Genomic DNA, 60,948 nt, shown 5'->3' with positions numbered 1-60,948 from the left:
ATCAGTTATTTAGATATTTCTTTAAGCAACACTGAATTGTGCCCTAACCCTAACCCTAGTTGATGGTTGGTCTGTTTTCATTCAGCACTTCCTGTACCAAAATAGTACGTAAGGAAGGTGACAAATCAAACTTAAAACCTTTGAGTCCTTAAAGTGAAGGAATTATCCACCAATTATCTACCCTACTACCTTATCCACCAATTTCAGATCAATTGGTGGATAAGGTAGTAGAGTAAGTTCACTTCCCTAGCAAAGAAGAGTCATTACAAAACCAGCATGATGCTCTGGATCTTCCTATATCCAGTGATAAACAGTTTCTATGCAGATGGCCCTGTTTCCATTTACAAAGCTTGAATCTATTGGTGAGTTCTGTGATGAAAATGAAAATAATGTGAATCCTGTGTTATGGCCTTAATATTTAGAAAATATGCCAAAACACCACAATTACCAGAAAATTGCATGAGAGAATGGCTTTTGAATAAATTATGATTCATCCTTCCAGTACGTTGTTTACACGTTACCTTGTTTTTCATTCATATATTTTTTGTCACCTTTTCTGACAAGAGACTCCTGATTGAGTCCTTCGGGTATTCTGGATGCTCCCAGTTTTGTTTGTTATCCTTTGAGCTTGTGTAATTAACCAAATCTCAATGCTGTTTCCCTCTTTGACAACCTCTTTTAACTCAGTCTGGACTCTCGCTCTTCTTAGCAATCAGTAGTTGACCTGCACTGAAGGACAATCTACCTCAAGTCAAGTCCCAGGTTAGTGCAGCAGAAAAAATCATATTGTTGGTTTAAGCTGCTTAATTATGAAACAAAAGGTCAGTATGAACATGACCAACATTGTAAATGATCTACATCCCTGTTATGTAATACAAGACTCCAAATACATGCTGACAAACAGCCCTTCCATTATATGTGTATTCTTGTATGCATTCCTTGCATTATTGTCTGTTATAACAATATGTGGAAATCTCCTTGTAATAATTTCTGTGATTTACTTCAAACAGCTCCATACTCCTACTAATTCTCTCATCCTCTCTCTTGCTGTGGCTGACCTGCTCGTTGGGATTATAGCATTTCCTCTCAGCATGGCATTCTCTCTCAGCTCATGTCTTTATCATGAGGGTTTGTTTTGCAAAGTGCGGGGGACCTTTGATATTTCACTGAGCACATGTTCCATCCTGAACCTCTGCTGTATTTCTATTGACAGATACCATGCTGTTTGCCAGCCTCTGACATATCAAACTAAAATCAGCCATCGTGTTGTTGTGTTCATGATCCTGATGAGCTGGGGGGTTTCTGGGATAATTGGAATTAGTGTCACTATTGCTGGATTTAATAATGAAAAATGTGAGGAATCATGTTTGATTGACGTTCTAATGGAAAGCACTGTTGGACCCATGTTATCATTTTACCTGCCAGTGACCATAATGCTTTGTATCTACCTAAAGATTTTCTTTGTTGCTTTGAGGCAAGCAAGAAGCATCCAGAACACAAAGTGTGGACAAACTGCCAGTATCAAGGAGAGAAAGGCGACCAAAACTCTGGCTATTGTTTTGGGAGTTTTTATATTTTGCTGGAGTCCTTTTTTTCTTTGCATCACATTCCCACCATTTACCAGTGATTCTGTACCAGTTCCTGTAATTGAAACTCTTAACTGGCTTACACTGGCAAATTCAATGCTAAATCCATTTATTTATGCTTTCTTTTATAGCTGGTTCAGGTCAGCCATCAGAATGATTATTTGTGGGAAAATATTCCAAGGGGATTTTACCAACACAAATATGACTTGATAAAATATACACATTTCACAAATCTTACAGTAAAAACAAACATAAAACAGCCACTGAACCCTACCTGAAGCATCACACACATAATGTCTCAATAGCGACTGAAAGAAATAATCTGAGTAGCAAATACGTTTTGTACAAATGTACAAACACATTGTTTGATTGTTCAAATAGTTTTGCAAATATTGTCATTGCTTATCGTTATGGAGGGCCAGGAGTGACAAAATGAATGAATTAATAAATATTTTATTAATTAATTTAAATTTAAATTGATTATATTAAATAAATATTTCAATAATTATTGAAATAGCGCTCAAGCTGTTATACCGCCAGCAAAGTGCAGGTCCCGGTACACAACTGTCATAACCCCCGCTGACTGTCACCTCTCACAGGTTGAACACCAACTTCATTTACTGAGAATATATCTATTGGGTCTTTATTTTCTGATGTTCGTATGTGACATACTTTGTTTCAGTTGCCAATTCTGAATTTAAACTAACAATAAGAATATGTTTAAGAGGGAGGAAATAAATAATCAATAATCAGTGTGCCCTGTGTATTCATGCATAAACTTTATAAAAACAGATAACATTGTTGTTTCCATCATGTAGTAACTGTTAGGTTTAACTATACAAAGCTTGTCAGAAACACATACAGACTTCACGATGTTCGACTAATATTTTCATTGCGAATATTAAGCATGAGGGTAACGTACAGTCGAGCTGCTGTCTCAGAGCCCTGCATACTACAGAGTGAGGTCAGCATATCCAGGATATCTTTCCGTTATCTGGAATCACTGACCCTAACACTGGGAACTGGATAAACAGTCACACAAAGCTGGTTCTCAGCTCTGTTAACCCAGTGTTTCCCAGCATGGTTAAATAAAAGCGTTGGCAGCATCAAACTAATCTAACATCATCTACGAGTCTGATTAATTGGTCATATACAGGGAGTGCAGAATTATTAGGCAAATGAGTATTTTGTCCACATCATCCTCTTCATGCATGTTGTCTTACTCCAAGCTGTATAGGCTTGGAAGCCTACTACCAATTAAGCATATTAGGTGATGTGCATCTCTGTAATGAGAAGGGGTGTGGTCTAATGACATCAACACCCTATATCAGGTGTGCATAATTATTAGGCAACTTCCTTTCCTTTGGCAAAATGGGTCAAAAGAAGGACTTGACAGGCTCAGAAAAGTCAAAAATAGTGAGATATCTTGCAGAGGGATGCAGCAGTCTCAAAATTGCAAAGCTTCTGAAGCGTGATCATCGAACAATCAAGCGTTTCATTCAAAATAGTCAACAGGGTCGCAAGAAGCATGTGGAAAAACCAAGGCGCAAAATAACTGCCCATGAACTGAGAAAAGTCAAGCGTGCAGCTACCAAGATGCCACTTGCCACCAGTTTGGCCATATTTCAGAGCTGCAACATCACTGGAGTGCCCAAAAGCACAAGGTGTGCAATACTTAGAGACATGGCCAAGGTAAGAAAGGCTGAAAGACGAGCACCACTGAACAAGACACACAAGCTGAAACGTCAAGACTGGGCCAAGAAATATCTCAAGACTGATTTTTCTAAGGTTTTATGGACTGATGAAATGAGAGTGAGTCTTGATGGGCCAGATGGATGGGCCCGTGGCTGGATTGGTAAAGGGCAGAGAGCTCCAGTCCGACTCAGACGCCAGCAAGGTGGAGGTGGAGTACTGGTTTGGGCTGGTATCATCAAAGATGAGCTTGTGGGGCCTTTCCGGGTTGAGGATGGAGTCAAGCTCAACTCCCAGTCCTACTGCCAGTTTCTGGAAGACACCTTCTTCAAGCAGTGGTACAGGAAGAAGTCTGCATCCTTCAAGAAAAACATGATTTCCATGCAGGACAATGCTCCATCACACGCGTCCCAGTACTCCACAGCGTGGCTGGCAAGAAAGGGTATAAAAGAAGAAAAACTAATGACATGGCCTCCTTGTTCACCTGATCTGAACCCCATTGAGAACCTGTGGTCCATCATCAAATGTGAGATTTACAAGGAGGGAAAACAGTACACCTCTCTGAACAGTGTCTGGGAGGCTGTGGTTGCTGCTGCACGCAATGTTGATGGTGAACAGATCAAAACACTGACAGAATCCATGGATGGCAGGCTTTTGAGTGTCCTTGCAAAGAAAGGTGGCTATATTGGTCGCTGATTTGTTTTTGTTTTGTTTTTGAATGTCAGAAATGTATATTTGTGAATGTGATGTTATATTGGTTTCACTGGTAAAAATAAATAATTGAAATGGGTATATATTTGTTTTTTGTTAAGTTGCCTAATAATTATGCACAGTAATAGTCACCTGCACACACAGATATCCCCCTAAAATAGCTAAAACTAAAAACAAACTAAAAACTACTTCCAAAAACATTCAGCTTTGATATTAATGAGTTTTTTGTGTTCATTGAGAACATGGTTGTTGTTCAATAATACAATTATTCCTCAAAAATACAACTTGCCTAATAATTCTGCACTCCCTTTAAATACTCTTTTACAGAAAATCATCCTTATTAGTGCCAACTATTCCAGAGAAGTGAAAATCTCTGGAATAAAGAAAATAAAGACATACCAGCCAAACACAACACTGTTGTAAAAGAAATGAACGCTTCAGGAATGCAAAGTGGAATGAACATGATTGGTTGAACAGGTGTTCCTGCATGTTCTGTGTTATCTGCATTTCCATCATGTTACACCCCGGCCTAGGCAACCGGCGTGCAACGCAGGAAAATAAAAATAAGGAAAAAACACACGATAAAAAAACCCCACTAAGGCTCTCCACCAAATTCCCAAAACGGAAGTGTCTCAAAACGAAAGTATTGACAAAACCCATTTACAGCTATTTACAACAAACTATTTATTTACAACACGGGGGGAGATCGCGACCATGACATACTGAAACACAAGGCTTAAATACATAGAAGGAGCAATCAAGGAATGGACCACAGGAGGGAAACACAGCTGGGGCAAATTAGACCTGACGAGACAAGGAAACGTAAACTGAACACACTAAGATAACACAGACTTTCAAAGTAAAGCAGGAAATACATGACAGTCACGCAAAAAAAATGAAATGTAACATTCCAACTTCCCCCTTAGTGTGTTTGTTGGGCAGCTTAGATAATGTCACTTCAGAAAAGAATATCGCCCATATGGTTTTCACTGCCCTATGCATAGCCAAGAAAACAGTCCTCATGGACTGGAAAAATAAAAATAATCTTAATTCTAACCAATATAGAAATTATCTATTAGATTACATTAGTCTTGATACAGCCTCTGCCACCACATCAGATCAATTGCTCTGGGCTCGTTTGATCAGCTCCATCACCTAGTGGGGGTGGGGGGTCATAGTTTGGTCCCGCCTTCACTGTTGTGATTGGTGTGGGGGTAGGGACAGGCTTAGGGCGTCGGGGGGTTCCCCGAAGGCATCTTCCTTGGGGGGCTCAACCCGGGGTAGCGGTCATGTCCGGTTAGGGGCTCTGTTGGCTCTCAGGTGACTGTTTCCTCGCGGCTGCGTGCAGCGGGGCTAGGGGAGGGTCTGTGCTGACGGACGTGGGTTACTGACCTGGTAGCCTGGCTGCCCCTGGGTGGGTCCGGGATGGGCATGAGGTTCTGGGGGCGCTCCGTCTCTGGGCTGGGGCCCGGGCCGGGCCTCGGGGGCTTGGGTCCTGGTTGGTGTGTTGCCGGGGTTGTGGGCGGGTGGGTGCATGGGGGCCCAGCCCTGGAGCAGGGTGCCGCCGGTGCATCGAGCCACCTGGGGGGCTCTTCAACTGGTGGGGAAGATTGTCACATCTTGCAGGAGCTTTCCTCTCCTCAGGGGCTCTCTCTGCAGGAGGGGGAGATACAGGAGAGGTGGAGGAAGATCTCAGCCTGGGTGTTTATTGTCTTATGTAGTCTGGAAGAAGAGTGGATGGTGGGGTGGGTGCAGTTTTCTCTGTGGTGGGGTTGGGTGGACTGTCCCGGGCTCTGTGGGGCCGGGAGGCGCTGCTGCGCTGGGCCCCGGTCTGGATGGGCCTGGGCCGCCTTTCCCTGGCGGGTTGCGGAGTATGGGGGTGCCTACTGGGGTCAGCGGGGGAGCTGGCCCCAGGGAGGGGTCACTTGCCCCTCCCTTCCTTCCCTCCCCATCTCCAGCTGCCTCCCTCTTCCCGCTCCACCACAACCACCCACACATGCAGGACCTTGGAGTAGGGGTATGTCACCAGGGTGCAGAGGACCCCCCCCCCCCGTCCCCTTCTGGCTGCCTCTGCCTCAATTTTATCCCACAACTTAGACATTCACATTACTCACACTCTCATTACACATACATATAGGATCTTGGGGGTGGGCACGATACACGGAATCCAAAGTACCATCAGGGTGTACACCTCACCCCTGGCGTCGTTGCCCACCTCTCAATGTTAAATACACGTAGACATTGAGGGCTAGCAGGAGGGACCATGCGCTTACCTGCTGCTCTCTGACAGGTAGCTCCATGCCCTCCTGGGTTTTAAATGCACCTTAGAACACACATGCATCAACACTACAATGAGCGGGTGGAGGGAGGTTTGGAGTCTTCTCTCACCCCCATTCTCTGCGACCTGCTGGAGCGGGGGGGCTAGGAGGAGGAGTTGGCCGTCCGACTGCGGTCTGGAGTGTGGGGCCTCCCTGCTGCTGCGGAGTCGGGGCGGTCTGCCTCCCCCCACCGCAGGGAAAAGGGTAACACCACCTGGGTCTGGGTGCAGTTCCCCCCTCCAGGGGCAAGGGTACCTAGACCCGGTTCGTAGAGTACGCTTGGGGAGTGTGATCGTGTGTACAGCGTCTCTTTATGTCTGTCTCCACGTTGGTTGAGTGTGGAGTAAGTGCATATGAGAGCATGAGGGTGGGAATGGATGTTTGTATATGTGTGTGCCTGTATTTCTGTGTCTATATGTCAGGTTGGGTGTCAGGCGCCACCTCTCTGGGGACATCTTAGGCCCTCCAAGGTTTGGAGGCCTATCTCCCCCTACCACCACTTCCCCTGCCGGTGGCGGACTCCCTCAGACATCGGTGCGTTGGTGGTTCTTTGTGTCCGGGGATGGGCGTCCAGGTACACACCGGCTCACTCCTTGGCAGCCGCTTATCGGGGCCTGGAGCCTGGGGCTCGCTCGGGCCACTTCGGAGGTGGGGTGCCCCCGGCCTCTCGGCCTGGGGCTCGGTCACTCAGGCACGGCTGGCTGCCGGCGGAGCTCACGGGCGCGTCACTGCAACTCCCCCTGGCTTCTGCTCCGCGGCTGCTGAGTGAGCCCTCATCTGGGACTCTCCTCAGCTCTTTCTGGGACAGTGGCGCGGCTGCCCCTCTGTTGGTCTTCCTTGGTCTCTTGTGTTCTGGGGGCCTCTGGATGTCTGGAGTTTTGATCTCCTCCATACCTGCTTCATGCCCTGGAGGACGGGGCTGTGGCCCCCCCACACCCTCTAGCAGATCATTACATGAAGGAACCTTTTAAAAAAACAAAAAAACAAGCGCGTCCATGCTCACAGGTGTACACACGGGTGATCACACCCACAAACTACACCCTTTTTGGCTCCTACCTCAAAGCACACTGTGTTCTGTTGATCTTATCTGCTGCACAATAATGTTTAATATTTAGTATTTACTGTCATATTCCCATATATCATTGTGATGTTGTTTATTCTATTACTCTTGTTCTCTTCTGCTTGTTTTCTTTTTTCTTTCTCAGCAGGTGATCCAGGTGATTGATATATGCATTTTTTTTCCTTTTTTTTTTCCTGCTCATTCTGTTGGTTTTTGTCTTTTGCCCTTCTCCCCCGTCCCTCTTCTCAGCTGTTTCTCTTTCCCTCTTTCTTTCTCCCCTTCTTTCCCCCAGTCAAGTCTGTCCCGTATTCAGTAAGTGAAAATAAAATAAACAATAAAAGGTGAATCAAATGGACCATTACGGCAAGGCTGGGATGGTCAATTTGGTAAAGTAAATCTGTTGGGCATCTTTCTTTGCCTTTAGACAACAATTCTGATGGCAAAAGAGCCAAACGGGACAGGCAAAAGAGGAAAAAAAAACAACAAAAAAAGAAAAAAAAGAAAAGAAAAAAAAAGAAAATAAAGACATACCAGCCAAACACAACACTGTTGTAAAAGAAATGAACGCTTCAGGAATGCAAAGTGGAATGAACATGATTGGTTGAACAGGTGTTCCTGCATGTTCTGTGTTATCTGCATTTCCATCATGTTACACCCCGGCCTAGGCAACCGGCGTGCAACGCAGGAAAATAAAAATAAGGAAAAAACACACGACAAAAAACCCCACTAAGGCTCTCCACCAAATTCCCAAAACGGAAGTGTCTCAAAACGAAAGTATTGACAAAACCCATTTACAGCTATTTACAACAAACTATTTATTTACAACACGGGGGGAGATCGCGACCATGACATACTGAAACACAAGGCTTAAATACATAGAAGGAGCAATCAAGGAATGGACCACAGGAGGGAAACACAGCTGGGGCAAATTAGACCTGACGAGACAAGGAAACGTAAACTGAACACACTAAGATAACACAGACTTTCAAAGTAAAGCAGGAAATACATGACAGTCACGCAAAAAAACAAAAAAACTGACAACACCAAAACGTAACAATCAGCATAAGAGACTCAGCAGCAGATTAGAATATAAGTGTTATAAGTATAATGTTATAAGTATAATATCATTTATACATTTAATAAATCACCAAATTAATTAACGCATGTTCCCGTGACAGGACGAAGGGGATGACCTGCCAATCTCTGGGGGCGAGATCACTGAGGCAGTTAAACAACTCCTTGGTGGCAGAGCCCCTGGGGTGGATGAGGTCCGTCCTGAGTTCCTGAAGGCTCTGGATGTTGTAGGGCTGTCTTGGTTGACATGTCTCTACAATGTTGCGTGGCGATCAGGTTCAGTACCCCTGGACTGGCAGTCTGGGGTGGTGGTCCCCATCTTTAAGAAAGGGGACCAGAGGGGGTGTTCCAACTACAGGGGAATCACACTCGTCAGCCTCCCTAGGAAAGTCTATGCCAGGGTGCTGGAGAGGAGAGTCTGTCCGTTAGTTGAACCTCGGATGCAGGAGGAACAATGCGGTTTTCGTCCTGGTTGTGGAACATTGGATCAGCTCTTTATTCTCTCAACGATACTTGAGGGTGCATGAGAGTTTGCCCAACCAGTCTACATGTGTTTTGTGGACTTGGAGAAGGCATTTGACTGTGTCCCTCGGGGGGTCCTGTGGGGGGGTGCTCTGGGAGTATGGGGTTTCTGGCCTGTTGCTACGGGTCATTCAGTCCTTATACAACCGTTGCAAGAGCTTGGTCCGCATAGCTGGCAATAAGTCGGACTCGTTTCTGGTGGGTGATGGGCTCTGCCAGGGCTGCCCTTTGACACCGATCCTGTTCATAATTTTTATGGACAGAATTTCTAGGCGTAGCCAAGTGGCGGAAGGCTTTCACTTTGGTGGTCTCAGGATCTCATCTCTGCTTTTTGCAGATGATGTGGTTCTGTTAGCTTCTCCGGGTGATGGCCTCCAGCTCGCCTTGGAACGGTTCGCAGCCGAGTGTGAAGCAGTGGGAATGAGAATCAGCACCTCCATGATCCTCAGCTAGAAAAGGGTGGAGTGCCCACTCCGGACGAGTTCCTGCCCCAAGTGGAGGAGGTCTCGGGGTCTTGTTCACGAGTGACGGGAGAAGGGAGTGGGAGATCGACAGACCGATTGGTGCAGCGGCTGCAGCGATGCGGATGCTGTACTGGTCTGTTGTGGTGAAGAGAGAGCTGGGTGTAAAAGCGAAGCTCTCAATTTACCGGTCGATCTACGTCCCTACCCTCACCTATGGTCACGAGCTGTGGGTAGTGACCTAAAGAATGAGATCGCGGATACAAACGGTGGAAATGGGTTTCCTCCGAACCGTGGCTGTCCTCTCCCTTAGAGATAGGGTGAAATGTTCCGCCATTCGGCCTCAGAGTAGAACCGCTGCTCCTCCACATCGAAAGCAGCCAGTTGAGGTGGTTCGGGCATCTGATAAGGATGCCTCCTTTTTTTTTTTTTTTTTTTTTTGTGTCCCGTTTGGATCTTTAGCCATCAGAATTGTTGTCTTAAGGCCAAGAAAGATGCCAAGCGGATTTATTTTACCAAGTGGATCATCATGGCCTTGCCATATTGGTCTATTTGATTGACCTTTATTATAATTATGAATTTATTTTATTTTCAGTTGCTACAAACGGGACAGACATGACTGGGGGATAGGACAGGGAGAAAGAATGAAAGAAAGAGAGGGAGAGAAAGAAAACCAGAGGGGAGAAGAGACGGTGAAAGAAAGAAAAACAACAAACAAACAAAAAAAACAAAACACCTGGGTCACCTGTATGGAGAAAAAAAACAGAAGAGAAAGCAAACAACAAAGAGCAACATAATAAAATAAAAAAACAGCACCATCACAATAAACTAGCTAGCAGTAGATATCAGTAGATACTAAATAATAAACTATATTGTGCAGCACGCAAGATAGACAGCGCACAATGTGCTTTGAGGCAGCAGCCAAGAAAGCTGTAGTCCGCGTCTGTGAACACCCGTGTGTACACCTGTGTGTACACCTGTGTGCATACCTGTGTGGATCAGCATGCTTGCATTCCAAAGGTTTCTCCATGTAACGATCTGCTAGGGAGTGTGGGGAGCCACAGCCCCGTCCTCCAGGGTATGAAGCAGGTATGGAGGAGATCAAAACTCCAGACATCCAGAGGCCCCCAGAACACAAGAGACCAAGGAAGACCAACAGAGGGGCAGGCGCGCCACTGTCCCAGTAAGAGCTGAGGAGAGTCCCAGATGAGGGCTCACTCAGCAGCCGCGGAGCAGAAGCCAGGGGGAGTTGCAGTGACGCGCCCGTGAGCTCCGCCGGCAGCCAGCTGTGCCTGAGTGACCGAGCCCCAGGCCAAGAGGCCGGGGGCACCCCACCTCCGAAGTGGCCCGAGCGAGCCCCAGGCTCCAGGCCCCGATAAGCGGCTGCCAAGGAGTGAGCCGGTGTGTACCTGGACGCCCATCCCCGGACACAAAGAACCACCAACGCACCGATGTCTGAGGGAGTCCGCCACTGGCAGGGGAAGTGGTGGTGGGTGGAGATGGGCCTCCAAACCTTGGAGGGCCTGAGATGTCGCCAGAGAGGTGGCGTCTGATACCCAACCTGACATATAGACACAGACATACAGGCACACACAGACACAAACATCAATTCCCACCCTCATGCTCTCATATGCACTTACTCCACACTCAACCAACGTGGAGACAGACATAAAGAGACGCTGTACACACGATCACACTCCCCAAGCGTACTCTACGAACCAGGCAGCCAGAAGGGGACGGGGGACGGGGGGTCCTCTGCACCCTGGTGACATACCCCTACTCCAAGGCCCTGCATGTGTGGGTGGTTGTGGTGGAGCGGGAAGAGGGAGGCAGCTGGAGATGGGGAGGGAAGGAAGGGAGGAGCAGGTGACCCCTCCCTGGGGCCAGCCCCCCCGCTGACCCCAGTAGGCACTCCCATACTCCGCGACCCTGTGGGGCCAAGCGCAGCAGCGCCCCCCGGCCCCACAGAGCCCGGGACAGTCCACCCAACCCCACCACAGAGAAAACTGCACCCACCCCACTATCCACTCATCTTCCAGACTACATGAGACAGTAGACGCCCAGGCTGAGATCTTCCTCCACCTCTCCTGTATCTCCCCCTCCTGCAGAGAGAGTTCCTGAGGAGAGGAAAGCTCCTGCAAGGTGTGACAATCTCCCCCACCAGTTGAAGAGCCCCCCAGGTGGCTCGACGCACCGGCGGCACCCTGCGCCAGGGATGGGCCCCCATGCACCCACCCCCCCACAACCCCCGCAACACACAAACCAGGACCCAAGGCCCCGAGGCCCGGCCAGGGCCCCAGCCCAGAGACGGAGCGCCCCCAGAACCTCACGCCCATCCCGGACCCACCCAGGGGCAGACAGGCTACCAGGTCAGTAACCCACGTCCGTCAGCACAGACCCTCCCCTAGACCCCGCTGCACGCAGCCACGATAAGGATGCCTCCTGAGTGTCTCCTGGGTGAGGTTTACCGGGCATGTGCCACCGGGAGGAGGCCCCGGGGCAGACTCAAGACACACTGGAAAGATTATATCTCTCGGCTGGCCTGGGTGTAGCTGGAGGAGGTGGCTGGGGAGTGGGATGTCTGGGCTTCTCTGCTTGGGCTGCTGCCCCTTCGACCCAGCACCGGATAAGCGGAAGAAAATGGATGGATAAATGGATGTTCCCGTGACAATACCGGGCTTTGTTTCCGCAGTGATTTTAGCACAGTTGTCATGGTTCTGGGTCATTTTGCTATACTGATGTTTTTAAAAGTTATGTTTGACTTTGACTGTATTGTTTCTGTGATGCTTAGAACTCAAATTGCACTGCTGGAAATAGTTTATTTTGATGCACATGCTGTTTTTCTTTTGTTTTTTTTTTGCATATTTGCATTATTCGTTTTTCCTGCTGTATATAAAAATTGGTGTATCTCAAAAATAAAACTATGAAGACACATAAATTTCCCATGGTCGGAAACTATTTTGTGTAACTTTTTTGTATTTACAGTTTTGAGGGATAAGCCTTTTAAATTTCTCTAACTAGAAATATATGTTTAAAAAAACAAAAACGATTTTCAATTTTTTTGTAGTTTATTGCACTTTTTTGCAATTTATGTAGTTTCTATGGACTTAATGCATACATATTATTAAAATTTGGGCTATAACGGTTGAATTGATATAATGTATAGTAACTTGAAATGCTCCCACAAATGGCACTACAGCATGTAAAAATATAATAATAATAATAATGGATTGCATTTATATAGCGCTTTTTGGGGCCCTCAAAGCGCTGTACAATTCCACTATTCATTCACTCTCACATTCACACACTGGTGGAGGCAAGCTACAGTTGTAGCCACAACTGCCCTGGGGCAGACTGACAGAAGCGAGGCTGCCATATCGCGCCATCGGCCCCTCTGTATATACACTGTATATAAATGCCACTTGTTTTGCACATATTCAACTCTGTAGATTTCTATTATATTATTATATTATTATATTATTATATTATTATTTTTTTTTTTTTACTATTTAATTTGAAAAATGGTATACACACACACACCACACACACCACGTAGGAAAATATTTAGTATACACATCCAGAAATGCATACACTATTATATATTGTACATATATTTATTAGTTTCAGGTTGGCCCATTCTTGTATTTGCTCGTTTGTGTTGTTGTGTTTGCACATCTCTGTTGCTTGTGGGGCTCGCACACAAGAATTTCACTCGCATGTGCTGTGCCAGTGTGCCTGCACATGTGATGTGACAATAAAAGTGATTTGATTTGATTTGATTTGATTTGATCTGGCCATCACCAGTAGGCGGTAGGTGAAGTGTCTTGTTAACGACCGAGACTGTCCGATGTAAGCTTCTTGTATCAGAGAGGTTTACAGGGGGGGAAAGTGATCATTCAAAATATGAATTTGACGGACTTTTGTTTTAAAAAAAAAAGAAAAAGTCAAAATTGTTGCATGTAAATGAAGTCATCCTGAGCACTGTAATATGTTTGTTGTTTGATACCAGGAAGTGGAGAATGTGCATGAATCCAAGAAAACCTTGATTAAAATAGATTGAAACCATAATCCATGGATGTTCAGAGAATCATTTAAATTTAACAATTAATTTAGTTTGTTCTTTTCACCATCCACCTTTGAATCTGTTGCAATGCATATACCATTTCTGGCATTATGCTATCGTTGCTACTGCATGTCTCATTCACTACTACAATATTTTTATTTCACTTACATTTGCGTGGAAACCTTTGACTTGTTTAAAAAAAATAATCTTTAGTATATTACACAGGAAATCTGAATAATTTGGAACCAGCCATGTGGTCTCGCAACACAATCTTCATACCTTTAACCCCAATTTTTGTAGATAAGGAAATATCTTTACTGCAGAAAAAGTGTTGATGAAACTGAAGGAGAAAAACCTGCACTGCTAAGGCAAGAGGAGAAAGTGAATAACATTGTCTGAAGGAAGCCAGAAGACGTGCAGCTTTTTAAAACTCTCTCTTTAAGTTACCCTCTCACTAATTCTGCATAAGTGCCCTTCAGATATTGAAGGAAACGGTTTCCAGGGCCTAATCCGTGGATCGACTTCCTTCGAGGCGTGGACGTCTATCAGCAGAGAATGTACCTTCACCTATCAGCAGAGAATGTGCCTTAGTCTGTAACACAGTCAAATATATTCTCAAGTAATATTCAAGCATGCCATTCAGCGTGTTAGTACGAGCTCGGGAGCAGCTTGGGAGAACAAGAAAACAGAGACTGCTTCAGGTTGTCTTCCCAAATTGACTCAACTTTATTCTCAAGTAAAAACAGTTTATATAGAGGGTAAAATTCATGAGACAGCAGATTATCAGTTTAAACCAGTACAGACCAAGATAAGGGAGCGTCTTCCTGCCCTTGGGTGAAGAAGCACCCTTTGTATAGTTTATCAGTTCAGCTACAATTGTGATGATCTCAGCGACATATTTTCAAGGCACGAAATAAAGAGTTCTTTCATTAGTGAATTCTGAAACAAACCATCTGGCCTTCAACAGGCGTCTCCTAAGAGATTTAGAAACTAATGTAGCTGAGGGAGTGATCGCTGTGGTATTTCAACCTTGTACCAGCCTGTGATTCTCACACATCAATTCTTGGGTCAAAGAGAAAAATAACTAAAACAAAGGGGCCTTATTGAATGACAGAGTTTTCCTGTATAATGTCACTATAAAACAATATCCAGTAAATGCTCCCATGGTACTAAAATACCTAACAGATATCAGCTCAGGATACTCAGTTCACGGCTCTCAGTTATCACACAATGACTCTCAAACCTTCCCAAATCATGTCTATTTATTCTGAATGTAACGGTTCCCTCTACCTGATGTTTCTGGTACTGCATGGAGATGTCATTTATCTGTTTGCCATCCGTTCTGTCCATATTTACCAACAAAGGAGTAGGGAACATTATTCTTCAACTTTTGTCACTCTTGTAGATTTAATGGTACATATTTAAGGGATTAACAGCTTGTAGCATGCGAAGGGTGTTAGATGTACACCATGATATCCTTGGGTATGTTTTTTTCTTTTTCTTATGAAGTCATGAAATCTAAGCCACAAGGTCCTGGTCTGGTTAGACAGAGTAATGGAAAACTCTATAATGCAACTCTATAAATAAAAAAACAAAAAAACAAAAACCAAGCATACACACTCAGTATTGCAAACTGTTTGTCCTCAACATTTCACCTCGAGATCTTTAAAATGCCCTAACTGGTAAGGACTGTGCTTCAAGTGCAGCATTTACAGCCACCACCTTTGAAAAGTAGTAACTATACTTTAATAGACGTGCTTCATTTAATAAAGCTTTAAGTCACATTTGAAAGATTTTTTGATATAATGGTGCCCTCTGCTGGATGATCTGCACACTCTTACTGTTTCCACACAGTTGTTTTTAAACGTTTATGTCATTATTTTCATTGTTTTTTGGCTTGTTTTGTTTTGGGAACCATAAAATGAAATTGTTTGAACTCCTTGTCTGGTCTTACCAACAACTCTACAAGTAAAACTAAACATACAGTTAGTAATGATCCAGGAGATATGTTAAAAATCTACACAACACAATGGATTTCAATGTTCCATGAAAGAATTTGTAAATCTACACAGAGTATAGTAATCCTGTTCAGCTGGATATGTGGAGGTCAGGGATGAATGTGTTGTGTAGTCTCAATAATATTAAAGCAATAGTATGATCACAATACTGATAACTGGGAGGCTTAAAAACGAGCTATTACAGTCTCAGAAATATTGTAATATCGACAATAATACTAAAATAAATCAATACGAATATTGTTGTCAATATGTGGCGAGTAAGACAGTCAAGGCCTTTGAACCAATTCAAGGCTCCGAAATCAACAGATTCTGTGAGAGAGAGGAAGCATTTTTTCAGGGGTATAAAAGTCCAAAGAAAGCTGTAACCTTTTCCGTGCCAGAGTATTGTTTAAACTTAAAAGTCAGTCAGAAGTCACCAAACACTCAGGACTCTTCAGAAGATCGTGAAGTACACTTATAACACTACGAATGGCTGGTGTGAAGCTGATATCCAGGTCCAGATTTAATATCAGTCCGCGCAACGCAAAAACCTCTTTTGGCTCACGAAGCTGCTTTCGTGGTTACCCGAAGAGGTGCAATGTTAGTTTTATGATGAATTTACCCGTGTGAGTGGAAATTTCTTTGGGTGATGTACAGTGCGCTAATTCATGTGATTCATATACAAAGATGTAAACATTTAATTTCAGCAATTCCCAGCCAAACGCAGCGCAAAGCAGCGGCGTACACACACACACATAAGAGTGTAAGAAGTTTTATAAAAGATTCTCTCTGAAAACAGTGTGACAGTTCAGATAAATCAGAGGATGCTGCAGGAGAATCAACACGGTTTTCTATAAGGATGAGCTCGTCTGTTAGAAATGGTTGGGACTGACGCCAAATCACCAACTTAAGTTGCGCGTGTAGCAATGTAACTGCGCGAATGGAATTGTTTTTATTATTATTATTATTATTATTATTATTATTATTATTATTATTATTATTATTATTATTATAGCTTGTTCGATCTTTATCATTTATTTTATTTTATTTTATTTTAAATTACTACAATCTAAACAGACAGGACCGGTGGACAAGGAAGAGAAAGACGAGAGAAGTTGGGAAGAGGCTCCACAAAGGAGATGGAAAGAAAAATAGATGGAACAGAGAGAAAAGACACTAAAATTAACTGGATCACCTGCCAGGGGAAAAACATGCGAGAAGAGAACAACAAAGCAGGGAAACTACAGCAACAACCAACATAACCGTACATTACAGTGAATGCATGACCGACAAGTTCAGCTCAGTTTTGCTGTTCCATAACTGATCAGAATTATTCCTGAAGAGCAGAAACAGAGAGACAGAGAGGGAGCGCAACCTTTCGATCATTATTATTTCGATCCCTCTCTCATATTCAAAACATCAATGAAAGAATATCTGATTGGGACCTGATTGAAAAGCTGAGTAAAATGAGAAATGTATAAACAATTTGTTTTATTGTGCATATGGATGAAATATAATGTAGATAAATGGGACAAAGGTTGAACTGAATGTTAACATTCATCAGATCACAGCTCAGGTTGTGTCAAACCAGCAAGTAAAAACATTTTTGAGACACTAGAGGATGTTACCCTTCAGAGGTCCTAAATGTACTAAATGTAATTGATAAATATAAGTTATTAGCCAGTAAATGACTTGGCAATGTTCATGTAATACAAATTTATGTATTTTATTTTTCCTGGAGGGCAACAAGATGGCAGCTGCAGTGTAAGTCAGAATGTGAAATAAAAGATCAAAGAAGACTTAAACAGTATTTAAATATTCAGGCTTTTTCAACATTTAGACAAATTGTGTTTGAAATTCAAACTAATCTGCTGCACACTTTCTCTAACTCTGCTGCCACAAGGACAGACACAGGAAGTCGCTCAAACCACATGAAACTAATCTTTATAGTATTTGTTTTAATTTACTCCAGAAGCAAAAGATGTTTTCCAAAAATGGGACAACTGTTGTTTAATTTTATGGTTGGTGTGGTCCTGAGAGTCGTTGAGCTTGTCTTTGTTTTTAGGGTCACAGGTTTCAAGCTGGTATCAAGGTGTGAATCAGAAGGGTTAAATGAGCCCCGCCTGGTCTCCAACAAGCCTGCCCCATAAAAGACTTTTTCTTTTGTTTCGGCCCAAATCATGTCTGTGGATCCTTTCTATGTTAGTAACACTAAACATGTTAAGAACTGAATTAAGGCTACACAGGGTTTATTTCCTCGTCCGATGAGTTAAATTCTTTGCTAAAAAAGTTAAAAAGCTTAAATTTTCATGTTCTATTGCTGTGACACAGGTGAGTGGGTCAAACATGAAACAGGAAGTTGACCCAGAAAAGCACAGGCTGAGGAAAATGACTTAAGTGTCTTTATTGTAAGATCATAAACTTGTTATAGCTAGTTTGTTGAATAAACCACTGATGGAAACAGGAACATGATGAAATCAATAAAAGTGCTCATTTTTGTGTTTTTGAATGTTGGTTGTCATTTATTTTATTCAAACAAATGCAGTTTGGAAAAGTGCTGATGGTCCTTTGTTAATTAAAACCAAACAATCACCATTCCAAGGTTAATCAATACCACTGAAACAGATAACAGACAATAGCTGAAACTATCTTTAATCAACAGTCAACTATTAGCTTCAATTAAACTGACTCAACCAATGAGGGCATCAAATTTGGATTATATGACTTTAGCTAGGACTAAACCAAAAGTTGTATTTTTCATTAAAAAGATGAGAAAATAAAGCCTGTAAAGTTTAAAACTTTAATTTCATTTAATCAATGTTGAACTCTGAGATTAGTCCAGTCAATTTTTATTTTAATTGTTACTGAAATGTTGAATTCACCGCTGATGATAATGTTTTTCACACTAAAGGACAATTTAATTGATTAAATCATGGTTAGTTTGTTAGAATATGTGTAACATAACTGTTGTCCGACATGCAGCAGATTTGTTGGAGAAGCTCAGAAGAATCAAACTCAACATCTGGTGCATCTCGGACATCAAGGAATTTGGTGCTTTTGACGACATGTTGACGACGGCTGTTAATCAAGGTGTGGATTAAGCGTGCTAAACGAGGTCCTCCCAGTCTGATCGAACTCATTATCTTGGTGCAATTCAGAAACAACACGCTCAGGCAAAAACTGGGTCAACCCCCCTCTGACACCTTAATGTGGGTTTAATGATGACATGATGCTCACGTCTCCCAAAGAATTCACACCTGTATTCATGTAAACTCAGCCACACCCACCTTGATTCAGACCCTAAAACCTGTGAGCCTAACGTTGAATACAGGGACAGTCAATGACTCTTAGGACCGCCTTGAATCCCAGTGGAGGTTAAATACCCGGCTCTCTCCACTACTATTTACAGAAGTTCCAGTTCCTCTGCAGGCTGATTTAGCTGAACTCAAGAAGATTTTTGAAGCTCTCAGCACAGGATTAGGTGAATACTGGGCCAACCATCACAAGACTATGGACTCTCCTCACTGGACACCTCACTGGTCTCCTCAGTGGACTCCTGGGGGACTGGAACCCTCCATGAACTCATATCTGAATCCAAACCTCCACCAAGACGTGGGAGTGTACACACAGGAGCTGGCTGTGACCGTTCCTGAGCCTGTGAACATAAGGAAGGGGATTTTTTCTGAGCTGCACAGTAAAGTTTCAGATGCTGACATCCCCATCACTGCAACACATTTTGACCTGCAGCAGGGAAATGCTCTGGATGGGAAACTACACGGTAAGAGCCAAAATGATGTTTCAGCAGAGTTTGTTTCTTCTACATTCACCTTAAACATTGCACTCTGTAATAATATTTGTGCTCTTCTCTTAGGGTCATGTAAAATCCTTCCTTGGACCTACGATGGCACGCTACTCTTCTTTCCAAGTGCACGCAACTGATGCCATCAGACACATACAGAGTTTGGAAACAGGCGTGCTGTTCCTTTCTGAGTGCAACCTCAGATGTTACACTCGTGAAGGCCTCGTCATGTTTGATTATCGGTAAGTGTTACATTGGCTGTTGATGATCTGAAGCTGTGAAATTATTCCTTATGTTATTGAATTAATGGCCATTTTTGGTGCTTTGCAGGATGGAGAAAGGAGCTGATATGCACAGTCTCCTCATGACTGATAACATGCTGCTCATGGGGGGATTACAAAACTATGTGGTTGAAGTTGACATGAACACACTTCAAGAAACTCAAAAAGTAAGACACCAGGCTTATGTTTATCAAAATCCACAACTATCTATGCTTACACCACTGGCACATCATACAACTGACTTCACAGCGAGTGTCTGACTGTCTGCTGTCTTGATTGTCCTTTCAGTTCACAGTGGAGGCACCTGGAGTGACAATAATGCGTCAGACCAATCATTTCTTCGTCTTTGGGCATCCTTCTGGCAAAGTAAGTATCCCCTGATTGCATCAGTTTGATGAGGTTTGGTTTATATCTCTCTAACACTGACCCTCTGCTGATAACAGGTGAACCTTCGAGACTTGCGCACATTTAGGACACAAAAGTTTGACTCATTTCCTGGCGGCCTGTCAGACTTTGATGTTCACGGAAACCTTTTGGCTGTGAATGGGTTCTCCAGCCAAGGGCTGAATGAAAGTTTCCTGATGGTGTATGACCTCCGCATGATGCGAGCTGCAACCCCCCTTTGGGTGCATGTGGATCCATTCTTCGTGCGCTTCATTCCTACCTACACGTCACGGCTCGCAGTCATCTCACAGACAGGTATGAAGCTGGCTTCAGGATTCTTTAGTCCAGTTTTCTGTAGCATAGTCTTAATATGTTTGGCCAATAAATGTGACACACAAAATCTTTGTGTGATTTGTGGCTTTGCTATAACTACTTCTGTGTCTTTTTCCAGGTGAGTGTCAGTTCTGTGAGCCCACTGGCCTCGCCAACATGGCGGATATTTTCCACGTCAACACAAATGGCCACTTTCTCACAAGTTTTGAGGTCTCATCCAGCAAACAAGCCTTAGCCTTTGGAGATTCGGGGGGATGTGTGCATCTCTGGTCCGATACTGAGGACGTTATGTTTAACGTCTACTCCAGAGAGCCCTGCGTTGTGGATGCACAGCCTCAGCTGACCTGGAATCATAACCTGCAGCCCTGCTCTCCCATCCCCACTGCCCAGGCTACACCCAGCTCAAGGTAACACAATCACTAACGAGACTGAAGAGTTTGCATTAGAGCGTTCATAAATATTGTTGTCAGATTCAATAAAAGTTTGTAAGATAATGTCGAGTCTTCCCCAGTTGATATAAATGGTTTGCTCAATATTTTAAAAGCAGTTCTCAAAATTAGAGTCTCATGTAGTTCCCATTAAAGGTTTCCATCTAAAACATGTTTCTTTTCAACAGGTGGGCTCCTGGGATGGACCCAGAAATCCCACAAACTATTGAAACTGTTGGCTTCAACAGTTATGTGGAAAATCCTTCCGCCTGCCCCTGTAACCAGGTATGTAAAAAACTTGTTGCTCTTTTAAACTGTCATTTTAACAATATTGTAATAAATTTACAAAAAAAGTTAAACCCATCTCCACGTGATGTATTTTAGTTTTTTTTTCCTGTTTGTTGTTTGCAGGTCCCTGCAAATAAAGAAGGGTCACCTGGTTATTACAACCACGTGCCTGAATCTCCAACAGAGAGTGATGAAGAGCCGCTCCTTCACACTGTTCCCGAAAAGTACAGAAAGGTTGGATTTGTTATGTTTCACCCTGGTGTTCATAGAGATACAGTTAATTTTAAGATGTAACAATTTCTAGAGTGTTGCTACAAGCTTTGATTTCCCAAACATGTGACGAAGATGTGTTTGTTGTGCTTCAGGTGACAATTAAATACTCTAAACGTGGACGGGAAGATTTTGACTTCAAACATTACAACAGGACGTTGTTTGCTGGCCTGGAGCCGCAGATTCCCAACGCCTACTGTAACTGCATGATCCAGGTAAGAAGCTGAAGATTCATAATGTGTACATTTAATTTTTAATATGAGACAATTTGTCAAATGTTCCATGGGTCTTTTATGTTTGCATCTTAGGTGTTATACTTCCTGGAGCCAGTTCGCTGCCTTGTTCAGAATCATTTGTGTCACAAGGAGTTTTGTTTGGCTTGTGAACTCGGCTTCCTCTTCCACATGTTGGATTTGTCACAAGGAGATCCATGTCAGGTAAGTTTCTTTCTTTCTTTCTTTTTTTTCAATCTGTTGGGGATTGCAAGGCTCTTACTTTGAAATCTCATTTTGTTGTGACTGCCCAAAGTAACCTCTAATGTCTTCTTCCTTAAGGCCAGCAACTTCCTCAGAGCACTTCGAAACGTCACTGAAGCCAAAGAGATGGGCCTGATCCTCTCAAACTGTGAGGAGACGACAGGAACAGTCGAGCTAGGTCGCTTAATCCAGAGATGGAATCACTTCATCCTGTACCAGCTCTTCCAGGAGACACAGGAGCAGGAGGATCCACGGGCCTACAGGACGACCAGGAGCAGGTAAAACACATCATTGTTGACCTGCATTCTTACTGGACACTGTCCCAGTCTTATCATTATGTTTGTTTATAAATGCAGAGTTTTCCTTCTGGTTTCTGAAACTGTGATTTGTGTTTGTGTTGCAGTTCTCTGGGCTCCTCTGGCGACTCTGTCATTAGAGAGCTGTTTTGTTCTGAAGTTGAGAACCGCAGCCCGTGTCTCTGTGGCATAGAAACAGTCTACTCCTCCCTCATGTTGCTATTCAACATGCATTACCCTGACTCTCAAGGTGAGTCTGAGAGCACTGAGAGCATGGATATCTGTGACTGTGAATTACTCTGTCTTTGAAGCTTGAACTATTAATGATTACATAATGGTTTGAATGAATTTAGTTTTTGAATGAGCAGAGGGAAATATCTGCTTGATTTGATGTATACACTGATATTCATTGTACTTTGACACTTTCAGGAGAAAGAATAAAGGAGCACGACTTTGCTGAGATCCTGAAGAAAAGCATCTGCCTGCAGCAGAGATCTCACACATGGTGTGGAAACTGTGACAAGTATCAGCCCACAGTGAGTTACAGCTTTCATTCACTCATAATGACAATTCATTTATGGTTGATTGTTACCTGTTGTGCAGGGTAATCATTTCTTTGTGTTACACTGTAGGTGCAGACACGCAACATTCGACGTCTCCCAGATGTTTTGGTGATAAACTGTGAGGTGAACAGCAGCAAAGAGGCCGAATTCTGGAAGGTTCAGGCCGAGGTAAGCCACTGATTCACCGTGTTTAAATACAGTTAAAAGAAAGTAATGATTTATCTGTTCATTATTTACATGATTGCCCATGTTTCTGTTTTTATAGTACGCCTTCAACAAATCCATGCAGAAGACAGATCAGGATCAGCGTCACGTGTGGATCCCCGCCACTCTCAAGATGTCCCTCAGCAAAAGTCAGAGACTTGAGATCAGCAGCTGGCCTGAGGGCGAGGAGGTGAGGACTTTAGATTTTCAGCTGATCTTTGCACTTGAAGAAATAATTGAGTAACTTTTCATCACCAAGTTAAAATTTCACTTCAAGATTAAATCCATATTTCCAGGAGCAATATTTTTAAAACATTATTACACTAATCTGTAGATATTGAACTATAGGTTGGTTTTAGTGTTTTTGTTTCTGTAACACATGAATTTCTCAACTTTTGTGAAATAAAAAAGTTTATCTTACAATTATTTGCACTTTCTGTCACTAGCTAAGTGCTGCTGAACAGGCGGAGGGAGCTTCTCTGTATGACTTGGTGGCCACGGTGCCGCACATCCTGGACGCTGGCACGGGTGGTAATCTGGTCGCACACATCAAAGTGGGTGAGACCTACCATCAAAGAAAAGAGGTGAGTGACGCTTAGATAAGAAAAGTTTGACATCTGCTGACTACAAAAAGTTTAATTTTTAACATTCAAAATGATTTTATTATTTCAGGGAGTCTCTCGCCAGCAGTGGTACCTCTTCAATGACTTCCTCATTGAGCCGATTGAGAAGGTAAGGATCCTAGATAAGATTCCTGCTTGTTTATTCATGCTAACTTTAATGTGTGCAGTCATTTAAAAATGTTTCTCCTTTTGTTTTCAGACTGAGGCTGCACAGTTTGATGTGAGCTGGAAAGTGCCAGCCATCCTGTGTTACGCCAAGAGAAACTACCACACCAAATACGACCTCCGCAGTGAGTGTCAGCACAATCAGTCTGAAGTCAAATCTGACTTATATCGGACTCAGAAGCAGAGCAAGACAGACGCCACTTTCATCCCACTCACAGTCAGTGAGATGCCGCAGGCTGGTGACCTGGTGGGGCTGGACGCTGAGTTTGTAAAGCTCAGTGAGGTAAGTCTGGCTATGATACCATCATTTATTATAATATAGGATCAAAAACAATTTTAAATATTCCTAGTACATATTTTCAGTAGTTCAGCTAATCTGACTCAAGTATTTAAAACAAATTTGACCCCTGAATGTGTGCGTTTGCAGGAGGAAGCAGTGCTGCATAGCGACGGCACCAAATCGACCATCACGCCCAGTCAGATGTCTGTGGCCAGGATCACCTGTGTGAGGGGTCAGGGGCCCAACGAGGGGGTCCCCTTCATCGATGACTACATCTCCACTCAGGAGCAGGTGAGAAGCTGCAGAGAGAAAAGACCACGATGACCTAAAAGAATGAATATATAATGTTTCAAGGATCCACCCGCTAACTTGTCAATTTGTTCTTCCAGGTGGTCGACTATTTGACAAAATACTCTGGAATCGAACCTGGAGACCTGGATGCCACAGTATCCTCTAAGCACGTGACCACGCTGAAGTCGACCTACCTGAAGCTACGCTTCCTCATCGATGCAGGAGTTCGCTTCGTCGGCCACGGCCTGCAGAATGACTTTTGTGTCATTAATTTAGTGGTACGTTATTTCATCTGTTATATATTTCAAATTAGTTCATATAGTTTAGAGATGTTTTTTTATAGATGTTCTTTGATTTTAATGTTTTTTATTTTCTGTTTCTTAAGGTTCCCAAAGATCAAGTTATCGACACCGTCGACCTCTTCCGATTGCCCTACAAGAGGATGATTTCTCTGAAATTCCTTGCTTGGTATTTTCTTGGTAAGTTAGTAGAAACAAAAAAACAAAATCAAATCCAAATAATCCAAATATGAGTCTGTAATCGAATTAAATCACATTATTACAGTGAGAGGGATTAGGATCCAAATATGTAAACTGGATAATCTGCTCATGTTACCGAAGTCAGTATAGATCATGATGTTTTAGTTGTCATCAAACTCATCTTGGAATTAAATCTGAACAACAAAGTATTTAGAGGCCTTTTTGAGTGCACATATTAAAGCTAAAGTGTTAATTCCTCATATCCACACTGTAATCTGAAGCTGAACACTTTCATTTTAATCATTCCTGACCTTTTTTTCATGTCCACAGGCCTCAACATCCAGGGAGAAACCCACGACAGCACGGAGGACTCATGCACGGCCCTGAAGCTTTACAGGAAGTACCTGGAGCTGTATCAGGAAGGAGGGAATCATTACGTGACGAAGGTGCTCTACGAAGTCTACGACAAAGGCTTCCAGTTGAACTGGAAAGTCCCGGATTCGGACATGAGATAGTCCGTCTGAGTGGACTGAATGCACTCTCCATCCATCCACGGGTGCTGCTGTGCTTCCCTCTGTGATGGGACTGTGAGCAACACCATGACCTGAAGATGCTCGGGCTGCTTATTTTGTATCATATTTTATAGTTATTTGCTTTGAGTCAGTGACTCAGTTGTTTTTATCATATCTAAATGTAAGCTTTTTATATCAGAGAGGTTTACAGGGGGGAAAAGTGATCATTCAAAATATGAATTTGAAGCATTTTTGTTTAAAAATAAAAGGAAAAAGTCAAAATTGTTGCATGTAAATGAAGTCATCCTGAGCACTGTAAAATGTTTGTTGTTTGATACCAGAATGTGCACGAATCCGTGAAAACCTTGATTAAAATAGATTGAAACCATAATCCATGGATGTTCAGAGAATCATTTAAATTTAACAATTAATTTAGTTTGTTCTTTTCACCATCCACCTTTGAATCTGTTGCAATGCATATACCATTTCTGGCATTATGCTATCGTTGCTACTGCATGTCTCATTCACTACTACAATATTTTTATTTCACTTACATTTGCGTGGAAACCTTTGACTTGTTTAAAATAATCTTTAGTATATTACACAGGAAATCTGAATAATTTGGAACCAGCCATGTGGTCTCACAACACAATCTTCATACCTTTAACCCCAATTTTTGTAGATAAGGAAATATCTTTACTGCAGAAAAAGTGTTGATGAAATTGAAGGAGAAAAACCTGCACTGCTAAGGCAAGAGGAGAAAGTGAATAACATTGTCTGAAGGAAGCCAGAAGACGTGCAGCTTTTTAAAACTCTCTCTTTAAGTTACCCTCTCACTAATTCTGCATAAGTGCCCTTCAGATATCAGCTCAGGATACTCAGTTCACGGCTCTCAGTTATCACACAATGACTCTCAAACCTTCCCAAATCATGTCTATTTATTCTGAATGTAACGGTTCCCTCTACCTGATGTTTCTGGTACTGCATGGAGATGTCATTTATCTGTTTGCCATCCGTTCTGTCCATATTTACCAACAAAGGAGTAGGGAACATTAATCCCTTAAAATATGTACCATTAAATCTACAAGAGTGACAAAAGTTGAAGAATAACAGCTTGTAGCATGTGAAGGGTGTTAGATGTACACCATGATATCCTTGGGTATGTTTTTTTCTTTTTCTTATGAAGTCATGAAATCTAAGCCACAAGGTCCTGGTCTGGTTAGACAGAGTAATGGAAAACTCTATAATGCAACTCTATAAATAAATAAATAAAAAAAAACCCAAAAACCAAGCATACACACTCAGTATTGCAAACTGTTTATTTGTAGTAAATGGAAAGTGTGCCATTCAGTGAGAGAGGGAGAAAGAGGGCTGGGCAGTTGGGGACGGTTGATGTCTTTGGTCCATACTCTGGTGGAGGGGACTTTGATAAATCAGTGGGAAAAGAGAAAAAGGCACTTGAGTTTACAGTTGTCTCAGAAAGGTTTTTGAGAAGACGGACAAAGGGTTTACTGGAAGAAATTAATGAACTTTATGTTTTAAACTCCATTAGGCCTAATATGAATATCACATACAAAATGCCCTATGTGAGCACAAATTATATGCCTACATATATGTATATACAGTAAGGAAACAAATAAAAAAGGATTGAAAAAAAAAAAAAAAAAAAAAAAAAAGAATGAATTGTTGGATTTATCCCAGTGGGAATTCTTTACAGGCAGAGGAGGGAAAAAAAAAAAAAAAAAAAAAAAAAAAAACCAGACAGAAAAGTTGCACAGGACGATAGTTTCTTTGGCGATAACTTAATATCCCTACAGTTAGGAATGTAAAACAACGGGTGGTTGAAGGAAGGCAGACAACTTTGCAGATGAGATAATTAATGAATTGTTTAGCATTTGTCCTGCAGTTTTAAATCACTTCATACCGCAGCCCGTCGATGATGAGCTGGCTCAGATTTTGGTACAACTTCAGTCTATACAGATCTTTGTGATGATATAACCCCCCTACCAGCTGTGCATGCACTTAAAAGGAAACATTTTGGGAAATGCGCTCGCCGTCTTATGGAGTTTCCAGCAAGTTTGGATGAGAAGAGCAATTGCCTATCTGAACAGGGTTGCTTAGCATAGGCCAGTCTGGCTTTATCCAGCTGTAACACAATGCACCTAATCAGCACACCTGACGCCCATAAATCACATTAAATGTTTTGAAGATTTATTTTTTTTAATTTACATATGACTACTTTGCAGGGTCAGGCTGCATGCCAGAGAACCATATTCAAAAGGGGTGAATTTGTTCCCGAATTAAAGATTTACAACATTTGTAAAAAACAATAACTTTAGATTCATAACTTTACTGCATTTAACTATTCTAGTTTGTTACTTTACACAGCTGCAATAGGATAGCTCACAAGCAGTGACAGATGCATCCAGTGACTCTGTTATTGCAGCTCTATGCAGCTGTGACTTCTGTTATTGAGGTGCTTAGCAGACAATTTAGTTACACTGGAAATGAAAAGTTTTTTACTCTAGTCTAGGATGGATACAAGTAAAAACAAAACAAAACAAAAAAAACCCCAAACCACAAAAGGAGAAAAAAAACACCCCACAACACCTGAGAGCTGCTTTTAAACAGACGGGTGGTTCATTACTGCCCTCCTGAGACCAGGAAACTGGAAACACTCATTGCAACTACTGCTGCTGCACAGGGCCACAGTTGCAGTGGTTGTTTATTTTTCCACCCAGTGGTCCCAAGGAGCAAGAATGGAAATATCATTGAAAAGACACAGAAGCAACCTTAATGCTGTAATAAAAGTTAACAAAAAAAAAAAAAAAAAAAAAAAAGTACCTGGCATGAAAAGCAAAAACTGCTAGTTTTTTCTCTTTCTGAAGCAGCTGTCTTAAAAGAAAAAGAACACTGTTAGGAGGGAAAACAAAACAACAACAAAAAAACCCCACAATCTGGGCCCGTTTAATGTGAAAGGAATCTACCCAATTCCTGGCTTGATGCCAGACCAAGCTAACTCATTGTTCCAGATAGTTTTGTGTTACTGTAACAAGCTAAAAGCTCATTTCCCATAACGCTAAATCATCCTTTCAAGACAAGCCAGAAAACATTTACCAAAGTTCAGAAACCAGTTTGCATTCTTTTCTACACAAATACTCACTAATTTAACTACTTATGTAAAGAGTGTTAATCTCAATGGGGCAGGAAAAAAAAAGCTCCATATGCCCAGAAACCCTTTTAAGAACCAAAAACCCCCCTTTTAAAAAAAAAAAAAAAAAAAAAAATCTGCTCAAAGGAAGACAACATGTTATGAAGAAGATGCAGCAATAATGTAACAACCGATTTTCCACTACAGCCTTTCATATGTACATTAACTACAGGATTATAAGAGGAGGAATCACCAGGGGGTCCATGTCCCAAACTAAGAGCCCACTGTGAGAGAACGACTTCGAAACGGGCAGTGTCGAAGGATGAGCGACGAGGTATTCGCCAGCTTTTTGTTCACAAACTGGGCACTACGATGAGATTGAGCCCCAACAGCAGCAGCTACTTGGCAGAAGAAAAAAAAAAAAAAAAAAAAAAAAAAAGGATCTAAGAAATCAATACAACCCTCCAATGCATTCATCAGTTTACTCAATTTTACTTCCATAGATGCACAGAGTGGACATAAAGAGCCAACTGACGCTAGATATCGATATATCAGCCAATACCCCCCCCCCCCCCACACACACACACACACAATATGGGATCTACTGAAATTGAAAATACTGGGGTCATTATTAAGTTTCCAGTAATGTATTTCACAAACTAGGTCGTAACTTAATGTGAAGACACTTCTCGACTCCACACCTCCATCTTCTCAGCGGTGCAAGCAGGCACTGCTGAGAGTTTTGTAAACAATGGAGTCACACTGCTGGACAAACTTTTAATTCTAGTACCCCAAGCATCTTTTTTCTGCATTATGTTGTTTTAAAAAAAAAAAGAAAAAAAGAAAGAGTTTCCATATCACACAGCATACATGCCAATATCCATAAATCAGTGAATGGCTGATATCTATATCAGTCAGGCAGGAAAAGGGGAAGAATAGATCCTACACTTTGTTTTTGCACATATTCATAAATCACATATCTGCTCTATGAGTACCGTCTGTTTACAAAGCCATCATGATGCAGACATCCATGTTTCTAGAAAGGCAAATGTGAAGTCTGTGACTAAAGGCAAGCACGACATTAATATGCCATTCGTGTGCATATAACAAGAAAAACACAAAAAACAAACGGCCTGTGAATAAATGTTCAGAACTATGAAAAAGCATGTGCACCACAAAGGACTTTTCCTTTGTTGAGAGTTTTTACATATTTAACATTATTCTACAAAAGGTAATGAGCCCTCTTTGTTATAAAACAATGGACAGCTAGCTAAGAAAAAACAAAAAAACAGCACACATGATAACTCCGGCGGCCAGTGGGAGGGCGATACATCACTGCCTTAGGCAATATTAAAAAGGAGTAGTTTGACATTTGACACTGGGATAGGCACTTATCACCTCCATGCAGTCAGATGAGAAGGTAGATAACACACTTGTGCTTACATTAAATAAGGAACTACAAGCAGCAGCCAATCAGTTCAGCATTAAAGCCAGAAATGAGTAACAGCTAGCCTCAAACTTGACCCCCCAGAAAAATCCCAGTTTTGTGCAAAACCCCAGAAAAGATTGTGTGAATTAGTGAATTTAGAGGTGCAGTTTGCCACATTAAGACAGCCAAAGCAGTTACTCTCCTTCTGCAGCCTTCACACCAAGCTAATCTAATCAGCTGCCAGATTCATATTTAGTGTACACATGTGTTAATCTACTTATGCAACTCAGAGCAAAGAGTGAGGGAAAGCGCACTGACAAATGTTAAACTACTCCTTTCAAAAGGGTAACATCTGTGTCCACAGTGTTACTCTCAATACAGCCAAGTCCTAGCGTTAACAAGTTCCCTACGGTTTGTAGCAGCCGTACAAAAAGCTCTGGATTACAGTTTGATATGTCTCTTTTTTCTTTACCTTGCAATGATTAATGACAGTTTGTAGTGTTGATTGCATGTCTACTCTTCCCAGTCCCAGCTAATGCTAGAACTGCTTTTACACCTTCACAACGCTTTCCATGGTGAAGGCATTGAAATGGTTCTGGGAGACAAGCAGAATAATAAGATCTGAGGTTCGAATCAGAGAGCTGACAAAGCCACAGTAAAAATAGAAAAAGTACTAAGAGTTCAACTTCAATAGTGCACAAATTGTTGCAGGTAATCATGTCAGTCTCTGGCAGTCTGCTTTAACTGCAAAAACTAATATCAGAGACTGACGATAGCATGACAGTAAGATCTCTCAAAAGGGGCCTAAAGATAGAAATTGTTAACCGTCATCAGGAGCGAGAAAAGAAAGAGGAAGAGCGATTACAGAATAGTGAGCGCTTTTCAAGTTTGAAGGATGAATTGATTGATGTGGCGAGGCGGCACTACAGCTCAACTGACGGAAATATGTAAACTTGTATTCTATTCTTCATTAAAAGGAGTTAGTAGGTGGGGAGGAGGTGAAGGGTTGGGGAAGGGTATGTGGAGAGAAGGAGGAGTTCAAGGGTTAGTTGATGGGTTTGATTGAGCTTGTGATTTTTTGTTTTTTTAAATGTCAAGGACCATGTGTTCGTGGAACCCTTTGGGGAAGCCCATTGTGAGAGGGTCGGTCTTGGTTGTGAGAGGATGTGGAGGAATGCGAGGGACCTCTTGAGTTGTTAGAGTGCTGTGATGTAGGCCCAGAGGAGGCACCATCATTCTGATGGCGGTGGTTTGCACGACCAGCGTTCCTGTCATTGTAGGAACCACCATTATACCGCTGACCACCTGTGTGATAACCTTGTCCGTGGAAGGTACGCCTGTTTCCTTGGAAAATCTGAGGGGGAGAGTTTAAAGTTTGTCAGTGAAGTAAACCAGATTTGGTCTAATGTCTGACAAACTACAGCTTTCCAGCTGACCTGTTTGGCTGGTGGAGGACGGGTTTCACTTGGGTGGTTGCTCTGGATCTGGGTAGGAGCAGGCGTCTCCGGCAGGGTGGGGCTGGCGACAGAAGATGATGTGGAGCTACAGCGGGATCGGTTTGAGTAGCCTGTACGTGGGTGGTAAACTGTGAGAAAATCGACATAGTGAGTCAACACTCAGCGGAAACCTCTGGGGCTCAAAGATGAAGCAAATGCAGAAGTGCCAAAATCTACATTTCCTCTAATGGCTACTTAAAACTAAGTCAATGGCAGCATCAAAAAACACATTTACACCCTGTTATAGAAACTATTTGGGATCTATTAATAGTTTTCCTTTTCAAAAGATATTTAAAGTGACTCATTTTTTTCTAACTGTTGAGACTTACATTTACAGGTGTGTCTTAAAACAGGAAATTGCAGCTAATAGGCCTCACCTATGCCAGTGACAGTCACTGAACTGGACCACTCCACTGTGTTTGTTTTTTGGAGTACTTTAATGGCTTATCTAATTATTAATATGGCTTGCTGTGAGGTTTTAAAAAAAAAAAAACCCAAAACAAACAAACAAAAAAAACCCTCCCACAAGTTTATGCCTTAATTTTGGTGAGTGAAATTCTAGTATTTATATTTCTGTAACACTAACGAACATCGAACATCATGAATGATCTGTCCCAGTGCATTGCACTTGTACAGTTTATTACTACAACTTGTTAACAAAGCTTTTACAAGCCTTAGTCATCAGTCACAGAGGCATGAATGGTCAGTGACCCCAAGTGACCACTGCTTACTAGGGAAAGAAAAGTGTATTCTTAACAAATTAGAGAGTGGTTACCAATTGGTGAAAACAGTTGCAAAGAGGAGGCTTCACCAGAAATCTGGTTACTATGATTTCGGTTGCTAGTAGATTGCCATGATGGATTTCCAGCTTGTCTGCAAACACTCTGTAAACTTTTCACTGAGCTGTAGTAAAACTTGGAAAAAGTGCAATGTGATTAAAGAAACAGCAGCATTCACCTTCAAAGTAAAAGTTTTGCCTTATCTCCAAACTAGACGTTTCATAAGGAGAAACCTTTGCTTTTCTCTGGGGAGAACATTCAGCTGTTGCACTTCTTAAAGTTTCACTACCACTTAGTGAGTAGTTGTAGAGCATTTTACAGACGTTATACAAATTACAAAAAAACTGCAATTTGCACAGTGAAACTGCAACAAACTGTAGCAACCACAGTGGTCATGAGGTGGTTTCAGTGCAGCACCTCTTTCTGACTAATTTCACCCACCAACAGCAACCACTTGCCAGCAAGTTAGGCACCACGTTTCCTAGTTAACAGAGGTTGTCAGGTGGTCACCATCTGGTCTTGCACAGGCCTGTGTGACTGGGCTCTAAGGTGACAACTTAACACTGTACCCACTGGTCTAAATATGGCAAATTCTGACAGCACAAAACACGGCAGTAGCAAAAACACCAATGTTAAGTCTTCAAAAGGTGAAATCCAAAACCTGTACGTGAAGTCATGGTGTCTATGTCCCTCTGTTAAATATAGGCTATGGTCAAAAATGGTAAACCAAGCAACCTTTCTCACTAAGCAGAAAAAAGGTGTGCTAATTGCATAAAATAAAGTGTTAAAAGCTTGTTTTAGACAGATCTACATTAGAGGCATTCTCAGAACCTTAAATAGCATGAAATCACAATTTTTGGGTTAAGATTTTAGAGTCAGATAAGACTGCTTAAAGAGTGCTCTGATTAGCACAGTCACGGTCAAAATATAAATAAACCAAATGTCTGACATGATGGGACAGCAGCTTCTGCAGACCGGTCCGAGTATGCAGAGACCAAGAAGAAAAAAAAAAAAAGAACACGAACAAACCTCTTTCTCCCTCATAACAGCCAACTTGACATCCTCCTCTTCAGAGGTTAATTAATAAACAGAGCTGCTAACAATATTATCAAAGCTTCCTTATTGCTCCACTATAGTTTCCAACCATAAAAATAGCGCTCTGCTCATTCAGTACTGCATGCTTGCCATATCATAATCATTACTGCTTTAGTCATTTCTAGCCTGCTGGTCTTGTATTTTGTGATTTAAGGAAAGGTGTGTCCCAGTCAAGTGTGAGGCATAGCTGAACACAAGTCAGTAAGAGAAATAAATGAGATGACTTTGATACTGTACCTGATCCAAACCCTGCAATGCTCGTCTTCAGCGGTTCAAGATCAAATGTAAATCTTAGAGCTTTTCCAAGGTCCTCATCGTATTTACGCTCGCTCACAAAGTGCTGCAAATAAAAACATAAATAAATAAAAGTCAGGGGAAAAAACCCACCCACGTTGTGTCTCAAAATTTGTTGTTTTCATCTCTACTTTTGTATGCATAAGTAGGAGAATCTGCCTTGAGTTGTAGATTAATTAAAAATAAACACCAATTTCCCATTAGGTCGGTTATGAAATAAAACACCAAGTCAAACTGAGATACTGAAAGACAGCATCAAAGTGGAGCAGCTGTGCTGTGCAGGTACCTTGATGTCTGCACGCAGTTCAGTCAGCTGCTCCTCTGACATGGATGCCGACTTATCTGTCAGCCGCCGGAGCTCCTCTGCTCTCTTCTGCCGGGCGTCCAAGATCATCACTGAAACGTAGCAGCAAAAATAGGAACAGATGTGAAAGAATTTAAGGAGGGTTTTTATTATGCAGTCAACTGTCTGCCTGTATTATGTCTTCCACACATTTAAGCAAAAGTTTAACAGCTCAGAATCACTTTAGGTGCAGCTCTGTTTTTAAACTCTAAACTTTAAATTAGGAGGAAAGTTTCAGTTAGTCAGTCCAAAGTTGGCTGCATTAGCGCTCACTGTGAGACACGTCCAGCAGCCAATTTGGAAATTTGGCAGACAAAATAAGTCTGAGGCCACCCACTACTTTAAAAACGGTGCCTTCTCTTAAAGACAAACTGTCCTGTGTGTTAGGAAGCAAAGACAAGACAGAATTTCCTTTCTTCAAAAAGTAAAAATGATTGAAAATACATTCAAAATCGACCCTCTTCTTTTGCTTAAGTTTAAAATAAAGAGGTCTAGTAATCTTTCAGTTTCATCTAAATACTCATCACTCCGTCAGTTTGTGAAATGCAGCCAATCAAAAGAACAGCATCTTAAAGAGGAAGGGATGGGAACTAAAACAGGTTGTTTCAGGGAATGATAACCTGAGAGACAGAACCAGGGCCCAGTGTAAGACAAAAGGGATGATAATGAACAATGACTCATCCAAAGCTGCTCTACTAGAATCAAAGAACAAAATATGAAGCTCAAACTGGAATAATGGGTCGCCCTGCAGAAATATGCAACTGGTCCCCAGTTCAAAGAAAATGACAAAGATTTCAGTTGAGGGCCCATTATGATGGCTGCCAACTGTGACCTCACCACAACCCTGACTCCATTCATACTGGTGCTGAGGTATGGCAGTATTCACCTGCAATACTGTCTTTAACAATAGGCGTCACCACTCACATCTCATCTCCACTCACTCTACAAACGCTGGTCTAAATCTGAGCTTCTGCACTAATACAGCTTCTTATTTGATCAACTGTTCCCTTTATCGGTCACCACAACGGACCATCTGTGCACATCCCACCCTCAGCATTCTCTTCTGTGAGAAAAATAACATACCTCTGAAGACATGTCATCTCTTCATATCTTCACCAAACACAAAATTTCTCAGTGCAGTCTCTTTTTCTGTTGTTTGGCAGCTCCATATTGAACATCCTTTCCCCAAATATATCTATTATCCCTCCTCTGAACATGCTTAAACCATCTTAGCCTTGCTTTTCTAATTTTCTCTCTAAACTGCTCAATCTGCCCAACCTGGTGGTCACCATCAGTGAAAATCTCAAGCGCTGCCACTGGTTAGTGCTGTCAATTATAACAGGTGTTCACTACCATCTTGTTAACATTCTCCTTCACTTTCTGCTATACTTCTGTCACAAATCCCCTCTGACATTCTTCTCCACCTACTCCATCCAGTCCACCCTGTTCATTGCTTTGAATGACTCATTACAGGTACTTAAACTTGTCCACCTCTGCTCATTGTATCTTAACTACATCTAATAACTTTCATTTCTCTTTTCTCCAAAGCATAGGCTGAAAACGCATACCCACACCTCTCCAGGCTCTCTTTCACCTCCACCTCAAACACATCTGTCACTTCTACTGCACACTTAACCTCTGTCTCACTGTTCTCATACATGTCCTGCACCAGCCTCACACACACTTCTGCCACTCCTGACTTTCTGAAGCTGGTTCCTCTCTTGGCACCAGCTTTCTTTAGATCCAAAAAGACAGTGCAAACATTGCATCTGCACTGGCCTTTCTCAGGATGAAGCCATACTGCTCCTTGTTAATTGTCACTAGCCTACTTAATCTAGCTTCAAAAATTCCTTCCCACATCTCTGTGGTATGGCTCACCAGTTTTATCCCTCTGCAGTTATTACTGTTCTGCACATCACCCTTGTTCTTGAAAATCGGTACCAGTACAGTTCCATTCCTCAGGCATGCTCTCACTCTCCAAGATTCTGTTAACCTACTTAATACTACTACTACTACTATTACTACTACTAATATCATCATCATCATCATCATCATCTACTAAGTCCATAGCCCCTTTCTCCTAGATATCTCCATGCCTCCACAGGTATATCGCCTGATCCAGCTTTCTTTCCACTCGTCATCCTCTTCTTGGCTGCCCTCACTTCATTCTCATCTGAACTCCCTTACCCAACTTTCCTCCATCCAGCCTCCTCTGTCATTTTCTTCATTCAGAAGGTCTTCAAAGTCCTTCCATCTTCTCAACATAGTCTGTTAACTTGTTAGCACATTTCAATCTCTATCCTTAATCACTTTAACCTTTCCCAATCCTTTCTAGCTTGCTCTCGCTACTTAGTCAATTGATACAAGTCTTTTCCTCTCCTTCCTTAGTGTCCAATCACGGCTGTAAAAGCAACAATCATACACCTGTGTTTTCAACAAGCACATGACATGTCCCACTCAGACTAATCTTAAAGAGGACATCTGAAGTACCCACTGGTCCTTAGCACTACTGATACAGTCCCACAGCCAGGAAAGAGGTTTAACAAATACTTATTTTTTTCTCTTTTTGAAAAATAATCTAAAATAAATATACATATATATTATCAGTTGTATCACTTTCTCCTGAAGGAAGAGATTCTTAGAGTAAAGTAACTTTTGAGAAAACCTGGCTTTTGTAACATCGGATGAGGACTAGAGTTTCTTTGCTTTTCTCTCAATTCACCACACGCCTTGCACAAAGACAGCATTGAGTCTCCCTTGACACCTGACACTATTCACTTTTTCCAGGCCTGGAACACACAACACTCTACACTGAGAGGACAGAATAAGAGAGAATGGCCTAGTTGTACAAATATGAGGCCTACATTGTACACACACACACGCACGTATGCACGCACGCTCTAGGTGTATCAGGACCTTAAGGCAACACTGCAGTTTAGAAGAAACTGGGACTTGCTGTTCCATAAGATTTATTTTACAACCTCCAGAAGTGATTTAGGTCAGAGTCTTGGGGCCTGTGAGTCAGGTGATCATATCATGAGAAGAACACAAGCAGCTGCAGGGTGGTATGTGACAAGCATACTGGAAAATACAATACTTACTGGCATCAGCTTTCACTTTGTCCATTTCTGCCAGCAGAGTCACCTCTCTGTCCATTAAACTAGAAAAATAAAGAAAAGAGGGTAAACTTTCTAGAATCGTCTCTAAAACAAGATTGTGCATGCCGACTTTGCACCAATATTGCAGCAAAATACCAATATGGTTAAACAATAAGACCACTGGGGACAGCAGACTTCTGCCAAGGCTGAAAATTCCTCCACACCATGCACAAATTAAGCCAGAAGGATATTGGAATATTGATTAGTTTAATATTTTAAGAACATCAATATGTTTATTTTTATCACTTTAATTCAGCATACATTTATAGAGACACCAAAGGAAATGCACAATTTTGACTCCTCTCATGGTGAAGAATCGTTTCCAAACTTCCTGGATCCAGACTCCAAAAGTTAATTACTTCTAAACTGGACAAAGCTCCACCTCTGGGAAAATATCCATGTAAATCTGTTCATGACTGAGTAATCTTGCTAGACAACAAATAACCCGAACCTGAGAACACAACTGCTGGCATAAACGCTTCAGTCTTGATGGGATAACACATTTACTGGAGTTTGAGCTTTACACTCAGGACATCTCGCTCCGTTCTCTGTAGCATTATAGAGTCAGCTGTTACGTAGATGGCCATCTTGTATGCCTCAAAGGTTGCTGTGAGATACTAACGAGAATTAGACTACACCCATGGCAAACTTTGAGTGTCTGAGTAATGATGATAGATGGTATCATCATTACTCATAATAAAACGCACAAAGCAAATATGGAAATTAAAATTCTTGTCCACACTTGTAAATCTAATTATACCGCTTCAGTTTTGTTTCTCAGCTGATGGTTGTTCACAGATTACAAATAAAAGAAAACCACAATGTAGCTTTTCTTTCTAAAAAGCTGAAACACGACACAGCGGTGCTTAGGATCCATTTTCGACAATAACCAACTACCTGCTTTTGTACCAGCTGCTTCAATACAATCTTCTAGTTTACTGACAATAAAACAAAAAAGTTTTCACGAGTGTTTCACAGAAGTGGAAGTCTTAGGCACGGAATTGAAGTAAGAGCCTCTTAAGAGTTGCAGGTGTTGAACAATAACAAACCGATCTGCCTTTTATCTTTGTTAAAGTGAATAACTGTTAAAAGTTTTATAAGTCAGTGGCAGCAGTGGTCTGGAGCCAAGAGTGGAGCTGAATGGATATCCTCACAGTCAACCACAGCATCAGGTTTCAGCTTTTGAAAGATGAACAATGGCTGCGCTCTATGAGAATTTATAAGGAATACACTTTATCAACGTGCAAATGTTTCAGTTAATCTTTTTGCTTTGCCGAGTTAGACCTAATAACCTGAGGTTTTGTAGATGATACTCTGTAATTGCCAGCTTGGACTAAACCCAGATAATCTTCAACCAATTAGTTATTAGTGAGCTCATAATCTACTGCCAGCTACTTCAGCATTTACTAAAGTCTCATGAGAATGATCACGACAGTCATCTTATCCAGCTGAATTATCAGGGGCTTAACGGACATGGATTTTTCTTCTTGCTCAGACCAGCAGTACCCTAAAGTAGACAAACCACTAAAACTGGACAATTAAACTGGTTTGTAAATCCAGTTAACATGAACTGTATGCCTAATGTGAAAAAAAATATTCAACTGCAAGTGTAAATCCAGGGATTAAAGACAAATTACTACAATGAAATAATATGTAAAATATTTAGTTTGTTATCATCTTTAATAAAGTGTTCTAAATCAGTCTTTTTTTTTCTGCACACACCAGAGGCTCTATGAAAGCAATCCAAGGTTCAACACATGGACCTCTTTTACTATTATGCAAAGTTGCACCACCAAGAAGGACAAAGGTAACTGAGCAGCACCTATAAAAAAATGCAATAATGTCTGAAATGCTTTAGTGAACATGCAACACAAATCTGAGAAATCAAATTGGAACAAAGATCTATTTTTACATTCTTCTTTGCTTTTCTGAAACAATTTTCTTCTTAATGCATCTCTCGTCACAGTCTATTTAGACTCAAAGATTCTAAATTATTTCAGGGTTGTCTTACGAATATAGAGGCTTGTTGACACTGTCACAGGAGTGACAATTATTTCCTGATTTGTTTCTACTCACCTACTTTAAAAACAACAACAAAAAAAAAAAACCCCACTGTGGGTCCTGTTTAGCAAGACAAAGTTTAAAGAAGTTCACACAAAATTAAAAGCAGTGTTTTTACAACTTCAGACATTAATTTTAGATCAAACTACCTGAGACATCTGTAGAGACCTGCAGACTAGCTTTATGATTTTATGTTATTTGGAAGTAGTGTTTATAAATATACTATTAACAGCACACAATATTGTCAATATAATATCAATATACTTTTTGATTGTTAAATAAAAATACAATTGTACTTCAACATCAACTGCATGACAACAGGCAGATTTAAAATGAATTCCCATACCAGCTCTGTAGTTCAGCAAATGTCTGCTTCATCCTCTTTACTGAGGAGTCCATCTCCTCCTTGACCACCATCCTGTAGCGAGTCAGTGATGCAGTACATCTCTGCAGGTCCTTCACAGAGCGATCAATATTGGAAGCTGAGAAGGAGAGAATAAGGAAAAGTTAAGCAAGAGTTTTGGGGCTATGACACATTTGTTTTCATGTTACCTTTGCCCTTGGTTGTGAGGCACAAAGAAACAATATGGATAGAATAAAATGGGCTTCTGGAAATAAGAGCCATGTCTAACCCATCTTCTTTACTCCTGATGATCCTTGCTCATCTGTGTTGGATGCTAATGAGGCAGGGGGATGATGTGAATTGGAGTTTGGCCTTTGTCGTGACTTATTGCCTCTGGGAGCCTGGTGATTTCTTCCTCCTGGCTGAGAGGTGGGACTTGGAGCACTACCTTGACTTTCTGCTTCTGCACCTGTGAGAAAATAAAGTACTTGTCAGGACACAAAGTAAATAATTATAAAACTACCCTCATGTGAAGAAGCAGAATCTATTAGGGACAAGGTTCTTGGTATTTTCTATTTGTATTACGCTTGTAGCACTTGCTGCACTGGTTTCTGACAGCATTTGAGCATGCTTTGGTTGCATGCAACTCTTATGAAGGGAAATGAGGAATGGCATTCACCAAAGCACACTGAAAGACCTCTGGATATAATTTGATTAAGAATTCTCTTTTTAAGATTTATTTGCATTTGTACCAACGACCAGCACACGGAAACAGTCAAATGGGCCTGAAGAGCTTGTGGCTAAACCATAAATAAAATAAAATAGCAAGTTGCCCACTCAGGCTAAGTCAGCAGACCATGTGGTTCACTTTAAAAGTTAACTCCCCCCCCCCAAAAAAACTGCCTAGTCACACATTTCAGGAGGACATTTTTAAACCACTAAGATTACAAGTACACACTTCCCCACTGAACTTTGATTTTGATTAGATAACACCAAATTAATTTCTTCAAGTTAAGTAATAAATAACTCTTTACCAGCATGTAGCAACAGGCTCTGCTCTAAGTTTCATTGATAAAAATCTAATGAGACTTTCACACTGTGTCCTTGGCTCACTTAAGTTGACCTTCCTGCAGTTAAGTCATATAACAAAAATATTTGTCCAGGAACAGATTTACTTTAAAATGTCAAATAAGGTTCAGGTTGTAAGAGCAGCAATTTGCATGGCCATAAATTACTCTATCCATCCATCACATTTTAGCTGAATAGTTGCATTTACCGGTGGTTTCAGATGTAGCAGGTTCAGAGTCCAGCTCGGCTGCATCCAGGGAGGCAGAGTCCAAGTGTTCACTCAGCGAATCAAGAGACTCTCCGTCCATTACTGAGCCGTTGGCATGAAAGCCATTCAGCTCGTCCTTGCCCTCTTCGGGCGATGTGGCCCCAGGTGGAGCAGGTTCTGCTGGGGCTTCTGGCTGAGGTTTGGGCTTCTTTTTCTTCTTGGGCTGAACAGTAGGATATCAGTGTTAGCCTTCTTTTTATTTTTTTTAAATCATCTTTTTAGTATCAGTGCAGTGATATCAACTAATTCAGTGCACGCAGAAAAGAGAAAGCTTTGATTTAAATGAAAATTAAGCTTTTGGCAGAAGAATTTACTAAACAAATCCATGCATTTTAGAACCAATGAGAGCAGATTAAAATGTCATCAATGATTTGAAACTAAATCTTTTACTAAGAAACAGTGACATAAATATGCCAACTCAACAAAGAGACGTTTAAGACGTAGGCTTTGTGGTTCTCACCTTCTTTTTTCCAGTGACATTCCACTCCTTCAGGATCTCAGCTGCACTGCCTGCGGTGTAAACCAAACAATGATGACGAAGGTACACGCTAACACATGGCAGATTGAAAATCTTGTAATACCATCTGAACATATGAATGCCTCGAGGTGTTGTTTAGACACGGCTAACTAAGGAAACAAAAGAGTAGTCTGACGTAGAGACACAACGCTCCTTTGCTATAATTAAACCTGCCAAACCAAAGGCATGCAAATGATACGCAACTACAGAATGCAAAGCATGGCAGGCATGATGGTGAAAACAATTTAAGGTTAAGGACAAAAAAATAAAATAAAGTTCAGTGTACATGTTAACATGTACACTGTAATTACAGGACAGTTCAAAGAAATCATTAAAGGCACAGAATTACAGTGACATTCATGCCCACGACCTGTGTATGTAAACACAACTCTACTTGTGGAGTGAGTGAAGTAAGCTCCATTAAATACCAAATTACAAATTCACTTTTACAGAAATATCCAGTCACACAACATCACAGTAACTTTCAGAGATTTGGTGTCCTCATACCTTCTAAAAAAGCCTGCACGGCCTTATCGACGCAGTTCTCAAAATGCTGTAACACCAGCACAATCTCATTGTTGCTTTTGTTGGGGACAACCGCCCTGACAGCACTGATCTGTGAAGCATAGTGAACATTAGCACTGACAAGCATAAGGGCCCTCAAACATTTACTGAAAATACACCAAGTAAGAAGTGGCTGTAGGACATGAATGCATACTCTTAATAATGCACTATTAATGTAGAAATACACAAAGCTTTCATTTTGGTCAGTGAAAGAATGACACTCCATGGCAACTTTAGTCAATACAACTGTTCGACTGGTTCGAAAATTCGACTGTTAATGCAACTATATAATCAGACAATCATATGATGCATGTAGACAAGGTCAAGACAACCTGTTGAAGTTTAAGCTGAGCATCAGAATGAGGAAGAAAGGTGACTTAGGAGAAGTGTGGTGAATGGTTCCTGAAATCATCTGAAACTGGTTTCTTCAACGTGACAATTAGTTCACTGCACTCAAAAAGCCTCCACAGTCAGCATAACGCAATCATGGATCTAAATCTAAACAAACACCAGAATCTGTCTGATGCCATCATGCTGATATGGACCAAAACCTGTAAGGAATGTTTCCAGCACCTTGCTGAACCAATACCACAAAGAATTAAAGTAGGGACTACCAAGTGGCCAGTGAGTGTATATATCGGACACTTTAATGAAATATTTTTGCTTTTCACCATTTAATTTAACAAAAATGTAAAATAATTTTTGGGATCCTATATATAACTCCCCAGAACTGTTAAATTATAGTTTAACAGCTTTAAAGATGTTTCCTGGCATGGGATTAAGTGATACATACCTATATAGCTCTCATTTTTCAAGATAAGATATCTGTTAAGCTGGTGAATCTGATTTTTGCTCTACTTCAACATAAATCATGCTCTGACAATTTGCCCTCTCATGTTTACTGTCGCCTATAAGCTACTTACCAGGAACCTGCTGTACACATCTCACAGTAAATGAAACTGAATGTCAAGCTTTAGAAGCGTCCAACTTTGGCAGCAGATAAGAATCCAATGGTTAGAGATGGGAATCGAGAACTAGTTTGAGATAGTACAATTAATCAAAATCATGCCTCCAATGTTATCAGTTCTATTTATCAATGCTGACATGATCTACTGCAAGACAGTGACGGCAAGCTCATAGCACTGACTCACATGCAGGTCTACAGATATCTGTTTACTCAGGTATTTGCATTTTGTTTCAGTTGAGCTTTTATGCAGTGTATATTACGCAATTTCAGCAATGTAAAACCTCGTGTAATCTCCTGAATGTATTTTGTGATTCTTCTTCTATAATTTCATTCTAATCTTAATTCCATCTACAGCCATATCCACAAATGAGAACAAATATTTTGCAATTTGATGTTTCAGATTAAGGCCTCAAAAAAAAAAAAAAAAAAAAAAAAGAAAAAAGGTGCAGCACTACTCCTGAGGAGTGTGTAAATTTCTTACCTTCTCCTTCATCCTCTCAGCCGTTCCACCCTGGGACATGACCATTTTTGAACGGGTATCAAACACCACTCCGGATGTATCTGGAAAAATATAGTAGAAACTCAACTGCATTGTCCATTTAACCCTTCAATTGTACTTGCAAACCTCTGTAGAGCATCATTTGCAAAACAAAACCACCAGCAGACATCTTTAGAGATTTCCTGGAAAAAAAAAAAAAAAGTTGATGGCCACCTTTATAAATATACTACTGGTAATCAGGTTACAGCTGCAGAATTATTATTGTGAAACAGACATGTGACGTGACATGTTAATCTACATGATAAAAAAAACAAAATATTTACATATGAAATTGAGAAAATAGATTTTGCTTCCTGTATGCAAATAAACAAATGTGAAAAATGAAGATGCCAGCCTCACAGGACTGTGGAGGTGAAATGATGTGTTATTTAAGCATGCAAGCACAACCACTTCAGATACAAGCACAAAGGAAGCGCTTAAAAAAAAAAGAAAAAAGAAGACTTCATCACATCTGTGCCTGAACTGTCTGGAACACGGATCTCATTTTAATGACTAATAACCAATGATAGCATCCAAAAAGACATTCTTTCAAGAAGGAAAAACTTCAGAGTTTCTTCTAGCAGGAGGAGAATAAATCTGGCTCACTGAGACAAGCAGCTGAGTCAAGGTAAAATGAGATCTCTTCCTGTAAGGTCAGATGACACTAATCTTTAAAATGATAAACAAAAGGCCTTCAGCTGAATGCGAAGAGTCAGAGTGAAGTCCACAGTTAATCTCTAGCCATTGAAAGACACAAGAGGGAGGAAACTGCTGAGCCCTTGTAAAAGTTGTTTTTCTCATGCATGGAAGTAGGTTAATGTCACTGTAAATATCCACAGCTCCAATTTGCTGTAAAAGTACAGCCATCTGCACGTACTTTCAGGACAACTCCATTAGATTCTAGCTGAAAACAATCATGCATACATTTATTTGTTGAATAATTTATTGCTGTGACCCATCTGTAACTCAATTCTTGTGCACCATATAGAGATACAGTATTGTGCAAAAGTATTGCACCATCCTTCGTGTCCCTTTTGCTAGGGAAATGGACATAGCAATTCGTTGAAACGGGTACATGGAAATGCAGTATAAAGGCTATATCGTATTGAGAGAAAGTCAGCACTAGCATGACCACCTTTATTGTGTAACACAGTCTAAACTCTTTTAGAGAAGGTTTCTTGTTTTGTTTTGGGTTTTTTTAAGTCATCTTCAGGAATAGTTCTCCAGGCTTCATGAAAGACAAAGCTCTTGTCTGGATGTTGTGATCAATTCTCTATCAAATAGATTCCACACTGCTTCAATAATGTTGAGGTCTGGGGTTGTTTTTGTATCCAGGTATCCTTTTACAGCATTGGCAGCATCTTTGATCATTGTGTTGCTGAAGAATGAAGCTACTACCAATCAGATGCTTTCCAGACGGCATCGTATGACGTTTCAAAAACTGATTGTACTTTTCTGCATTCGTAAGTCCAATTTTGAAAAGGTCCCCAACACTACTGGCTGAAATGTAGCCCCAAAACGTTACAGAACCTCAATTGTGTTTTACAGATGGCTAATGATGATTATTTGAACCAAAACTTTCAAATTTGAATTCATCAGTCTATAAGACGTGTAATTTGCTATACATCAGCTGTTTCTCTGCCATTTTCCTTCCTTAAGAATGGCTTCTTAACAGCCACCCTTTTACTGAGACCATTTCTGTCGTTGATACTGTTCATCTGCTGTAGATAGATTTTTTTTAATGCCTCCCAGTTCTTTTGACATCTGCTTCTCAAGTTTCCTCATTTTAAAAAAAAAAAAAAAATTTTTAAAAGAAGAACACTCCTGAGATATGCCAAGGTTTAAGCTAATAGCACAAAATCACCTTGGTGGTGAAAAAACATAATCTTAAATGTGTTATCCTTGGCATTTTTCAAGGACTGAACTAAACAATGGAAACAAATGATGTGCTTTTGCAACAGGCTGCTAGTAAAAAAAAGTTCCTAAAGATGCAATATAAAATTGGTTCTTTGCAAACCTTTTCTGGTATATGTGGACACAACACTGGTTCCTCCTTTCAGATAAGCACCTTTTAATGCTTGATTCATATGACAGTGTTAAGTGGCTTGAAAAACAAACACATCATTCCTCTGAAAATTGTCAGGTAGAAAGACTTAACTGAAAATGGGTGAAAAAGCAGTCATTGTCCAAAGAAAAAGTTTGAAAGACCTTCAGAAAGCCTGGAGAGCTATTCCTGAAAACCACTTTAAAATAAATAACAAAGTCTGGTTCCTTGGAAGAAAACTATAAAGATATGTGATTAAATCAAGAACTTTCCAAGTACTTTACAATAAATTACATTGTATTACATTTATATTTTGTCTTAACCCTTACCTTTTTGGCTGTTTTTCTTTGCCATGTTGTCACACAGAAGTATCCAAGAAAATCTCTGCTGTTTATTTTCTGCAGTGTAATACTCCTTCAAATATATTCAAGCTGATGCAGAGCTAACGGGTCCAAATGTGACAAAACTTTCAGTTGGAGTCGCTTTCGGTAGAGAAGAGCTCAATGAGGCTCAGAGCTGGCAGAAGGGTTGGAAGAACAAGGTTCAGATCCAGACCGTCACCATTCAGTCAAAGATTTGGGTTTTCCCCTTTTCTCTACCCTCACTAAATCTGTGGAATGAAAGAAAAAGAACAACTCAGAACTAGTGATAAAGAAGTGGTTTCGTGTCAGTATCTAAATGTAGGAATAATAAAATACATTTTAAAAAAAAGAAAGAAAAGGAAACCCCAACTGTGATCATGCTGTACCAAGTAAAAATGCAGATACCACCCTTCCCTTTTCTATGATCTGAGAAAAAAAAAAAAGAATGCAAACTGAATCCATTTCCCCTGGCTATGAAATATGAATGAAAAACAGATTTCAATAAATTATTGTCTGTCTGGCGGAGAGTCCTCAAGAAAATAAATAAATAAAGAAAAAAAAAAATCTGCAGTTCATATTGTCCTTGGCAGAAAAGCTGCATATAGTTGGGAAGAAAAGTTTAGCAGGGTTTCAGATTAACACATTTTTAGGGGTATTTCCTTTTTCTCAGTTGTCTACAGGAGTGGTGGGTGATAATGCTGTGCTGGCAATGGTGTTGCAGTGTGCGGCGTTTGATTGGGCTGGTGACGACTGTGTGCAAATATCTGAAAGTGTATTTTTAAAAAAAAAAAAAAAAAAAAAAAAAAAAATTGTGTGTGATTTAAAACTACTTTGAATGTTCTAGGTTTTCTGGCAGTCTCTATGACGGCTACACTGGGTCTGAAGTCTAAAATGACTTTTTTCTCCTTTTCTTTTTTAAAATACCTTTGGACACTTTTACAACTTATTTTCTTTACTGGAAATTAAACAGGAAGAATAAGAGTCGGTGATGTCAGAAATGACATAAGGTTTGGTTTTGGTATAATGACATGGGTTCTTAATTTAGACAAAACTACTGAAAGTACAATTTTGCAATTTCTTCATTGCGGGAAAAAAAAAAAAAAAAGCATCTGTAAATCCCTATTACACTCTTGGAAATTTTACAGTCATCACGCTTAGTAATCAATATAGCAGACACATTCTCTTGCCCGTCTCACTGCTGCTTTATGTGAACTTTATTTAATTATACCCACTCTAGCCTTAAAATTGCTTCAGCCAGACCTCCAGTAGTCTGGATCCAGTTTTATGGACCAGCTGTTTGTAGCTTATAGGTTTCCCTTTCTGATCCTGGTTCACAAGAAACGGAAACTTAAAAGGCTGTAGAAGCCAACACCCTCTTGATTAGGACTTGGCATGTCATAGTCCCAGTTCCACCACACCTTTACAGACGTCAAACTCACATATACACGCACGATCAACAAGTGACACTGCACAAGCCACTCATGCAAAGGCACCGTGTACTGTGTTTATCAAGAGGGATGGTTCTCCAGCGTTCAAGAGTGCCAGGTGCACTCCTGTTGAGTGATGCCATTAAGAAGAAAATGCCAACACAGCACTGATGACGCAAAAAAGTTTGGGCTTCAAGGAAGGTACATGCGTGTGTGGCAGATTTAAGAGGAAAAGCACTGATAAACAACATACACACAATCCAATCACCAAGTAGTTTTGTTTTTTTATTTTTAAGTTTTTTTTCTTCTTTGCTGTAATTTAATCTCTGTTGAATTCCTGCCAGAGAAGCCAGTGATCGCTAGGTTCACAGTTAATTAAACCTGTCGGGCATGACTAGAAAACCTAGACTACCTCCTTTAATTATAAGACGTTAAGTGTAGCTGGCTAATCAGAGAGAGAGAGAGAGAGAGAGAGATAAATACCCCCTCATCCGTTGCTGCATCTTAACTAGCATCTTGCATTATATTCCAGCTCAAAGCCTGAGTAATAAGGATCGCTACAGAAGCGGAAAGGCTTCCCCACAACCCCCAAAAACATCCCAATCTTTTGTGAAAGGACCTTCACGACAAAGATCGGCCATAAAAAAAACCCCCGAACTTCGCGTTTATTGTAGCGGAACGATCCGCTCAATTCAGCCTGTTATGTAATGTCACTGTTTTATTTGTTCGCTTTTTAATGAATATCTACACATTTTTGCAAACTCTTGACTGAAAGCAACTTGCACAATGGGGGTCTCGGTCCAGTCTTTCATCAGAGAGCAGCTCACTGCACGTATTTGGCTGAAGTCCGGAGGTTACGTTACCGTTAGCGTGCTAACATTACCTAACGTTTATAGCATCTCTGCAATGCTCTGCCTCACTGACCGCAAAAAAAAAAATCTCCGTCGCATTAAATTAGCCCCCCAAAAAACACGGAGAATGTATGCATAGCTAAATGCAGCACATCAGACAAACAACCCCTCTCTGGAGGGTCCTCTGGATGCCGCTTTGGCTAACGTTAGCGCGCAGCTAGCAGACCGCTTGGCTTTTATTAGTCGGGTTTGTGCTGTAAGTCTAGCCATCACTCGGCTGCTTAACTTTAGCGTTAAATACTCCGCTGCTGTTAAAGCATGTTTTTTTCAGTCTAATAGCACAAAAATATAATCTAAAAATCACGAATACGTACTTGTTGGCGGCAGCAAGTGAACAGTAGCTTCTGGAAACGAGTGTCCGCAGCTCCTACCACCAGCCGTCTTTAATGCCAAGTAGTCTTGCTGTGGGCAATATTTTCCTCGACCAGACTACTTCGGGTTGCCAGATTGGATTGAAAGAACGCCCCTTTTAACATTCAAACAGGATGTGAAATGTGCTACAGCATAGTTACTGTAGTTAGTATTGTTTGTATTATTTCGCTTTACGGTTTTTTTTTTTTTTTTGCAAGATCGACTAGCTTTCTTAAATTTAGTTTTTGTTCTATAAGAATATTTGGTTTTACTTTTTTATGTAGGATTTCCTTTGTAAATAAAAATGCTGAGTTATTAACTAAATATTTAGCGAGGTGGTTAGCACTGTTGCCTCACAACAAGAAGGTCCTGAGTTCCACCATCCATCATGTGCCAAGCGCCTTTCTGCGTAGACTGCATGCTTTCTTCGGGTACTCTAGCTTCCCCCCACTATCCACAGACATGCAGTTAGTAGGATTAGGTTAACGTGAGTGTCTTCCACGACATGCAGAGCAGTCGTGTGGACCCTAAAGACCCTGATATTACAGTCAGACACAAAAGTATTAACTAGTAGTTAACTCACATGTAGAGTCAACAAACGCACATTTCCTGTGTTTGAATTTTACTCATTTTATGAGTATATATAGTTTCATTGAGTTTACTTTTTCTTTATTTACATTTTCTAATTTTTTTCACTAGTACATTTAGTTTTTAGGTTAGTTTTAGTATAGTCCCCGTCCCTTTTTTTTTTTTTAATATTTCTTTTTACAGTTGCATGGAACTGCATTAGTGAATAAACTCATGCATTTTTTTGGTTATTATTCAAAATAATTAAGAACAATGCATTTAAGAAAAAGTGCAAAATTCAAAGTGAAACTTTAAAATATGTCAGACTAATTTCCCCCCAGTACATTGTAATTACTACTTGATGCCCAGGCTTATGTCAAAACAACATAATAAAATAGTAAACAAAATAAATAGAAGAATAATTAAAAGTTTTACAGGCACATCCAGGGTCCTTTCCATCAGTGGATGAAGCAATTCATTGTTACCTGAGCTAATAAATTCCAATTCTGTCTGGCTCTCTAACTCTTGTGTTACAGAATAATACATAGTGAAATGGTATTTGTGCTGAAAATGAATATTTTTATACTTTGCATGAAAATAACTCAGAACTATTGCAAATTACTTTTCTTTTAATCAACGAAGTGAACAATTGACTAATTTATGGCAGCTCTGCCATACAAATGTTTAATAATCTATCAATGTAATGTCAATCTGTTATCTTTTAACAGCTTTTCAAAAGGAGTTATTCTTTTGGTTTAAAAAAAGATTAAGTGTACAAGATCGGGCAACAAAAAAACAGCACGAGTACATACTGGAAAGTATAATCTGGATCTTTGTTAGTTCAATAGAGAGAAAATAGAGAAGGTTTTTTTTTTTTTTTATCAAATTGATTAGATTTATCTCCAAAGGACAGACTTCCAAAAAACACAGAAAGAAGAAAAAAAAATAGCATTTGGAATAGAAAGAAGGGAGGTTTTTAAGAACTAACAAATTTAACACGACTTTTCTTTTTGTATTTTTTTTATTAACGTGAGAACAACACGCATACTGTCCAAACCTGGCAACCCGGAATCCACGTCGTCATTTCCGAAGTCGAAGAATAGGGTACGCTCGTTGTGTTACCTTGCACCGCCCGCCAGCCTCTTTAACAGCCATACACATGTGCTGTCATGATCGGGCACACATCGAGCAGCGAAATAACTTTAAAGCAGATGTTTAAAAAGCTGTAAGTGTGGTGCTGTGAGTGAGCGAGGTAAAGGAGGGGACCTTTGGGTACACCATTACCGATAGATAGTAATCCAGAGCGAGGGGAGCGGAGTAGCTCACTACACCAAAATGGCAACCCCCTATGTGACAGATGAATCTGGTAAGGCTGATGCATGTGCCAGACCTTTGTCTCAAAGAAAATGCATCTTCCGAGTTAAATCTTACAGCTACAGGGGAGAGATAGCCCGTCTTTCGCCTTTGCAGCATTCATCGTTTATAGTTCCCCGACACCGCCAACTGACGGGTTTCTATGTTGCAGCTAGCTAATGCTAGTAACTAAAAATGGCTAAGTCTTCCGTAAAGCTAGTTAGCTTGTTGCTAAACACTCCAGGCGCACTTTATTAGTTATTAGAGTTAAATCACCGTTTAACATAACGCTTAAAGGTGTCAGACACACATTTCCACTGGTGCTTAGGAAAACATCTGGATATTTGACTTTAAATTCCGTGTAGAGGGATAATCTGTTAGTGGCCGCAACAGCTAGAGCTAACGCTGCTGATGTCGTGAATTAAGCTGATGTTGTCTTAGACTGTCACTGTATTAAGTCCGTTTAGAGGCTGTAATTTAATCCAAAGAACATCTGTAGTAAATAAATTTAATTTTGACTGTACAATTGTTAAAAATAACGAAGAGTTGTGAATTAATAAAAGCAGATAAATTTGATTTGTTATTCACTTATTTTCCAAACAAGCACAGTGACATCTAGTGGTGTGTAAAGCTTATAACAGTCCTTAAACAAGTTTTACCTCTGTGTGCAATAAACTAAATATGTCCCTGCATTTAAAGAAAACTCTAGCACTGTTGTTGAGATGGTCTGCAGTAAAGCCACTTTCACACTTGCTCACTGTAATTATTCTGTATGTGTTGTGTTTTGGTGTGAAGTTTCTGTGACTGTGGGGTAGTTCGATTGATATGTGTACAACTTTTTAAGTGGTTCACAATGTGACACGAAGAATGTATTCTATGCACGTACCTGTAAACTAAGTTGACTGGTTAATGTTCTTTTCTTTATTTTCAGCTACATCAAGTTGTTGTCTTGGATGCATATATTAAACACATTAAAGGGAATGAATGTTGCTATAAGTCACCTGTTTATTTTTTACTAGGCTTCATGGTTCACTGCTTGGACCTTGGCTTTGTTTGTGGTATTAGTGCCTTTTGAATAATTTTTTCCATGCACTCAAAAATATAATGACTTGCAGTGTGCTTATTTGTATTAAGCTGTCCAAAGTTTGGTATGTAACTTTGAACTGAACTGAGCTATGCAAACCAATTTAGAGTCCACAAATTGGGGAAAAAGTAAATGCAGCTGAAAATGTCTTTATTTTCCTCTCTTAGCATAAGGATTTGTTAGAGACCTTTAAAGTTAGAGTTAGCTTCTTGGTTTATGGTGGACTTTTGAGATTTGCTAAAATAATCTTGCAAAGTAGGAAATTGTTAGTATCACATTTTATGGGTTTTAAAATGCCTAAAATGTATGGAAATCCATAAAAAGCATTGTATTAACGTAAGATTCACAGTTAATACATGTAGTTGGTCGGGGCCTTGGGGCTGCAGGAATCTCACACTGTCCAAGTCTTTCTTTTAAATCATCAGTGTTGCCTTTCTGGGAAAATACTGAAAATATCCAGTGAGAATAGAAGCAGTAGACATTTTCAGGTCACTCCTGCACAAAGGTGTATGTCATCTCTAAAATGCTTTGCCTGTTTCTCTTCAGGGAAATACATCGCTGCTACTCAGCGACCTGATGGAACCTGGAGGAAACCGAGGCGAGTGAAGGACGGTTATGTGCCCCAGGAAGAAGTCCCTGTGTAAGTGCCCTTCTTCTTTCCCTACAGTGTACTCACTTTCTTTTTGTGCATTTGTAGGGCTGCATCGTTAATAAAAAATTACTCATATGCTATTATTTAAATTGCATTTCTCTTGCTTTAGGTATGAAAACAAGTATGTCAAGTTTTTTAAGAGTAAACCAGATCTGCCCCCTGGTTTGAACCCAACTGATGCAGCACAACCAACACAACAGCAGCAGCAGAAGATCCCCGGGTGTGGGGACAGTGACACAGCTGGTCTCTCAAAGTCTGCCAAACGCAACATGAAACGTAAGGAAAAACGAAAACAGCAGCAGCAGCAGGGCCAGGATGGAGATGCGGACGTGGAGTCGGTGAGCAACGCCGTCGAGAATGTGTCCATTTCAGAGAGCGACAAGTCTGCAAACAAGACGGCGGCGCCTGTTTCTGCGGCTTCTTCCATTGACTCTTCAGCAGCGGCGGCTGAAAAGGCTAAGAAGATCAAAAACGTAAAAAAGAAGCTGCGACAGGTTGAGGAGTTGCAGCAGAAAGTGGACTCAGGGGAAATAAAACAGCCAACAAAGGATCAGTTGGAGAAGCTGGGTCGGGCAAAGGCCTTACAAGAGGAATTAGAGCAGCTGGAGCGGGATTCCTGAAGCAATAAAAGACAGCAGAAGAGTTGGATGAACTCAACGTACAAACTACACACAAGAAGGGACCCTTGCAGCTTTTGTGATCATAGATTCCATTAAACATATTGTACCTATTTGATATTTGTTATGAACTTGGGCAGTGAACACAGCCCCAGCACCGTCTGCATAGCAGGTGTCGCATCTTAACCACGGACAAGGTTGTTTTATAGATTCTGATAAATAACATTGTGATTCCTCATATACTTGTACAGGAGAGGTTTTTCATCCATAAATATGTTTAAACGGATAATTGTGAATTGTTTTGTGCGTGTCTGTCCTCTCCGTTTTGTACTTTTCATCACATCACGAGGACTCATTTACAGAAAAAAATAAACATGGAAAAAATATTTTTTTTGTCAAAGAAAATCTGGTTTGTTAACCTTTCTGTTTTGGAAATTAACATTCTTGTCAATGGTTGGATGCCCTCTTGTAGTCTCACTAATGTTGAGTCTTCACAGTCACTACTTTTATTAAAATACAAGCTGTGTAAAGTGCTTTTGTGTTTTTAAAGTGGAATATGTTTTAAAAAGCATTTACTTGCTCAGAAAACAAGACTAGGGGTGATGATCTATATTTTTGTTTTTATCTATAAATTACATTTAGAAGTCAGCCATCTTGGATACAATTTTTGTTTTTTCAATAGTAAGAGGGCCATGTGACACATCAAACTTATTGGTAATGTCACAAGAAAAACAATGGTGCTCTTGGTTTCAACGTAACTTTATTCTTTCATGAGTTATTTACAAGTTTCTCTTTGTTCACAGCCATTGACATGTCGAAGAGGTTAACACGTGAGGAGCGGATCGAAATTGTGTTGATATCTGGTGAACGCAGTAACCGGGTCATTGCAGCAGATTTCAATGCAAGACACCCTACGAGACCACCCATCTCCCATGCTACAGTTAGCAAACTGCTTGCTAAGTTTCGTGGAACTGGTTCAGTGTTGGATTTGCCAAAATGTGGAAGCAAGAAAACTGTCACTAATGAAGAAACATCAGTGGCTGTCCTAGCTTCATTCAGCAAGAGCCCACAGCGTAGCACTCGCCGCATGTCACTGGAGAGTGGCATTAGTCGAACATCCCTTCTGTGGACATTAGCTACTCACTAATGGCAACCTTACAAACTCCAGCTACTGCAGCATCTCAACGAGGATGACCCAGATCGGCACAGAATTTGCAGAATGGGCAAAACAAAAATTGGAACAGGACCCTAAGTTCACGCAGAAGATTTTGTTCAGTGATGAGGCAAACCTTTATGTGAATGGTGAAGTTGACAAACAAAACCACCGCTATCGGTCTGACACTAACCCACATTGGATGGATCCCTCCAAGACTGTTGGAACAACAAAAGTGATAGTTTGGTGTGGTATATGGGGTACAACGATAGTGGGTCCATTCTTCATCAATGGAAACCTCAAGGCCACTGGATATTGAGTTTTTCCAGCAAGATGGTGCACCACCACATTATGGGTGCCAGGTCCGAGCATTCCTAGATGAACAGTTTCCTGGAAAGTGGATTGGTCGTCGTGGGCCAGTTGAATGTCTCCTGACCACCTTAGACTTTTATCTTTGGGGTCATCTGAAGGCAATTGTCTATGGTGTGAAGATACGAGATGTGCAGCACCTGAATGGTTGGAACAGATACTGGATGCCTGTGTTGGCATTTCTCCTGCGGTGTTGTTATCAGTGTGTGAAGAGTGGGAGAAGAGGGTTGCATTGACAATCCAACACAATGGGCAGCACATTGAAGACATTTTATAAGTGGTCAGAAACTTGTAAATAACTCATGAAAAAATAAAGTTACGTTGAAACCAAGCACACCATTGTTTTTCTTGTGACATTACCAATAAGTTTGATGTGTCACATGGCCCTCTTCCTATTGAAAAAACAAAAATGTATCCAAAGAGCTCCATTGCTGTTCCAGCACTTTACAAACAGACTCATGAGCCATGTCTTTGACATGTTCCTCTACTCCTTGTATGCCTTTGTGCAGCTTTGCTACCATTACACTAAGTGCATAGATGATACAGTGGGGCAAAAAAGTATTTAGTCAGCCACCGATTGTGCAAGTTCCCCCACTTAAAATGATGACAGAGGTCAGTAATTTGCACCAGAGGTACACTTCAACTGTGAGAGACAGAATGTGAAAAAAAAATCCATGAATTCACATGGTAGGATTTGTAAAGAATTTATTCGTAAATCAGGGTGGAAAATAAGTATTTGGTCACCACAAACAAGGAAAATCTCTGGCTCTCACAGACCTGTAACGTCTTCTGTAAGAAGCTTTTCTGTCCCCCACTCGTTACCTGTATGAATGGCACCTGTTTGAACTCATCATCTGTATAAAAGACACCTGTCCACAGCCTCAAACAGTCAGACTCCAAACTCCGCCATGGCCAAGACCAAAGAGCTTTCGAAGGACACCAGGAAAAGTATTGTAGACCTGCACCAGACTGGGAAGAGTGAATCTACAATAGGCAAGCAGCTTGGTGTGAAAAAATCAACTGTGGGAGCAATCATCAGAAACTGGAAGACATACAAGACCACTGATAATCTCCCTCGATCTGGGGCTCCACGCAAGATCTCATCCCGTGGGGTCAAAATGATCATGAGAACGGTGAGCAAAGATCCCAGAACCACACGGGGGGACCTGGTGAATGACCTGCAGAGAGCTGGGACCAAAGTAACAAAGGTCACCATCAGTAACACACTACAACGGCAGGGAATCAAATCCCGCAGTGCCAGACGTGTTCCGCTGCTGAAGCCAGTGCATGTCCAGGCCCGTCTGAAGTTTGCCAGAGAGCACATGGATGATACAGCAGAGGATTGGGAGAATGTCATGTGGTCAGATGAAACCAAAGTAGAACTTTTTGGTATAAACTCAACTCGTCGTGTTTGGAGGAAGAAGAATACTGAGTTGCATCCCAAGAACACCATACCTACTGTGAAGCATGGGGGTGGAAACATCATGCTATGGGGCTGTTTTTCTGCCAAGGGGACAGGACGACTGATCCGTGTTAAGGACAGAATGAATGGGGCCATGTATCGTGAGATTTTGAGCCAAAACCTCCTTCCATCAGTGTGAACTTTGAAGATGAAACGAGGCTGGGTCTTCCAACATGACAATGATCCAAAACACACCGCCCGGGCAACAAAGGAGTGGCTCCGTGAGAAGCATTTGAAAGTCCTGGAGTGGCCTAGCCAGTCTCCAGACCTCAACCCCATAGAAAATCTGTGGCGGGAGTTGAAAGTCCGTGTTGCTCGGCGACAGCCCCAAAACATCACTGCTCTCGAGAAGATCTGCATGGAGGAATGGGCCAAAATACCAGCTACTGTGTGTGCAAACCTGGTAAAGACCTATAGTAAACGTTTGACCTCTGTTATTGCCAACAAAGGTTATGTTACAAAGTATTGTGTTGTATTTTTGTTATTGACCAAATACTTATTTTCCACCCTAATTTACGAATAAATTCTTTACAAATCCTACCATGTGAATTCATGGATTTTTTTTTTTTTTTTTTTTTTCACATTCTGTCTCTCACAGTTGAAGTGTACCTCTGGTGCAAATTACTGACCTCTGTCATCATTTTAAGTGGGGGAACTTGCACAATCGGTGGCTGACTAAATACTTTTTTGCCCCACTGTATGCCATAGTGAGCCTTGACGGCTGAAACAAATACACTGATTAATCCTTTTGAGTAACATTTGCTTTAATATGAAAAAAAACCCCATTAAAAGATACAGAGGGTAGGAAGCACATTGAGTGACCTAGAGAGCCACCAGGAACACCAGGACAGGGACACTTAATGCTGGACAGGCCAGACAAATTTGGACTACCCCTTTCATGCAAAGGGTTTGGCATAGGGTCAAAACTAACAAAAAAAGTGTGCTGTTGTAGAATTGTTGATAGCCTATACTTGAGGGATGAGTGGTCCTGATGAGGATGTTATATTAATGATTTTTCTGGCTCAAAATGGACCGCTGGGATGTAACATAAAGTAAGAATGAGTCATCCACATGTAGTCAAGGCAAAGGGGTCTATATTAACTTAAGTCGATATATTCTTCTGTTATGTTTAGTCATTTGATAAAAATGTACCTTAAGCTTAAATAAATTAAACCCCACTTATAAAAACTTCAAAGTCATCGTTCTGACGATTGTCCAGTATTTGATATAAGCAGGAAAATCCCTATACAGGCTATCTTTATTATTAATATGTTTGAATGTCTATACTGGTAGCTGTTTTCCAGTCTGAAGCCTGGACAGGCTCACAGGGATTACCTGTACAGTTGTGGCCAGATGTTCATATGACATGAATGCCATAGTAATTTGGGGCTTTTAAAGATTTCTTTAACCCGTTCTTTTTCCAGGTTGGAATGATCGTACAGCATACAATTGGGTGTGCAAGTTTGGATTTATTTTGGGTTTTCTTTAATCCACACAGGGTACACAAGTATACAACATACAGTCTCAGATATTTACATAAAATTTGCTCTAGTAATTGACTAAATGTCCCTTAGCAAGTTGCACCTCAACCAAATGCTTTTGGTAGCCATCAACAAACTTTGGTATAATTCTGGCTGATATTTGACTAATCTTATTGGCAGAGTTGACAGAGTTCTTTTAAATTGGTTGGCTTCCTGACACAGACTTGGCTTTTTTCAAAGTCCACAAATTTTCTGTAAGATTGAGATCAGGGCTTTGCGAAGGCCATTTCAGAAGCTTAATGTTAGCCTGCTTTATCCATTCCAAGTCATTGCGGCCAGATGGGTCCAGATGTGTGATTGGAGGTTTGAGCCTTGGTGGTTCCCGTGTTGTTCATGAATATCCTAATGAGTGTCCTCTCATCTGACGGTGACAGTTTGGATGTATACTTTTGACCCCACTTGGATTAAAGAAAAGGTGTATGCGGCACAATCATCCACCCTGGAAAAAGAGCAGTTCAAACAAATCAGTAAAAACCCCAAATTGCCCTGACATTCATGCCCATGATGCGTGTATGTAAGCTATTAACCACACAATAACACTGATCTCATTTTTGAAACTTTGTGTTTAATAGAGGCATCCACCATCTTAATGGTGCATACAAGAAAATCATGATAGATCCACTTTAATATGTTTGCTTTCCTCCATTAGAATTAGTCAATCAATGACAAAGCTTATGCCTTAAAGAGCCAGAGAGGCTAGATAAAAATTCTCTTTCTTGGTGAGGAATCAGGGATGGTCTCACCAGGAGATGTAAATGTTTTAAACCCCAGGAGTTTTGCCGTCTCGGTTTTTATGAGCCTTTATTCCACAATGAAACAGCAGAGGAGGAGGCGTACTCTGTCTCAGACACGATTTGTAGCAATGGTTACACGGGGGTGTCATTGTTTTTGCTTGAATGGGCTCCTACTTTGAGAACAATATAATTAGCTGTTGTCTCATTGAGGATGTGTGGTTTGTTGTTGTTTTTTATATGGCAACCACAGGATAAAGAACGCTCAGATATTGTGGAATAAAGTGCAGATTTCACAAACATGAATCACATGTGAGCAACTCGGTAGCATTTCTGTTACATCTACCACAGACATCCGTTATAAAGTAATACAGCTTAATTAAAAATCAAGAAAGTGCTTGTCTTCCACCACAATGACATAACTGGTCGCAAGACGGCACCTTTATTAGGTAGTGGGCAGCTCATCCACGTTCTAAAAAAAGTTCATTCTTAATTTATTTGCTTCCTTTGACGTAAACAACATTACTCTGAAGTTATTCTTACACCCTTCAAGACAAATGGCTCTAAATGATGGTGTCAGAAGGCGTGATCAGGTGGTTAACATCTGAAATATGTGTTGGTGTTTTGCAGTCGACACATCACATTCCTTGTAAATATTTATTATGTGGTTTCGAGGCAGGTCCTGAACAGACACTTGACAGTATAAATACTAAGACACCAACTTTGACACAGTTATAGAAGAACGAACACAGAGAAGATGGATAAAATGATGTTTGGAAAGACACACAGCTTATTTATCAGTTGAAAAGATCAACTTGCCGCATTGGATTCAAAGTTGTTGTTTTTTCTATCTAGTAATGGAAAAAGACCCAAACTGGAAAATGGAATACAGACTGGAGTTAATGGTGCTTCTTGTTTTGTTGATAACAGCTTCATCTATCGCCCTGAGCAGAAAAGATACCACAGAAGCCATGGTAAGAAAATACAAAACAAGCTGGATCTGCTGGAATATAATCTAAAATATTAATGTAAAAATCACAGTCTCCGAGTCTAGAATTTGCATACAATTCGCTGAGAATTAAAATAGAAATACTTGGAGCATGCACTGCTGTCCAGTTTTAACATTACTTCCACAGAGATCAGCAGAAACTGGATTTTTAATTGTCTTAAGCTCACCAATGTCACTGTAAGGCCAGATCTCTATATAATTGGCACAAATGGAAGTAATTCCTCAGCTGGTAATGGAGCATCTATATTCAGTCAACCTCACCTCACCCGTGCTGAGATTATTTAGTTTCAGTGACCAAAAATAGTCAAGTAACATGTCAAAAAAGAAAGAACAATTGTTTTAATCTGTCTAGTAGAGATCAATAATTTAATATCCCTCACAATCTCTGCCATTCTTTTAGGTTTACTTAAAGAAGTACGGCTACCTGCACATCCCACTGGACAGTAAAGTTCAAGATTATTCACATGAGCAAATGGCGGAAGCTTTAAGGTTAACCATCTTATCAGTTTACATTGTCCTCATTTACTATTTAGACTTCATTTCAATTGAAAGTTAAAACTTTTTTTTTTAATGTCAGAATGTTTCAGAAAGTGACCAACCTGCAGGTATCAGGAAAACTGGATTTAGCCACGCTGGCAATGATGAATAAACCTCGATGTGGCCTCGAGGATTCTTTCGATAACAAATCTCTCAAATATCGAGTCCTGGGTAGGTAACGGTATACATATTGGATTTTTAATGTGTAGTTTATGTGCATATAAAGGATTTTGAATTATAATTTCACAGGTTACTGGCGTAAGAAAATGCTGACGTACCGCATTTACAATTACACTCCTGATCTGGGTCAGGGAAAGACTCGCATGGCCATCCAGAATGCTTTTAAGTACTGGAGTGATGTGTCACCTTTAAGGTTCAGAGAGTTGGATCAAGGAAGAGCAGACATCAAAATCTCATTTCACAGAAAAGATAAGACGTGTCCAGTACCCTTTGATGGCCGAGGTAGGACCAGCATATGAACAAAGAAACTCCAAAGTTTTGTGATCTGAGTGACTTCTGGTATTTAATTAGAATCCTTGCTTCATCTTTAGGCCGTGTTTTAGCGCACGCTGATGCCCCCGAGTCTGGCATTGTGCACTTCGATGAGGATGAACTGTGGACAGAAGGGAAGAGTTCTGGCTCCAACCTGAGGATTGTAGCAGCTCATGAAATTGGCCACGCTCTAGGCCTGGGCCACTCACAGTACTACAATGCACTGATGGGACCTGTTTACAATGGATACCGCTCTGACTTCAAGCTTCATCCAGATGACATACAAGGGATCCAAGCTTTATACGGTATTGCCAAAATGTTATTACAGCACCATATGAATATATCTTTGAAGTACTATTTATGCAACCTGCAATGCTATCCCTTTTCAGGAAAGCCAGAGAAGATTCCTGAATCCAGAAATCCAGGACAGTCAAGGCCAGGAGGAGTTATTCCAAATCCATGCAAGGCCACTGTGGATGCAGTTATGTTGGGTACAGAGACTCTGATGCTCTGATACAAATCCCTTTATATATGCTTTGCTCTGTATTTTGTTTAACAAAACAGGAAGATGCTTCTAAAGATATTTTTTCTCCTACATTTTGCCCCTGCAGGTCCTTTGCGTAAGACATACTTTTTCAGTGGGCAGTATGTGTGGACAGTGTCCAACTCTGACTACAACACTCCCATCCAGATTTCCGCACTGTGGAAGGAGCTGCCAGGAAGTCTCAGTGCAGCTGTTCACTCTCCGCGAACTGGCAAATCCTACTTTCTGAAAGGTTTATTCAGTAGTTTTATCAGCAGCGTTCAGAATGTTTAATTCCAGCTGTGTGTTCTGTTTGGTGTGTTTTCTCAATTCAAGTGTCTTTCCTCTGCAAACATCCTTTCACAGGAGACAAATTATGGAGATACACAGGCTTCAAACTTGACCAGGGCTTCCCCAAACGTTTGTCCAACATCCCTGCAAATATTGACTCTGCTTTTTACTTCAATAAGAACCAGAAGATTATCTTTTTCAAAGTAAGACGATTTTCAGTCTTTTTGTTGTTTTTGATATCTGAA

At 40.9% G+C, this 60,948-nt stretch overlaps 5 protein-coding genes across 5 annotated transcripts in view; 4 read left to right on the top strand and 1 right to left on the bottom strand.

Moving 5' to 3' along the window:
* Positions 1-695: 695 nt before the first annotated feature.
* Positions 696-1,986, top strand: LOC120718928 (trace amine-associated receptor 1-like). The gene has a single exon (XM_040007683.1). It carries the CDS (start codon positions 810-812, stop codon positions 1,794-1,796), a length of 987 nt encoding a protein of 328 aa, XP_039863617.1. The 5' UTR covers positions 696-809; the 3' UTR covers positions 1,797-1,986.
* A 17,352-nt stretch (positions 1,987-19,338) lies between these two features.
* Positions 19,339-25,491, top strand: LOC120718885 (PAN2-PAN3 deadenylation complex catalytic subunit PAN2-like). The gene is made up of 21 exons (XM_040007612.1): positions 19,339-19,525; positions 19,614-19,731; positions 19,853-19,930; positions 20,008-20,263; positions 20,400-20,688; positions 20,898-20,994; positions 21,121-21,231; positions 21,363-21,482; positions 21,576-21,704; positions 21,822-22,021; positions 22,147-22,289; positions 22,469-22,575; positions 22,672-22,770; positions 22,868-23,046; positions 23,258-23,390; positions 23,479-23,538; positions 23,629-23,877; positions 24,022-24,165; positions 24,264-24,443; positions 24,551-24,644; positions 24,975-25,491. Exons 1-21 carry the CDS (start codon positions 19,386-19,388, stop codon positions 25,157-25,159), a joined length of 3,111 nt encoding a protein of 1,036 aa, XP_039863546.1. The 5' UTR covers positions 19,339-19,385; the 3' UTR covers positions 25,160-25,491.
* A 969-nt stretch (positions 25,492-26,460) lies between these two features.
* On the bottom strand, positions 26,461-48,418 carry spats2 (spermatogenesis associated serine rich 2). The gene is made up of 13 exons (XM_040008071.1): positions 48,286-48,418; positions 45,601-45,881; positions 43,171-43,250; positions 41,666-41,774; positions 41,102-41,151; positions 40,582-40,804; positions 39,595-39,774; positions 39,309-39,444; positions 36,845-36,903; positions 33,687-33,796; positions 33,344-33,446; positions 31,173-31,321; positions 26,461-31,090 (listed from the first exon to the last, which is right to left on the bottom strand). The coding sequence occupies exons 2-13, from the start codon at positions 45,623-45,625 to the stop codon at positions 30,830-30,832; spliced, it is 1,485 nt and encodes a 494-aa protein (XP_039864005.1). The 5' UTR covers positions 45,626-45,881; positions 48,286-48,418; the 3' UTR covers positions 26,461-30,829.
* A 1,569-nt stretch (positions 48,419-49,987) lies between these two features.
* pym1 (PYM homolog 1, exon junction complex associated factor) lies at positions 49,988-53,129 on the top strand. Its single transcript, XM_040008247.1, has 3 exons — positions 49,988-50,255; positions 51,873-51,966; positions 52,088-53,129. Exons 1-3 carry the CDS (start codon positions 50,225-50,227, stop codon positions 52,596-52,598), a joined length of 636 nt encoding a protein of 211 aa, XP_039864181.1. The 5' UTR covers positions 49,988-50,224; the 3' UTR covers positions 52,599-53,129.
* A 5,360-nt stretch (positions 53,130-58,489) lies between these two features.
* Positions 58,490-60,948, top strand: part of LOC120719229 (matrix metalloproteinase-19-like) — a 4,326-nt gene continuing 1,867 nt past the window's right edge. The window contains exons 1-8 of the mRNA XM_040008267.1: positions 58,490-58,825; positions 59,261-59,349; positions 59,438-59,568; positions 59,647-59,859; positions 59,949-60,194; positions 60,279-60,380; positions 60,501-60,665; positions 60,779-60,906. Of these exons, the coding sequence (XP_039864201.1) occupies positions 58,709-58,825; positions 59,261-59,349; positions 59,438-59,568; positions 59,647-59,859; positions 59,949-60,194; positions 60,279-60,380; positions 60,501-60,665; positions 60,779-60,906 (1,191 nt within the window). The 5' untranslated portion in view covers positions 58,490-58,708. The remainder of the gene's footprint in view (positions 58,826-59,260; positions 59,350-59,437; positions 59,569-59,646; positions 59,860-59,948; positions 60,195-60,278; positions 60,381-60,500; positions 60,666-60,778; positions 60,907-60,948) is intronic.

This window comes from Simochromis diagramma, unplaced genomic scaffold (assembly GCF_900408965.1).
Source record: "Simochromis diagramma unplaced genomic scaffold, fSimDia1.1 OVJJ01000545.1, whole genome shotgun sequence".
Lineage (NCBI taxonomy): Eukaryota > Metazoa > Chordata > Actinopteri > Cichliformes > Cichlidae > Simochromis > Simochromis diagramma.
Note: the sequence above shows the minus strand (reverse complement) of the source record. Positions and strands in the feature narration are given on the sequence as shown.

Bases quoted from the DNA above. Each gene is read 5' to 3' on its own strand.
- pym1 (XM_040008247.1), top strand. From the start codon at position 50,225: ATGGCAACCCCCTATGTGACAGATGAATCTG. The intron at 50,256-51,872 runs GTAAGGCTGATG...GTTTCTCTTCAG, and splicing joins CTATGTGACAGATGAATCTG to GGAAATACATCGCTGCTACT. The intron at 51,967-52,087 runs GTAAGTGCCCTT...CTCTTGCTTTAG, and splicing joins CCCCAGGAAGAAGTCCCTGT to GTATGAAAACAAGTATGTCA.
- LOC120718928 (XM_040007683.1), top strand. From the start codon at position 810: ATGAAACAAAAGGTCAGTATGAACATGACCAACATTGTAAATGATCTA.
- LOC120718885 (XM_040007612.1), top strand. From the start codon at position 19,386: ATGGCACGCTACTCTTCTTTCCAAGTGCACGCAACTGATGCCATCAGA. The intron at 23,047-23,257 runs GTAACTTTTCAT...TCACTAGCTAAG, and splicing joins GCACTTGAAGAAATAATTGA to TGCTGCTGAACAGGCGGAGG. The intron at 24,166-24,263 runs GTGAGAAGCTGC...TTGTTCTTCCAG, and splicing joins ACATCTCCACTCAGGAGCAG to GTGGTCGACTATTTGACAAA.
- spats2 (XM_040008071.1), bottom strand. From the start codon at position 45,625: ATGGCAAAGAAAAACAGCCAAAAAG. The intron at 41,152-41,665 runs GTATGAGGACAC...TTTACACCGCAG, and splicing joins CGTGCAGGCTTTTTTAGAAG to GCAGTGCAGCTGAGATCCTG. The intron at 31,322-33,343 runs GTACAGTATCAA...ATTTTCTCACAG, and splicing joins CATTGCAGGGTTTGGATCAG to TTTACCACCCACGTACAGGC.